The sequence below is a fragment of the Apium graveolens genome, chromosome 2 (genome assembly GCF_009905375.1).
Source record: "Apium graveolens cultivar Ventura chromosome 2, ASM990537v1, whole genome shotgun sequence".
Lineage (NCBI taxonomy): Eukaryota > Viridiplantae > Streptophyta > Magnoliopsida > Apiales > Apiaceae > Apium > Apium graveolens.
In genome coordinates, this window is record NC_133648.1 from 37,913,024 (window position 1) to 37,985,112 (window position 72,089).

The following is a 72,089-nucleotide window of genomic DNA, read 5'->3' on the forward strand; positions in this document are numbered from 1 at the left end:
AAACGTCATGTGATGTTCAATAGGCAGACAACTCTTATCAATTACATCTTATGTTATTCCCTAATATAAGTTTAGCCTCTTGAATAATTGAGTCACGGCTGTGACACGACAAACTCAATATTCTAAGTCAAGTCTAACCCAATATTTCGTACAATTGAATCAGTCTCCAACGGCCCATGGCTGTAGCACATACCGACCTTTAGATTATACACATCTCTATGTAATAGACAAGTATTTCTTATTTCGAAATCAAAGTCCTCGGCTGTAGCACGAAATGATAATGATTTAAAAATAAGAACCACTTTCTACCATGTTGGAAGGCTATGACCGACACAGGCCCGTTGTGTCATTGGCCAATTACTACATGATATTATTTAATTTTAGAGGGATTATATTACGTTACAATCATAATCATATTATAAAGATATTCTTCCTTTTAAATTAAATATTTCAAATCAATAATCGATAATCAGATGATTCCCAGATCGGGTGGAGCATTGTCAAGAGGCGTCACTTAATAACCCTTTCTTACAGATAGAAATCTGTTCTTGACAGAATCATCCTTTCTCTCAATATTGAAAATTCATATTCAATTACATGTTTCATAAACACAAGAATCTCATGATCGTATTCATAATATTTATTGTTAAGGCAAGAAATGATTCCTATTCTAGATTTTCTAGAGCACGCCTTATATTGATTTAAGTTCACCTAAATCTATCATCGCATGGTAAACATAGGCATATATCTCATATATTAAATTAAATAAACAAGTAAATGTAAAGTGCAATAAAGTAAATGTGTTTGGTTATGGCCCCATCCTATGTGATCTTTATCAAGCTCATGATAAAGATCAAGGTCAATCTAATATGGTGATGGAAATAAATACAACTACTTATTACATAAGTCTTCTTCTTTGTTTAGACTTCTTGTATGCCTCGTCTTCTTTTTTGTATCACCTCCATTAGATAGCCTTCTTGAGTCTTTAATTACATTACATGATTGAAATTAAAACTAATCTAATGAACTTACAAGAATAACTCGAGTTACATTCGAGATTTATGATTACAAAGATTGACGACATGCAAGTCGTATTTAAAACCAAAACCAAAACCATTACACTAAGGTCGAAAGGCCATAACCATCCACCATGCTCATACAACACATAAAAGCATGTTAAAACACATAATCTGATCTTTACATATCATATTATCCATGATCTAATCATAAAAAGAAAATATGACAAAAAATAGAAAAATCAGACTCAAACTAGAAAAACAAGAATCACTGTTTACGGGTAGTAAACGACGTCAAACGCCATACAGATGAGTCATTGATAGCTTAGTTATCAGTTTTGTTCAGATGCTCGTTTACCTATGGAATAGGGTATTCGTTTGCGTAAATCGGACACCAGACCCAGATTTTAGCAAATTTGCAGCAACCAATTCAGAATCCGTATCTAATATGATTCTTATAATTAGAACAAACATAAATCATGTATATATCAGTATATATACAGATTACATAATCATCTTATGATTATACAACTCACATGAATATCATATATTCAAAACCATACATATATAAGCATATTATATCAACATCAAATCATGGCGAATCACGTACATGCTCATATATCGAAAACAGTTAAACACATAAACGAATTAAAAACTTTTCGCAAGTAGCTCTGATGCCATTGAAGGGTTTTTAGCACATAAACGCAGCGAAAACGTAAATTTAATCTTAAAAAAAACCGAAACCCTCCGCAGGATCCATGCGAAAAATAATATTTAATTCGTAGTTCAGTATGTTTACCTTAAGAAGATTTACGTTAATGGAAAGATGGAGGTCTTTAATAGCGATCCAAGAACGATGAACGAAGATCCTTAGCAACTGCTCCTCAAGTGTGAAGTACTCCACCGGTATCCACTAAGAAAACGATGTAATGAAGGAGGAGGAGATGGAGAGAATTAGGGTTTTGTAAATCTTTTTGGTTGAGGCAAAAATAGGGTTTATAATAATATATTTATAGGCAAAATTTTCAGCTGAAAATTTTCCCATAAAATATTACTCCCTCAGTCCCTTTCAATTGTTTACATTTCTGGGGAAGTGTCCGGCACGCATTTTAAGGTGCATAAAAAGTATAGTTATGTAACTTATTTTTATAATTTTCTTTTTTAAAATAAAAGTTGAATGTTTTAATTTTTATTCTGAAAAAAAAATTTGTAAAAAAAAATTACAGAACTACACTTTATATGCACCTTAAAATGTGTGTCGGACACTCTCTAAAAAATGTAAACAATTGAAAGGGACGGAGGGAGTATTATTATTAACCCTTTATTATTCTCACTAATAATTAAAACACCTTATAATTATTAATCATTTTTCTAAACTCTTTAGAAATAATTCTCTCACTTGATTTAATTTCCAAAAATTAAATTCTTAATTAATAATATTAAGAACCTTTTCTTAATTAATTTATAATCAATTAAATCTCATTTAATCAATTATTAAATTTGCCAATTAATTATTTATTTCATAAATAATTATCAGCCATTATTAATTAATTCATCCACCATTAAATCATTCTCTTTTATGGTGTGACCCTGTAGGTTCAATATTAAGCTGGTAGTAGAAATAAATAATAATAAAACTATTTTATCATTATTTATATAAATTCTCTAATTCATTAAATATGATTAATTAATTAATCATATTTATTCTACATCGTGAGGGATACATATCAGCATATCGCGACTATCCGGATAATACGAATTCACTGCTTAGAATACCAAGAACTTATTCAGTGAGTAGATACCGTACAATTAATTCCTTCTGCCCTGCAATGTCATGATTAAATACAAGACATGGAACTTGTATCAAGCCTATCTTATTTAATCACTTGCTTTCCCATTCACTATGATTAGTTCTATTTAATGTAAATTAGAAACTCCTTTCTAATTTCATTCACTCTGGCCAGAGATTCCTGAACTAACATAAGTGGATCAGCATTGAACATTCTCTTCCTACACTGGAAGGGGTAGATCCTTTATTGATCATACACTATCTTCGTGTACAAATTCCTATACACAGTAGAGCCCTTATAATTGTCCCTTGAGACTAAGAACTAAACCAAAGCATAGTTCAGTGTACACAAGATGACTATGATGACCTCAAGTCTCAGGATACTTGTACAACTATCACTATGTGAACAACTGTTGACACGTGAGTGAACTCCATCAGTTGTTCAGCTGTGTGAGTCATGTTCAGTGAACTTATTCTATAATAAGCACCTACATACTAGCTATAGTGTTACCACACAAATGTCTATGAGAACAGATATCCTTCATAATAAAGCAAGCATAATATGTACCGATCTTTGCGGATTATTAATTACCAGTTAGTAATCCTACGACCAGGAACTATTTAAGTTTAGAGTTATCATCTTTTAGGTCTCATTATTATGATCTCATCACAATCCATAAAAAGCTTTCCTCTAAACTGTGGTATATCTTATTTAAACATTTAAATAGATAGAGCCCGCAATAAAAACAAAACAAGCCTTTTATTAATATCAATAAAATCAAAACAGATTACATAAAAGTTATTCCTAAATCCTCATACATGATTGGACTTAGGACATATCTCTTTCATATTGTACTTGCAGACTCCTTCAGGTGAATTGCTAACAGTCTTTTTACAAAGATGAGTTAGGTGATTCATTGATCCACAATTCTCACACCTCTTTCTAGGAGCATCTGCAACATAAGCAAAATTATTTCTTTTGTTTATCCCAATCTTTCCATTTCTATTCTTCTTTTTCTTTTTGACCTGATTAGCTTTAATCTCCTTCACAGGCTCCTTAGTTTCTTGATTGGCTTTTGGTGTTTCAACAGAGATGGAAGACTGAGTTGTCTCATCATTTTTCTTTTCCTTGTCCTCATCAGCTATCTCCTATTTGATGATCAACTCTTCTTCACTGAAGTTCACTTCACATGCCTTGAACAAAGGTGATTCAACTTTCTTCAAAATAATTGGAACATCTTCAGTTTCAGTTGATTTCCCTTTGTCACTGACAGACTTCCTCTTGTTGTTCAAATCCTCATAATCAGGACCAATGGCAATGTTTGCACATGGCTTGTTCTTTTCATGATATTGGCCAATCAAATCAGAAGCATTTTTGAAGGACTTCAGCTTCACTTCATTCTTCTCCAGCTTTTCTCTCAATACTGCTTCAATTTCACTTGCACACTTTAATTTTTTCTTTAAGTATGCATTTTCTTGCTTAGCAGTATCAAGCTCAACCAGCAACAATTCAGTCTCTTGTTTTTCACTCTCAAGTTTTTCATTGATCTTTTTCAATCTGCTAACTTCCTCATTTACAGCAACCATGCTTGTATGAATGTGGAACATTTCTGTGCTCATCTTTTCAACAGTTTCCTTATATTGACTCACATTTAAATCAATTGTGGTAAGAGTTGGTACCTGTGATTTAGATGATGAAGAATCTCCTTGCTCCAAGGCCATGAATGCATAGTTTCCAACTTTTTCATCTTCATCATTATCTGAATCATCCCAGCTCTTGCCCTCTGCAATATAAGCTTTCCCTTGTTGCTTCTTTAGAAGAGCATCATACTTTGCTTCCAATTCAAGATAGGCTTTATCTTTCTTTGCCTTCTTGGGTTTTCTACATTCTGTAGCAAAATGGCCCAACTCATCACAGTTAAAGCACCTTATTTTTGATCTATCAACAGATCCAGTTTTGTAGCCAGTTTTGCTATCAGGAGTGTACTTCCCTTTTCCTTTCCAGTTGTTGTCTTTGTTGAAGGAATGTCCTTTGCTCTTGAAAAATCTTGGTTTCTTTACTCTAATATTAGAGAATTTTCTAGCCAAGTAAGCCATTGATTTGTCTAGCTCATCAAGCTCATCAAGAGTGTAGAACTCATCTTCTTCATCCAATTCCAGTATGACTTGCTCTTTAGTGTCATTGACTCTTTTCTCACTTGTAGAAGTTGCTGGACTTGGGAATCTTTGCTCATCATTAGAAGTCTGGCCATCATTCACAATCAGTGCACTTGAGCCATCCATTACATATCCTTGACCAGCCCTTAATGACTTCTTTTGAATCATTTCAAGTTCATAAGTTTTCAGAACCCCATAGAGCACTTCCAGTGTGATTCTACTCAGATCCCTTCCTTCTCTGATTGCAGAGATCTTTTGTTCCAAATGGTCAGGGAGAGTGAGCAAGAACTTCAAATTCACTTCTTGAACATCATAAAATTTATCATGAAGCTGCAAGTCATTTATCAGCTTATTAAACCTTTCAAACACATCAGTAATACCCTCCTTTGGTTTAGCCATAAAACCCTCATACTGAGAAATCAATATCCTTATTTGATTTGACCTAACCTCCTCAGTTCCTTCACAAAGTATTTCAATCTTTTCCCAGATCTATTTAGCAGTGTCACAGTTGACAATGTTATTATACATTACATTGTCAAGTGACTCAATTAGTATCAGTTGCAAAGCACTGTCTAGGGAAACTTTCTCTCTTTCAGGTTCAGTATACTCAGAAGGATCCTTGGGAGCATAATGAGCTGGAATAACCATATCTCCATATGTGGTTTCCTCAACTCTAACTACAGGAGTGAATGGCCCATTCTTGAGGATACTAATGTAGAGATGATTGGTCATTCTTATAAACAACAACATTTTCTTTTTCCATAAAGTGTAATTGGCCTTATCAAAGGGAGGAATCTTAATACTACTGATTTTCTGTGTATTCATTTTTCCAAGATCTAATCTTTTTACTTTCAGATTTTGCTCTGATACCACTTGTTAGATATGAATACAACACAGAGGGGGGTGAATGTGTTTTGGCCTAAATGTTTGATTTTCGATCGACTTAGGCTTTAGCAGTTGGTTGTTATTTATGATTTAGTAGAATGGATGTTAAACATAAATAGCTGTGCAAATATGTAAAACAAAGATCTTCAAAACTCACTTAATTTTATATTAAAAATCAAGCAGTGTTTTGCTACAAAATCTCTAAGTTCTTGTTTTAGAACTTAGCTTCTTTCTTGAGAAAGAACACACCCACTTCTATTCTGATTGTTCTTTTTTTTAACTAGAGGACCAGTCTTAACTTTATAACTCAGTTAACTGCTGGTTTACATAGTGGATAATAAACATGCTATTAGCTTTTCTAAACTGTCACTTGTCATTTCTATTTATAGAGAAGCAAATCTTCCATTTCTGGCTTAGCATATCTTTATCATCCCGTGTTAACTTTAATCTCCTCTGTCAGTTAATCTTTGTCGTTGATCTTGCACATCTCTCAAGCTGCTTTTTGTAGACTTGTCAATCCAGCTGTGTGAATTGTTTGTTGATTTGCAACCTTGGATATTGAACTGTTCTGCAATTCTGTACTTAGAGAAATTTCTTCACTTCGAGATCTCCAGTTAAGCTGTAGAGAACTCGACATCTCAATAGGCATGTTGGCTTGTCGATATCTCTGAAACTTCATTATTGCCTAGACTTATCGACAACTCTGAGTTCTCTAGTGAATTTTGGTTTATCGATAACTCAGAGTTCTCTAATGGACTTTGGCTTATCGATAACTCAGAGTTCTCTAATGAATGTATACTTGTTGATATCTCTGAGTTCTTGACAGACAATTCCTGAGTTCTCTACACCGGTGGATGTTGCTTATCCGTCGAGTAGTGATGGCTTATCCGTCGAGTAGACATTCCTCATCCGTCGAGTAGATATTGCTCATCCGTCGGGTAGATGTTACTCATCTGTCGGTACTCTCTGGAGTTTAAATGACTTCTCGATAAGTCATTCTGGAGTTCTCGAAAGATTTCCTTATAACAATAATTCTGTGACTTGTAGAGATCTTGACTTAGAATATTTTACACCAAACAGATTTATTCAACTCTAAGCTTCTTCATAATTCTTCTGAGGCATGATCATCTTGATCTTCTTCCAAATAGAATTCTTAGGCTTGGCACTGTTTAGAGAAAAATGCTCCAGTCTGCTCCATTTACATTTTACAGACATTAAGTGTTACAAGTATGAATTACAGATTAAGGTTACAATACAACTGATCTTAGGGTTGTCAATATGACTTAGTCTTGTTATGATACAGGCATGTCTTGCACAACAATCTCCCCAAATTTGTGAGAAGATTGCTTATCACAAATTCATGCCTGTTAACAAGACTAACCCCAAGTTAAAGAATGAAAATAAAATGATACAAAAGCCGATACAACACTTGTACATTGGACAGTTTACAATAATTAAGTAAAGACTGAGTTGTCTATTTCTTTCTAAATTATGTTCTTAATTTGCACAAGTATTTCCAATTCTTCTAGAATGGAGGTGTCAGCTAGAGCCTCTATTAGTTTCAGCAAATCTGGATTAGGATATCTAGCTAACATCCCTATCCTGTAACTTGACAAAGAGCCAGCTTTTATATTCAGAAATCTTCCATCCTTTGATATTTTGCTCTTGCCTGCTGCCTTCAACTCATCTGATCTTCTGATATACTCAGATCATAGATGTTGATGATATTATTAGCTTCAGTAATCTTTGACATTCTTCTGAGGCATAATTCTTTGACATCATTGATAAGTGGCATTTTATACCACTTAGAACGTCTTAAAATGGCTTAAATTGGTGTCTTGAAATCAAGTATTTTGTGTATTTGATGCGTTTTTCTAGTGTTTATGCATTTCAGGGTATTAGTTGCATTTCGGGGGAGGAATCATCAAGAATAAGCCTTGGCATGTGTTCACCATTGCGAGAGGAAAGGAACGGGCAGATTACGGTGAAGAAACGGAGCAAACTTGGATTTTTTCTAGTGGAGGCCTGCGCGCCCGCGCAGCTATGCTGAGCGGCCGCGCAGCAACTTACGCGACCGCGCAGCTATGCTGAGCGGCCGCGCAGGGTCGGGAATTTTGCTGAATTATTTTAGACTTCTACTTCTGTTTGGCTTCCAACTTCTATGTAATCTGAGCTTTATGGGACTATTATATAAGTAGATTTGAGACGTTTTCACAAGGAAAAAAAAGAAGAAGAAGATTGTGTTTTACGCAAGAAGCGAAGGAGATAAGGAAGAAGACCGATTTAGCACACCGCAACGAAGAGAAAGCATATTTTCTTGTGATTCTTGTTTCGTTGTAACGTTGGATGCTAGTTTTCTTGCTTTGACTTATTTACTCTTGTGACGTACTCTGTTTTAATATAATTAGTTTAGTTATTATTTTCTTGTGTTTGTTTATCATGATTTCATATGAACCCATGATGGCGATAAGTTCTATTATGGGCTAATCGTGATCATGGGGTTGCAATGGATTTATTATGGAATTCTTTAGTTAATTGTTTAATACTTTAGTGTGTGATGATTGTTTGATATCTAGTATTGGTTGTGCGTATTCGTCTTATGTGCGTCGCGAACATATAAGATAGGGTGTTAATCTCTTGTGAAGCGACGGTGGATCTTGAGATTTAGAACTTGCCATGCTAGCATAGGTTCATGTACGTTGTGCATGATTAGTGGGTAACTCTAACAGTTTTATTTGCCCTATGTAATCAAAAAGGAATAACTTGTGCTTAAATCGTTGTGTTGTCAATTTCTGTAGACATATAGGAACTCAACATAATTGATGAATATTCGACTTCTATCTTAATTGTGGATGCTTGGTAGAATGGTATTAGTATAATGAAAGTTGGCTTTTATCAGTTTCGTGTTATTCGATTAATATCATCACTGTCACATGCTAAAGGTAATAACAATGGCTATAGAAGGAAGTAATAATGAAGTTGTGATCTCATGAGTGTTTTATTATTGATAAGTTGAAGTGTTAGTTAAGTGGTTAATTAAGTAGTTAATTATAGTTAATATTTAATCAACAATTTTAAGTGTTATTATCTTAACATTGAGAAGTAATCATACATTGGTGAGTGAGTTTAATTAGACAATAATTTAGTCTGAGTCTCTGAGGGAATGAACTAGAAAATATTCTATATTACTTGCGAACGCGTATACTTGCGTGAATATTAGCGCGTGTTTTTGCCCTAACAAGTTTTTGGCGCCGCTGCCGGGGACTCGGCGTATTTGTTTAGTTTATGTACTTACCATCATTGGTCATTAGGACTCAGTGATTAGGACGTAGTAGTTACTTATTTTTTTCTGGTTGTGTTTCAGGTACTTTAGCAAGCGTTTATGCAAACTCGTTCTCGTGCTCGCAAGAGGACTTTAGATACAGCTGAGGAGACAGACGAAGTTCTTGATATTCCGGAGAAGTTAGATTTTGAGGATTCGGATTCAGGAACTGAGCAGAAAGAACCAGTAAACATGGGAGATCGTATTGTTCGAGCTGATCCAGCTCTTATGGATTTTTCTCGGCCTAAAATTGATGACATTCAGTCAAGCATCCTTCATCCGGCTATTCAAGCTAACACCTTTGAAATCAAGCCGGGCACTATTCAGATGGTGCAGCATTCTGTTTCTTTTGGAGGAGCGGCAACTGAAGACCCCAACATGCACATAAGGAATTTTGTCGAGATCTGCAGCACTTTTAAGTATAATAGCGTGACTGATGAGGCTATCAAGTTGAGGCTTTTCCCATTCTCACTAAGGGACAAGGCTAAAGACTGGTTACATTCTGAACCAGCTGGGTCCATCACTACGTGGCAAGATCTTGCGCAAAAGTTTTTGGTGAAGTTTTATCCGATGGTAAAGACTGCTGCTATGAGGAGTGCTCTTACTCAGTTTGCGCAGCAACCTACGGAATCTATGTGCGAGGCTTGGGAACGCTACAAGGAAATGTTGAGAAAATGTCCACATCATGGAATGCCGGATTGGATGGTGATCACTGGTTTCTATAATGGTTTGGGGGCCCAATCTCGTCCCATGCTCGATGCAGCAGCTGGAGGCGCCTTATGGGCTAAAAGCTATACTGAGGCGTATAATCTTATCAAGACGATGGCTGCAAATGAGCATCAAAACCCAACTCAGAGGATGACGTCAGGCAAGGTAGCAGGTATTCTGGAAGTTGATGCAGCCACCGCTATTGTAGCCCAGCTCCAAGCGCTATCAATGAAGGTTGATTCTCTGGCTACGTATGGAGTTAATCAAATAGCTATGGTTTGTGAGCTTTGTGCAGGTTCTCATGCTACGGATCAGTGTTCTCTTGTAAACGAATCTGTTCAGTATGTGAATAATTATCAGCGACAACAGCAGCCTGTGCCAGTGACCTATCATCCTAACAACAGAAATCATCCAAATTTCAGCTGGGGGAATAATCAGAATGCTATTCAGCCACCATATCAGCAAGGAGTGAGTAAACAGTTTAACCCACCTGGATTCCAGCAACCACAGCAGTATGCTACAAGGCAATCATATCCTCAACAGGGAAGTGCAGCTGCACCTACTAGTGCTGATTTTGAGGAACTTAAGCTGTTGTGCAAGAGTCAGGCGGTTTCTATCAAGACCTTGGAAAATCAAATTGGTCAATTAGCCAATGCAATGCTCAATCGTCAACCTGGCACTCTTCCCAGTGACACGGAAGTACCAGACAGGAAGGAAGCTAAAGAGCAAGTCAAGGCTATTATCTTAAGGTCTGGAAAAGTAGCTGATGCTGAAAAGGCAAAAGAAGTAGAAGCTGAAATTAGAGGTGAAGAATTTAAGCAAAAGGAGAAAGCGGCGGAACCAAGGAAGACTACTGTTGAACACACTCTGCCTGAGGCTAATACAGGGGAGAAACAGCTCTATCCTCCACCACCTTTTCCTAAGAGATTGCAGCAACAAAAGCTGGATAGACAGTTCGGGAAGTTTCTGGAGGTGTTCAAGAAACTTCACATCAATATACCTTTCACTGAGGCTCTGGAACAAATGCCTAGTTATGCGAAGTTTATGAAGACTATTCTTTCAAGAAAGGTAAAACTGGATGACCTTGAAACCGTTGCTCTCACGGAAGAATGCAGCGCTGTTCTGCAACAAAAGTTACCACCAAAACTGAAAGATCCAGGAAGCTTCACCATTCCTTGCACAATTGGCAATCTGATGTTTGACAAGTGCCTTTGTGATTTGGGAGCAAGCATTAATCTGATGTCGTTGTCGATCTTTAAAAAACTGGATCTGCCTGATCCAAAACCCACGTACATGTCACTACAATTGGCTGACCGTTCCATTACTTACCCAAAGGGCATAGTTGAGGATGTGCTCGTCAAAGTGGATAAGCTCTTCTTTCCAGCAGATTTTGTTATTCTGGATTTTGAGGAAGATAAGAAGATTCCCATAATCTTGGGGAGGCCTTTCTTGGCTACTGGCCGTACCTTGATAGATGTGCAAAAAGGTGAACTTACTATGCGGGTCCAAGATCAGGATGTGACCTTCAACGTATTCAAGGCAATGAAATTCCCTACAGAAGATGAGGAGTGCTTAAAAGTGGATGTGATTGATTCTGCGGTTACTTCCGAACATGCTAATGTCTGATGCATTGGAAAAGGCCTTAGTGGGGGATTTTGACAGCGATGATGAAGATAGCAACGAGCAATTACAATATCTGAACGCTTCTCCCTGGAAGCGAAAGCTGGACATACCATTTGAATCTCTTGGTACTTCTGACCTCAAGGACGCTGAAGGGAAGCTCAAACCATCAATAGAGGAAGCACCTACCTTGGAGCTCAAGCCATTACCTGAACACTTGAGGTATGCTTTTTTAGGTGATTCATCTACGTTACCTGTTATTATTTCATCTGACCTTTCAGGTAGTGAGGAAGACAAGCTCTTAAGGATTTTGAGAGAATTCAAATCGGCTATAGGATGGACCATAGCAGACATCAAGGGGATAAGTCCTTCATATTGTATGCATAAAATTCTGCTAGAGGAAGGTAGTAAGCCAACTGTGGAACAGCAGCGAAGACTGAATCCCATCATGAAGGAGGTGGTGAAGAAAGAAATTCTGAAATGGCTAGATGCAGGCATCATTTATCCTATTTCTGACAGCTCGTGGGTGAGCCCCGTACAATGTGTACCTAAGAAGGGAGGTATCACTGTGGTCGCAAATGAAAAGAATGAGCTCATCCCTACTCGAACAGTTACAGGATGGAGAGTATGCATGGATTATAGAAAATTGAACAAAGCCACAAGGAAGGATCACTTTCCTCTTCCATTTATTGATCAGATGCTTGACAGATTGGCGGGACATGAGTATTTTTGTCTTCTGGATGGTTATTCCGGGTATAATCAGATTTGTATTGCACCAGAGGATCAGGAAAAGACTACCTTCACTTGTCCATTTGGCACATTTGCTTTTCGCAGAGTTTCGTTTGGGTTATGTGGCGCACCGGCCACCTTTCAGAGATGTATGATGGCTATATTCTCTGACATGATTGGAAATAACGTCGAAGTGTTCATGGATGACTTCTCCGTCTTTGGACACTCATATGATGAATGTTTGAATAATCTGCGCGCCGTACTCAAAAGATGTGTGGAAACTAATTTGGTGCTTAATTGGGAGAAATGTCATTTTATGGTGCGTGAAGGCATTATCCTTGGGCATAAGGTCTCTAGCAAGGGTCTGGAGGTGGACAAGGCCAAGGTGGGAGTCATTGAAAATCTTCCCCCACCTAATTCTGTGAAAGGAATCCGTAGTTTTCTTGGTCATGTGGGTTTTTATCGGCGATTCATCAAGGACTTTTCAAAGATATCTAAGCCGTTGTGCAATTTGCTTGAGAAAGATGTGCCTTTCAAATTTGATGATGAATGTTTGGCAGCATTCGAGACTCTCAAGGAGAGTTTGATCACGGCACCAGTCATTACAGCACCAGATTGGACAGAACCATTTGAGATGATGTGTGATGCGAGTGATTATGCGGTAGGTGCAGTTCTGGGACAGCGCAAGAAAAATCTCTTCCATGTGGTCTACTATGCGAGTAAGACTTTAAATGGTGCCCAATTGAACTACACCACTACTGAGAAGGAGCTTTTGGTTATAGTCTTTGGCTTTGAGAAATTTCGATCTTATCTGCTTGGTACGAAAGTAACAGTATTCACTGATCATGCAGCTATTCGCTATCTGGTTTCTAAGAAGGATTCGAAGCCGAGACTCGTTCGTTGGGTGCTTTTACTTCAGGAATTTGAGTTAGAGATCAAAGATAGAAAAGGTACTGAGAATCAAGTAGCTGACCATCTCTCTAGGTTGGAGAATCCCGATTCTACTTCACAAGATAGGATGTTAATCAATGAATCTTTTTCGGATGAGCAGTTGTTTGCAATTCAGGAGGAAGAACCATGGTTTGCAGATATTGTAAACTATCTTGTCAGCAATATAATGCCTCTTAATTTGACATCCGCTTAAAAGAAGAAGTTTCTGCATGAGGTGAAGTGGTATATGTGGGATGAACCATATTTGTTTAGACAGGGAGCTGACCAGATCATCAGGAGATGTATCCCGTTCAGTGAGACGGAGGGGATATTACGAGACTGCCATTCCACGATTTATGGGGGACACTATGGAGGTGAGAAAACGGCAGCTCGTATTCTGCAAGCAGGTTTTTTCTGGCCTACTTTGTTCAAGGATGCTCATCAGTTTGTTTTAAGGTGTGATCGTTGCCAAAGAGTGGGAAATTTTTCAAGGAAGGATGAAATGCCATTAAATGTGATGCTTGAAGTCGAGGTCTTTGATGTATGGGGAATCGATTTCATGGGGCCTTTTATCTCATCTTGCAATAATCAGTACATCTTGCTGGCAGTCGATTATGTCTCAAAATGGGTCGAAGTTAAAGCTTTACCGACAAATGATGCAAAGGCAGTACTAAATTTTCTTCATAAGCAAACTTTCACAAGGTTTGGAACACCTCGGGTAATCATAAGTGATGAAGGATCGCATTTTTGCAACCGTAAGTTCACTTCTATGATGCAGCGTTATAATGTGAATCATCGAGTAGCTACTGCCTATCATCCGCAAATAAATGGTCAAGCGGAAGTGTCTAACAGAGAGATAAAGCGCATTCTAGAGAAGGTTGTTTGTCCGTCAAGGAAGGATTGGTCTTTAAAGCTCGATGAAGCTGTTTAGGCTTATAGAACAGCATACAAAACTCCACTTGGGATGTCACCGTTCCAGTTGGTGTACGGTAAGGGATGTCATCTACCTGCGGAGCTTGAGCATAAGGCCTACTGGGCATTGAAGAAGTTGAACCTGGATTTAGATGCAGCTGGTAAGAAAAGAATGCTTTAGCTTAATGAACTGGATGAATTTCGACTTCAAGCGTACGAAAATAACAAAATGTATAAGGAAAAGGTGAAGAGGTGGCACGATAGGAAGCTACATCCAAAGTTATTTGTGCCAGGGCAACAAGTTCTCTTATTCAACTCTCGGCTCCGACTTTTTCTTGGAAAGTTGAAATCAAGGTGGTCTGGACCTTTTATTGTCAAAACTGTGTTTTCACATGGAGCGGTGGAAATTTTTTAGAATGATCCGGACCAAGCATTCAAGGTTAACGGTCAGCGGTTGAAGCACTACTATGGGGACATGGCAAACCGAGAAGTGGTTAGTGCCATTTTGTTGACTACTTGAGTAGGGTACGAAACGTCAAGCTAATGATGAAAAAGAAGCACTGCGTTGGAGGCAACCCATGAATTATTGTTACAGAAACCCTTACAAGTTAATAACCTATCCAAAAACACAAAAAAATCAGAAAACAGGGGCTGAAAAAAAAAATTCCAGTGACCCCCTGCGCGCCCGCGCAGCTAAGCTGAGCGGCCGCGCAGCAAGCTGAGCGCCCGCGCAGCTATGCTGAGCGGCCGCGCAGGGGTCGAGGACCAGAAATTTTTTTAACAGTTCAGAAAAAAAAAAAACAAACACAAAAACAGTTTTAGCCCATAAACCCACGATTTGTTCCCACTACCCCATCATTTTATCCCTTAATTCCCAAACCCTAATCTAATCCACACCCTATATATACATACACCTATCCTACATATCTCCCACAAAACTTCCTACACTTAAATCCTCTCACAAACATCAAATATCAGTTCTTACACGCTTTTATTCACGAATCAATGGCACCCAAGAGAGCACGCACTATTGACAGCAGCAGCACAGTTCCTACTGCTGATTCATCGAGGGGTACTGCTGCAAGGCCTCGGTTAACTGACAGAGCCGCGGAGGAGGAGTACACTAGGCTGTTGGATAAGCCGATTCTGAAGGAGAGGGGGTTTTTACCATCGGGGAGGGATGGTGAGTTGGTGCCCATGATTGCAGAGAAGGGGTGGATAGCTTTTTGTGAGTCACCCTAAGTAGTACCGATGAGCGTTGTTCGCGAGTTCTACGCGAACGCGAAGGCTGAAAAGAATGGGTTTTCTGTGGTCCGTGGGCTGACGGTTGATTATCATCCTGCGGCGATTCGCCGTGTGATTGGACAGCGAGAGAGGAAGCCCGAGGAGGAGAACTGGAATGAAAAGACTGCTGAGGATTTTGACTTGGATTTGATTTGTGCGACTCTCTGTCGACCGGGCACAGTTTGGACCCGCAGTACAGGCAATAATGAGTATCGTCACTTTCCGGCGATCGCCATGAACAGGTATGCCCGTGCATGGAATGCATTTATTTGTGCTAATATTTTGCCTTCTTCGCATGCACACGAGGTCACAGTTGAGAGAGCACAGCTGTTGTGGGGAATTCTGAATGAGGAGTACTATGTGGACCTTGGTGAGTTTATCTATCAAGGAATTCTGAAGTTTTTGAGGGGAGCAAAGCATATGAACATCCCTTATGCATCTACGGTTACGAAGCTATGCCGAGCAGTGGGAGTGAACTGGCCGGCTCATGAGCAGTTGCAGTTGCCAGCCGCTCCGATTGATTCTGGCACTCTGAATGGGATGCAGGAGTGGACCGGTGGTGAGCCTGAGGAGCATGGGCTGGGTTATCGTCTTCCAGGAGGGCGTCCAGCACGAGGTGCTACTATGGCTAGGCCAGGGCGTGATGAGGCTGGTTCTTCGAGAGCTCAAGAGGGTGCTGGGATGGTTGATGTTCAGTATAGGAGGCTTTCACGGCGGATGGATGCCATGTATGAGACACAGAGCAGGTTTGCTCAGAAACTCACCCTTGCGTTAGGGACTGCTTTTCGAGGCCTTGGAGCTGATATCCAGTGGCCAGTTTTTGGTAAGGACTCTGCATACCCGCCGCCTGATACTCCACCCACTGAGGGTGATGATGATGATGACTCCGAGTAGGTATACCCTGTGTTCCTTTCTACTACTTTCACTGAGGACAGTGAAGATTTTTAGTTTGGGGGTGGTAGTTAAGGAATTTTGTGTGTGTGTCATTTAGTTGCATATTCATGATAGTTTAGTTCATATAGTTGCATAATTTATGCCATATAGTTTTTTTTATGAATGTCATGTAGCTCATGCATTTACCATGATCCCTTTTGTAATGATTTATCGACTGAATTGTGATATTGATGTGAGTGTAGTGATAACATTAAAGTGATATTAAGTTGTGTAGGTTGATATGCATGCTAGAAACAATTGTAAGTCCACTAAGTCTTAGAGAATGCGAAAGGGCTAGATTGTGTTATGATTTGGTTGTTTTCAAGGTCAATCTACTTATTATGCTTAGAATTCGATTATAGGTTCTTAGTAATAAAGACATGAAAAAGAAAAATTTTAGAGAAAAAAATATGGAAGTTGTTGCTAGTTGTGGCTAGGCGTCAAATGGCTAGTAGCCGGCTCGCGTATGTTGCGAGTAGTCTAGGGTTGAGCAAGATGGAGCGAAACGCACTTGCTCAGAAATTAAAAAAAAAAAATTGGCATAATTGATCAAGAGTGGGCTCTTTGGTATTCGAGTTATTAAGTTCTTAGGGGACTTTGTGCCTAGCGACCTAAGGCTTTTAGAGTCTGGGATCCGCTAACCTAACGCTCGTTACATGGATATCATTGTATAAGTCTTTTGTGGACCTCACTCATTGCACGGTCAAATAAGCATTTGAGTTGTAAATAAAAGCACGATTCCGTAGTAAGCTCCAGAGTTCTTGTAGTGTTGTATATCACTTTGTCCCTGGAATTTTTATTCTTTGTATAATCGTAGGATTGCCTTGAGGATAGTCTAGTCATAGTAATTGGTCTAGTTCCGAAGCATATATGTTAAGCATTTGCACACACCACATTTCTGGCTGTATGTCCGTTTGCATGAGTTTATTGATCTTTAGTTGTCTAACTGCATTCGTTGAGATGTGGCAATTTGGTTGATTAATTGTAGTAAGGGGGATCGCTGCATTTTCATATAGATTGTATTCATGCATATTTTTATTTGTTTTTGAGTCTGTGACGCTTGAGGGCAAGCATCGATTTAAGTTTGGGGGTGTGATAAGTGGCATTTTATACCACTTAGAACGTCTTAAAATGGCTTAAATTGGTGTCTTGAAATCAAGTATTTTGTGTATTTGATGCGTTTTTCTAGTGTTTATGCATTTCAGGGTATTAGTTGCATTTCGGGGGAGGAATCATCAAGAATAAGCCTTGGCATGTGTTCACCATTGCGAGAGGAAAGGAACGGGCAGATTACGGCGAAGAAACGGAGCAAACTTGGATTTTTTTCCAGTGGAGGCCTGTGCGCCCGCGCAGCTATGCTGAGCGGCCGCACAGCAACCTGCACGCCCGCGCAGCTATGCTGAGCGGCAGCGCAGGGTCGGGAATTTTGCTGAATTATTTTAGACTTCTACTTCTGTTTGGCTTCCAACTTCTATGTAATCTGAGCTTTATGGGACTATTATATAAGTAGATTTGAGACGTTTTCACAAGGAAAAAAAAAGAAGAAGAAGATTGTGTTTTACGCAAGAAGCGAAGGAGATAAGGAAGAAGACCGATTTAGCACACCGCAGCGAAGATGAAGCATATTTTCTTGTGATTCTTGTTTCGTTGTAACGTTGGATGCTAGTTTTCTTGCTTTGACTTATTTACTCTTGTGACGTACTCTGTTTTAATATAATTAGTTTAGTTATTATTTTCTTGTGTTTGTTTATCATGATTTCATATGAACCCATGATGGCGATAAGTTCTATTATGGGCTAATCGTGATCATGGGGTTGCAATGGATTTATTATGGAATTCTTTAGTTAATTGTTTAATACTTTAGTGTGTGATGATTGTTTGATATCTAGTATTGGTTGTGCGTATTCGTCTTATGTGCGTCGCGAACATATAAGATAGGGTGTTAATCTCTTGTGAAGCGACGGTGGATCTTGAGATTTAGAACTTGCCATGCTAGCATAGGTTCATGTACGTTGTGCATGATTAGTGAGTAACTCTAACAGTTTTATTTGCCCTATGTAATCAAAAAGGAATAACTTGTGCTTAAATCGTTGTGTTGTCAATTTCTGTAGACATATAGGAACTCAACATAATTGATGACTATTCGACTTCTATCTTAATTGTGGATGCTTGGTAGAATGGTATTAGTACAATGAAAGTTGGCTTTTATCAGTTTTGTGTTATTCGATTAATATCATCACTGTCACATGCTAAAGGTAATAACAATGGCTCTAGAAGGAAGTAATAATGAAGTTGTGATCTCATGAGTGTTTTATTATTGATAAGTTGAAGTGTTAGTTAAGTGGTTAATTAAGTAGTTAATTATAGTTAATATTTAATCAATAATTTTAAGTGTTATTATCTTAACATTGAGAAGTAATCATACATTGGTGAGTGAGTTTAATTAGACAATAATTTAGTCTGAGTCTCTGAGGGAACGAACTAGAAAATATTTTATATTACTTGCGAACGCGTATACTTGCGTGAATATTAGCGCGTGTTTTCGCCCTAACAATCATCTATTATATATTATAGGAAGGGTGAGCAAAAATTTCAAGTTAACCTCCTCAACTTCATAGTATTTGTCATGGAGCTGCAAGTCATTAATCAGCTTATTGAATCTTTCAAACACATCAGTAATGCTCTCCTTTGGTTTTGCCATAAAACCCTCATACTGAGACACCAGTATTCTCCTTTAGTTTTACCTAACTTCCTCTATACCTTCACACAGTATCTCAATCTTCTCCAATATTTGTTTGGTTGTGTCACAGTTGACAATATTGTTGTACATAAAATTGTCAAGTGACTCTATCAGAATTAGTTGTAGCCGAGTGTCAAGAGAGACATTTTCTTTCTCAATTTCTATGTATTTTGAAGGATCTTTAGGACCATAATGAGCTGGGATAACCATATCTCTATATGTAGATTCTTCAATCATTTCCATAGGAGTGAAAGGTCCATTCTTTATAATCTCGATGTACAAGGGATTTGCCATCCTTAGAAACAGCAGCATCTTCTTCTTCCATAATGTATAGTTGGTCTTATCAAAGACTGGTATCATTATACTGCTTATCTTTTGTGTATTCATTCTTCCAAGATCTTGATCTATTTATTTTCATATTTGGCTCTGATACCACTTGTTAGGTAATGAATACAACACAAGGGGGTAAATGTGTTTTGGTTATTTTTAAGACTTTTTGAATGTTTGTTACTTGGTTGACAAAGCAAATTAGAAATGCAGTAATATTATGTTAGCTGAAATAAAACAGTACAAATAATATTTCAAAACTCACTTAATTTTGTATTAAAATCAAGCTAGTGTCTTGCTACAAATCCTGGGTTCTTTGTAAGTAAAGAACTCAGCTTCTTCCTTGAGAGGTACAAGAAAAAAAACTAGAACTGTTTGATACATTTAAAACAAAGGACCAGTGTTTACTTTATAGATTAGTAAATAGAGGTTTACGCAACATGCAATAAGGTGTAGTGCAAATCGTGTAGGTCTGACTTTCCTTTGTCAGATAATCTTGCCTTCGATCTTGCACTATTCAAGCTGCTTTTGTAGAATTTTCAATCTAAGTGATTAGATCATTTGTTGATTTATAATCTTGAATCTGTAACTTTTCAGCATTCGGTACTTGAGGTTCGTATCGAGATCTCCAGTTTGATTTATAGAGAACTGACATCTCAATAAGTATAATGGCTTATCGAGATCTCTGAGTTCTCTATAAGTGAACTTGGCTTGTCGAGGTCTCCAAATTTCTGCATGTAGGAATGACTTGTCGATATCTCAGAGATCTCTATATACATTTTGACTTGTAGATATCTCTGAGATCTCTAATGGTAATTTGACTTGTCGATATCTCCAATCTTCATATCTTCATTTTGACTTGTCGATATCTCTGAGTTCTCTAATACAAAAATGACTTGTCGATATCTCAGGGACTTCTCTTTAGGCCAATTTGGAATTCTCGATAAGTCATTCTGGAGTTCTTGAATGACTTCTCTATATGACTTTATCTGACTTGTAGATATCTTGACTTAGAATATTTTCCTAAAACAGATTTATTCAACTCCAAACTTCTTCACAATTTCTCTGAGGCATGATCTTCTTAATCTTCTTACAGATTTTATTCTTAGCCTTGAGACTGTTTATAGAAAAATACTCATGTATGATCTTTCACATTTATATAGACTCAAGTTGATAGGGTATAAAAATAACCCTAATTGCGGAGTTAATATCGCATTAATCAGACCTGATTTGGTCAAAGGGAAAAGCCCAGTTAATGAGGCCCGAAATCCTAATTATTTATTAATTTTGTAATTAATAAGGGGCTAATTAAATAGCCCAATAAATGTATTCAAATAAGTAACTACTTTTACAAGAAGTAGCCTCCAAGCAACCTAAATTCAGAAGGAAACTAATTCCTGCTTTCTAGGACTCCAAAGTCCAATCAAAGAAGGATACTTGCCCACCAAGTCACCCAATTCTACCCTAATTCCTAGACTCTCAACGTCTATTTAAAGGGTCTTACCCCTTCAACTTCAGCAAGACGTTTTTCGGGACAAGAACTCCACACGTAACAAAGTCGGGAAGGCATCATACAAGCCACGAGGCCATTACCTGGAACGACGTTTTAGACTTAGTCCTTGAAGGACATGAAAGTCACTACATCCTTGGTGAGCTCTCGCTGCCATATCCCCGAGGGCAAGCATCACCAAGAACTACGTTTTGGCTTGATCCTTGACATACGCCAAGGTACGTAGGCATCTTGTGAGGGCAGATTCAAACCACGAAATACAAGCGCAGACATTAAAGCTTGAAGCTTATCAAACCCTAACATTAAATACGCGAAATAAATAAATACATGTTTTTATAAGCTTCGATTTGATATATTATAAGCTCAAATCAGGAAAACGAGCACAAAGTTATGGTTATTGAAAGGCTTGCAGCTCGTAATTGGGGATTCTTGATCTAGATTATGAATCTTGTTCCAAGGGGTCAAAATCCTTATCTAAGAGGTCAGGATTTCTGATCTAAATTGTGAATCCTGACCCAAGGGGTCAGAATCCTGATCCAAGAGGTCAGGATTCCTGATCTAAATTATGAATCCTGGTCTAGGGGGTCAGAATCCTGATCCAAGAGGTCAGGATTCCTGATCTAAACTATGAATCTTGGTCCAAGGGGTCAGAATCCTGATCTAAGAGGTCAGGATTCCTGATCTAAATTGTGAATCCTGGCCCAAGGGGTCAAAATCCTGATCCAAGAGGTCAAGATTCCTGATCTAAATTGTGAATCTTAGTCCAAGGGGTCAGAATCTTGATCCAAGGGGTCAGGATTCCTGATCTAAATTGTGAATCGTTCGGCCAAGGGTCAGAATCCTGGTCCAAGGGGTCAGGATCTTGATCGAATCGTCCTGACCGAAAGTAGCTTCGACTAGATGATATGGGGCCTTAATTCGGTCAGAAGCACGGGGTCAACTCGAGGTCTTGACCGAATTCGGTCAGGATCCTAACCGAATCATCCGGACCGAAAGTAGCTTCGACCAGACACTAAGGGACCATAATTCGACCATGATCCTAACTGAATGGATTCCCGGTCGAAATCTAAAAAAATAATAATAATAATATTCGGAAAATTTTAGCCCGAGTTAAATTTTATTCGAGATTTTTTAACCCGGTTTGGGCTATTATTCGAAAAATTTAATCTGAGTTGAATTTTATTCGAGATTTTTTAACCCGGTTTGGGCTATTATTCGGAAAAATTAGTCTGAGTTAAATTTTATTCGAGATTTTTTAACCCGGTTTGGGTTATTATTCGAAAAATTTAGTCTGAATTAAATTTTATTCGAGATTTTTTAACCCGGTTTGGGCTATTATTCTGAAAATTTAGTCCGAGTTAAATTTTATTCGAGATTTTTTAACCCGGTTTGGGCTATTATTCGGAAAATTTAATCCGAGTTGAATTCTATTCGAGATTTTTTAACCCGGTTTGGGCTATTATTCAGAAAATTTAATCCGAGTTAAATTTTATTCGAGATTTTTTAACCCGGTGTGGGCTATTATTTCCGAAAATATTTTATTCAAAAGGACCGTAATTTTTTTTAACCGGGTTGGACACTCCTGGCATGGGGCTCATACATATTCAAAAATATTGAATAAAATAAATATTATTATTTTTAAATAATAATATTAGAAAAAAAGGAATTAAAAAAATGTGTCGATCAGAATCCTGGTCGTGGGTGTCCTGGTCGTGGGAATTAGGAAAAATTACGAAAAATACCCGAAGGTATAGAAAAATTCCTAGAATATTAGAAAAATTATTAAAAAATACTTGGAGGTACCGAAAAATTCCTAAAATATTAGGAAAAATCACAAAAAATACCCGGAGGTATGGAAAAATTCAGTAAAATTAAGCAAAATTCAATAAAATTAAGGAAAAATCCCGAAAAATTTCCGAAAAATTAAGAAAAATTCCAAAAAAAAAAGGAAAATTCCCGAAGAAATTAAGGAAAATTCCAGAAAATTCCGAAAAAATTAAGAAAAATTCTCGAAAAATTAAGGTAAATTCCAGAAAATTAAGGAAATTCACGAATAATTAAGGAAAATTCTATAAAATGAAGGAAAATTATGGAAAAATTAAGAAAAATTAGAGAAAATTCCAGGAAATTAAGGAAAACTCCCTATAGGTACGGAAAAATTCCTAAAATATTAGGAAAAATTACGGAAACACCTGAAAGTGCGAAAAAATTCTTAAAAAATTTAAGAAATATACTTGTAAATACGAGATAATCCCCAAAAATTGAGGGGAAAATACCAGAAAATTCCTTAAAATAGGAATAAGGTAAGAAAATGAGTATAAAAAATTATGAAAATTCCAGAAAATATCAAAAAGCCTCGGATAAGGTAAATCATTGTAAATGTGTAGGTCACTCCACACTTTACGCTAAAAACGATACACCGGATAGGGTAAGAGATAAATTAACTTCTACGAAACATCGAATGTGTTTCCCAGAAGTTGGGGGCAAATGATAGGGTATAAAAATAATCCTAATTGCGGAGTTAATATGCATTAATCAGACCTGATTTGGTCAAAGGGAAAAGCCCAGTTAATAAGGCCTGAAATCCTAATTATTTATTAATTTCGTAATTAATAAGGGGGCTAATTAAACAACCCAATAAATGTGTTCAAATAAGTGATTACTTCTACAAGAAGTAGCCTCCAAGCAACCTAAATTCAGAAGGAAACTAATTCCTATTTTCTAGGACTCCAAAGTCCAATCAAAGAAGGAGACTTGCCCACCAAGTCACCCAATTCTACCCTAATTCCTAGACTCTCAACGTCTATATAAAGGGTCTTACCCCTTCAACTTCAGCAAGACGTTTTTCGGGAAAAGAACTCCACACGTCACAAAGCCGGGAAGGCATCATACAAGCCACGAGGCCATTACGCGGAACGACATTTTAGACTTAGTCCTTGAAGGACACGAAAGTCACTACGTCCGTGGTGAGCTCTCGATGACATAGCCCTGAGGGCAAGCATCACCAAGAACTACGTTTTGGCTTGATCCTTGTCATACGCCAAGGTACGTAGACATCTTGTGAGGGCAGATTCAAGCCACGAAACACAAGTGCAACCATTAAAACTTGAAACTTATCAAACCCTAACATTAAATACGCGTAATAAATAAATACATATTTTTTATCCACAACACAAGTAATACAAAATAAAATACAAATTTAGATTATCATACAGCTAATTCTTTGGGCTGTCAATTTGACTTAGTCTTATTATCATACATGCATGTCTTGCACAACCGTGCATAAATTTCCGTGTCAAATACGAGCAATACTTTTTATCTTGACTCCTAAACTATATAATATTCATATTTAAAATTTCACAATAACAAAAATGTGAATGAAAACATGTGCAATATAACTTAAAAAAAAAACAAAAACCTTGCTATCTTTTTTTTTCTCTAGCCTCCTTCTTACTTTCTCAAATATAGCCGTCGTCGGGACTTTTACCGGTTTTCTCCGATAAAAAGTCTTGTTATCTTTATTTTCTTTCATTATTTTTACCTTTATTATTAGATCTTAATTTCTATTTTTTTAATTAAGCGTGTGGTTCTTCGTTTTCAAGGGGTTCAAATTCTCTTGTTTTTGTGGTTTATTTTGGGGATCTAAGACTTGTTTTTATTTCGTAAATACAATGCGTTTGCAAAAATCCAACACATGAGAACATGCGTGTAGTACAGTAACATATTATGTAAATGTATTTTTCAATATATATTTTTTTAATTTTTAGTTTTCAATTTTTAATTTTAAAATTAATATAAACGCAAATTAAAAATGCATTTCCTGAAAACAGAACTTAAAAATGTGTTTTCGTGTGATGAAAAGGAACATTTTTCTGAAATGTGATATTTTGGGCCAACATCCGGCTTAAACAGAGATTCCAAATCCAATATGTCAAATTTATTTTATTAATATTTTTTTGATAAATATGACTTATAATTTTTTAAATGAGTTTTTGTTATAATAAATTATTGAAGTGGACGAGAATCGAATTCAGTATCGAATATGATCAAGGATAAATTCTTATTTTAGCACACGGAGAGTCTTCAATATATATATGAGTTAAATCATTTCCGGTTTAATATATATTTATATATTCTTACGTCCTTTTATAAGATCATGTGATATAGACAAAGAGGTTAGGCTAAAATTGATGTTTATCCATTTTACTTGAGGCTGACTATATTTTTTTTACTAAAATATTTATTCTCAAGTTTTACTTTAAAGCATCTCTGACAGGGGTTATTAAGAGATTGTCAAATTCTAATTATTGGATTTGTATAGAAGTTACTTCTCAAGGTCGACAAAATTTGATAATTTTGCGAGGTGATTAAAATATATATACAAGTATAAAATTTTTTTATTAATAATATTTTTTCAAAATTTATATGACATTTATAATTTAATTTAGGAATTAATTAAGCAATCTTTAAAGATAACTACCATTGTAGTAGAATGTTGATAAAATAATATAAAATTGAGTAAAAATAAAATAATAATCTAAACTATAATGTAATAACCAGAATGTGGTATAATTTGGAATGTTTTTTTTGGTTGATTTGGCTATCCACATTTATGACCGTCGGATCTTTTTAATCAAGTGATCAATACCGTTAGATTCAAATACTAAAAGTATATACACTACATAAACTTTCAGGTTCGAACCCCATCAACATAAAATATTTATATTATTATCTATACATTATTAAATCTCCCAGGTTCGAACCCCACCAACAACAAATATTTGTTATATAGTACCCAAGATTCAGATTCTAATGATCCAAAAAACAATATTATCGGTGGCAAAAAAAACATTATTATAAATTTTATTAATATAAAAATATAACGAAGACATCGCACGGGTTGTAAAGCTAGTACATGTAATAATTTGACAAGATTGACAACTAATTTGGTCGTCCTTACTAAATATCCCTTTATAAAGCTTATCAGTTGGGGTGATCCGGTGGGGGCGGTACAGTTTTTTTCTCAAACAGTAAACCAAATGGTAGATGTTTGATCAAATTTTCAAATCGCACCCGCCTGACCTTAAAAACCGCATAAAGCACACCACAAAATACGTTGCGGTGTGGTGCATTTTGTGCGATTTATTTATTCAAAAAAAATAATATTTAAATACAAATATAATAAAATTTAGCTAAAAATAATATATTTTTGATTATTCTGTAATAAGTAATATGTAAACTAGCATTTATAACACAAAACTATAGCAAATAAAAAATGAATTTATAATATATAAATATATATACACACATTATATCTATATATATTATATAAATAAATTTATATATATGAAATTGCGGTGCGGTTGGAACCAGAATGTTAAAATATAAAACCCCAAATCGCACTGCACCGGGTGATTTGTCAAAAATTCAAACCGCTACCGAACCACAAAAAATTAAAAACCACATTTTACGGTATGGTGTGGGGCGGTGCTTGCAGTTTGTGCAGTTTGATGATCAACCATGCTTACTAGTGCCTCCATTACATAACGTGTGTAGTACCTATTGAATAAGCCTTCCTTTCTTCCTTGACCGGTGATATATGAGAAGGGTGTTCTAAAAGTCGGTACTTGGTTCGACTCAGCAAATGTATGGAGTAATGAGTCGGAAAATAGTACCCGGTTAAAAATCCGGAAAAAATAAATTTTAATTTTAATTTTAAAATTTATTTAACTTAAAGTATTTTTTAAATAAATGATATATAAGATAATGAATTATGTTTTTGAGTATCTTGAAAGAGTACTCGATATAAAACTCAAAAATTTTAAACGCTCGATAAATTTTAATTTAGTATGAATTTAACTTGTTATAACTTATAAAAGATATGCAATTTAATTAATTAATATTATTATTTTTTCCAGTGTTTTATAATCATTTTAACGCTAAAAATACTTTAAAAATGTATTTCTTTGTTAGAAATTAGTATCTACTTACGAGTTTTTTTCTTAAGAATATTAGTCATTTTTTCAAAAAAAAATTTCTAAGACCGAATATTTTCTAAATAATCCGAATTTAACCTAAGTTAAGTAAAAATCTCGAGTTATGATCGGGTATATTAAAATCTGATAGAAAATAGATCCGAATACTCCGTCCCGATTTAAAATAATGTCTCAGAGATATTTTAATTATCCAAATGCATATATACCACGTCGACCATGTGCCGCGGTTTCTTTATCTTATTGCAGTGGGTCCCTGACAAATACGAGCACATTGCTCAGTTGTGGCAGCCTGTGGGCGGCTTTCTCTCTTGTCGGCTCTCAGCTGCCTAATAATTCATCTTACATTTGGCTACTTGGCTTCCGCTTATGCTCTCACTCTTATTTGTAACAAGGGAAGGGCCTGAGCTAAAGACAGGAACCGAGCCCAAATTGGTAAAAGTTGATAAAAATTAGTTATGCTATTATTGATTTATTTTGTTAAATAAAATATATAAGTGATGATTGAATATTCGTGAGAGTTATAAATATATATTTATTTTGTGAATAAAGTCTAACTAAGTTACAAATGACCCACTATATCATAGATTGTCTACTATAATATTCAATCGAAAGTTCCCTCTTATTTAAACGATTTATGTATTTAATATTTAAGAGTAATTTTAAATTTAAAATATTATTAATTGTTAGTTATAGGCCCATCAAGGCCCAATCAGATGAAGGTCTAGAAGGACGAAGGGCCAAAGCCCACAGACTTTCAACTTTACCGTTGGGAGACACAGAATAAAAACGCCTCCACCGTTTCAGCCTCCAACATTTATCCGTATATTCAGTTTAACAGACGAGTATTAATTGCACAGATTTAACGAGTATAAATAGACAACGAAAGTAAGAAACCAAAGACATATAATTATATACATTCTGAAACTCTCTCTACTTTCTTGTATTCTCAATGACGGATTACTGATTCTCACACCGAAGGTGAATTGGGGGACAATCCCTCACATTCGCTTTCCTTTCAGGTCCAAACCAAAAATTGTTCTTGAACGACCGACGAGCATTCTTGCATCTAAAGAAATCTGGACATAACAGGAATATTATTAACTATCAGGATATATTTATATTATTCGAGTCGAACTTGAGTCACACATGTTAAAACTCGGCTTGAATTTATTTAATTTATTACACATATTTTTAAGTTCGAACTCAAGTTTGAGTTCTTAACAAAAACAAACCGAGCCGTTAACGAGTCTGGCCCCACATTACTCATGAACATCTTTGAGTCGTTTAGAGCTCTAGTGGGCCATAGTGGACAAGTCTGTCTATCTCATAGCGCCGAGGAAACGATGGTTAGTTGATTGTAGCCGAGCCAACGCACTCAGCTCCTCCATTACAGCCTAAACCCAATCCCTTTATTACACAACTCTACACACACCCACACACCGTTATCTCTCTCTGCTTATTATTCAAACACAAACATCTCTCTCTCTCTCTCTCTCTCGCGCACCCACATGGAGACGACTACGACCCCTCCCTCCGACGCCCGGCCGGCGGCCCATCTTTCTTAAATCATCACCTCTCTCTCATTTCTCAAATCACCCCGCCATATCTAACCTAAACACACACACACACAGATCCTTAGAAAAATAAAAAGGGAGAGAGAGTGTATGCAATGGAAAAAGAGAAAGGAGGGGCGTTAATGAAGAAACTAATAGAGATGGTTAATGAAATATCAGCCATAACGGAGTTCAGAAGCACAGTTAGAAAACAATACTGTAATTTAGCAAGGAGATTAAAATTATTAACTCCAATGTTTGAGGAGATTCGTGATAGTAAAGAGATTGTTCCTCATGATTCATTTCAAGCCCTTGTCTCTCTCAGATCTGCTATGGAATTAGCTCTTGAATTGCTCCTTTTTGGTAGCCATGGCAGCAAGATTTATATGGTACTTTTTATATCATACTTATATTCATATTTACTATCCCTTTTTATTATATTATATAAATTTATGCTGTGATTTTCATGTTTAGATGCAGCTTTTAGTATGTTATTTCTTAAATTAAAATTGTACTTGAGAACTTTTTGTTGATGTCCATTATATATGATCCAATGGTTTATGTATCTTGATTAAAATTTATATTAAGAACTGATTGTCACTGTCCATTTCATATAATCCAATGGTTTATGACTTTATGTTGTTTGCACTAATATGAAATTTACGGCCGGCGATTATCATTTAGAGTGTATCTTGATAAGTAATTGTGATTGAAAAGTTGTTGATATCAAATTACTTCGAGATTACGAGATTTGCCAAATTATTTAGATTTAGTTAGAATCACTTTTCTTCATAACTAGATTGGCATATATAAGAGTTGCGTATGTGTAATAAACTGTTTTTACCGATGTTTATCATCAATCTTTTGTGGTTTATTTTTTTCATGTACTGGCCATGTTCACTAAAACAAGAAGTTAAAAATTTGCAAGATGAATTGTTGCAATTCCTATGTAAATTTAATTTTAGAGGAAAGGGTAGCATTATTGAACACACCTGTACAGGTATTAATAACTCTAATTCTGTGATCCTTGTCTACACCCATTCATCTTGTTTTTCAACCTTGCTTCACTGATTAGAAAATCGTGGCATGTGACCTTGTTTGAACTTACATTAAAACCAGTTGTTGGTCTAACTACAAACCACATACTTGTCGACTGACTTTGCAAATATTCACTCTTGAATCGAAAAATGACCAGTTTGACTAGCTAAAGAACAAGCGCAACTTTTTTCTTTAGTAAATTGTCATGCTTTGCGAAGTATTACATTTTGTAGACATCACGGAAAATTTGATATACAGATATTTCTACCAATGTAATGTTCGCTTGTTGAAGCACGCAAGTAGTTCTGGAATTAACTCTTTTTAATATCTGAATCTTCTTTCTGCGAAGACTGAGATTTATCGTGAATCTGCGTTGAAATTCCACAAGGCTAGTGCTGATAAATTAGTTAAAAGTAAATATCGGAATATCGATAATAACATGTTCAAACATATAATAACCTAGCAATTAACTTCTATTAAGGTAAGGCAAACTAGTACACTTACAAGTTGCAAACTTTCCCTAGTTTCAGACTTAACTCAAGCATGCTTGCAGTGGTTAACAAATCTCGATTGTACTTTAGCGCATTTTATTCAACCCTTCTAGTCAAGCTTTATATATCCCTATTGTAGCCATTTAATTTCTCTACATATTATAGATACAAAGGGAAAAGATAAGACAATGGTTTTGATTTCGATTGCAGGTTCTGGAAAGGGAACAAATTATGAGCAAATTACAGGAAGTGACATCTCAATTGGAATATGCTTTAAGTGGCATCTCATTTGAAAAACTTGACATATCAGATGAAATTCAGGAACAGGTGAGGGTGTATTTATGTGAAGGGTATTGTCTTTTTAATCGTTCGTAAACAAGACAAATAGTGCTTGCTACCATTTCTTTCTGGGTAATAAGTCAAAAGAGTGTAATCTTTACTTGACAATTTAGTTGATTGATGTCGCAACTAGAGTATATGTCTATTAGTCGGTGCCATTATAGTACAGTGTTCCCAGTAGGAATAATTACTTGGCTCTTACTTTTCCTTTAAAATTATACCTGCGTTCACATGGATCTCCTTATATTCAGGTGGAGCTTGTCATTGCTCAGTTTAGAAGGGCCAAAGGAAGAATTGATGCACCCGATGTTGAGTTATATGATGACCTATCATACCTTTACAATGAGAGTAATGATGCTGTTGTAGATCCAACTATTTTAAAGAGATTAGTGGATAAATTACAGCTATCTGGAATAGCTGACCTCACTCAAGAATCATTAGCTTTGCATGAGATGGTTACCACCAGTGATGGAGATCCAGGTGAGAGCATAGAGAAGATGTCTATGCTGCTGAAAAAAATTAAAGAATTTGTACAGACAGAGAATCCCAAAATAGATTCTTCTCCAACAGAAAGTTCTAATTTTTCAAGTAGTAGTGGACAAGCCACATCCAATGGTACCGAAAAAGGCCTAGTTATACCAGAAGATTTTCGTTGTCCAATATCCCTGGAGTTGATGAAAGATCCTGTTATTGTCTCAACTGGGCAGGTATTTCACTCGCATCTTTTTTTTCTGTGTAGGGTGGTGCATGGTAATATGGTATTGTATTAAGTATTAACTGGTGTGGTCAATAATGACTAGTTACTACTGCAGCGCTTACAGTCGGTAAATTTGTAGATTTTGCCTTCTCTAAAATCACAATTCAAGAGTGTAGCACCTGCTACAACGATTCAGTAATCTACATAAAGGCTTTTTATTTAATAGGTTCCTAGGACAAGATTTCATTAGCGTCAAAAAATTGAGCATTCAGCTGTCTGCTTTGATGCATTCTCTTCTGGTAGAGTTTAATCAAGTAATTCCTGTCCTTGATAACTAGAAACCGTGCAATTTCTTTTGAAAAAAATGAATTTTTGCGATCTAATGTCCTGTCAGGAGCTTCTCGTTTACCTGCTGGTGCTTTTGTTTTGGATAAAGATGCACCCTGTGAAACTATTATTTTATGCATGGAGTATCATGCTGTAAGCCAGTGCCAAATTATTCTTGTGTGATACATATTTAACGAGGAGTAATAACCTTTAATGCAGACTTATGAACGTTCATGCATAGAGAAGTGGCTCGAGGCAGGGCATGGCACATGTCCCAAAACTCAACAGACTCTTAGTAACTCCTCTCTCACACCCAACTATGTCTTGCGCAGCCTCATAGCTCAGTGGTGTGAGGCAAATGGGATTGAAACACCAAAACGACCTGGTAGTGCTCGCCTAACTAAGACAACATCAGCATGCTCAGCTGCTGATCGTTCCAAGATTGAAAAATTGCTCCTTATGCTTAAAACTGGAAATCCTGAAGATCAACGTTCTGCTGCTAGTGAAATCCGCCTTCTTGCCAAACGAAACACAGATAATCGTGTGGCGATTGCTGAAGCTGGTGCCATCCCGTTACTTGTTGGTCTCTTATCAATACCTGATTCTCGCACCCAAGAGCATGCTGTTACTGCGCTTCTTAACCTTTCTATATGCGAGGAAAATAAAGGAAGTATTGTATCTTGTGGTGCAGTACCTGGTATAGTCAATGTGCTTAAGAAGGGAAGTATGGAAGCAAGGGAAAATGCAGCAGCTACTCTGTTTAGCCTTTCAGTGGTGGATGTATATAAGGTTACAATTGGTGCTTCAGGAGCTATCCCACCACTTGTGACACTACTAACTGACGGTACTCAAAGGGGAAAGAAGGATGCTGCTACAGCACTTTTCAATTTGTGCATATACCAAGGTAACAAGGGGAAAGCAGTGAGGGCTAGAGTAGTACCTACATTGGTGGCAATGCTCACAGATCCCCAAGGTCGGATGGTAGACGAAGCACTAGCCATTTTAGCTATACTGTCCAGTCACTCCGAAGGGAAGGTAGCCATTGGAGCTGCGGATGCAGTGCCAGTCTTGGTAGAGGTTATTGGGAATGGTTCTCCTAGGAACAAAGAAAATGCAGCTGCTGTTTTAGTGCATCTCTGTTCTGGTGACCAAAAACATCTGGTAAAGGCCCAAGAACTTGGGCTGATGGACTTGCTGGTTGATTTATCACAAAGAGGCACTGATAGGGGCAAGCGGAAGGCGGTGCAGTTGCTTGAACGTCTTAATATTAATAGATTCTCTGATCAAGAAACGCAGGTGGAAACACATGTTGAGGTCCCAACACAGGCTCCAGCACAAGCCCAATCGTAGAGCCAGCAGTTGCAATTACCTCTGAGTATTTTGTAGGTAATTGATAACAATTTCTTCATCTGGTTGGTCATGCTTCTTTGTTTGTTTTAAAGGGGTACATGGCCATTTCTGGAGAGGGTGGTGGAAGATCATCATCTGCTTTTATTCAAGTTATTGATTTTTGTTGTTGGGGGTTGTACACCGAAGTTGAAAACACAAACAACATTGCTGTCAAAGTGAGAAAGATACAGAAACCAAAAATAGAGTGGTAAAGCATAATCTGACTCGGAGTGTATATCAGTTTCGTGTAACATACAAGTAAACAACTGCATTCATCCTCGTTTTTTCATAAAGGAGATGCTTTCGGTTATAAAATGTAGTTCCTGCATATTGTATACGGGCGCTCAAGAGGATTCTTTGATTGCCTAACGTCAAGGCTTCTTCCCTTCCCCACATGACCAATGATATTGGTTCGAAATTTCACACGCTTATTAATATTTATTAAACATATGATGAATATAAATACTTGTAACTTGCAACAAGAACATTGGTTCTTTATCCATTCAATGACAATCTAACTTATGTATCAGATTTATATAGTGTGCCAACTGGCATTGACGTGCAGGGACTAGGGAGTATGTTAATTTTTTTTCATGATTCATGAATCTATCTTATGTATACAGATGTTTATTGTTTATACTTCGATATTTTTTTTAAAAAAAATGGAAAGCATAATATATGTACAGGATATGTATCTTAGGAATTTGGGAGGAGCATACCCTTGTTCTCCGAACTCATGATCGCCATTGTGACATAGAGTAATACCTAAGGTTTTCTGTACTAATTACCAGACAGGCAGACGACACTATACTTAAAAGCGTGAGCTTAATTTCAAAGATAAATTAAGTATGAGCCTCCCCTGCAGTATTAGCTAGCGATAGCTTAAATATCATTGCTTATCCAAGCAACTTGTCATTATGACCTGGATACAATAATCAAGTGCATGTGGCTGCCTAACTAACAACTACTCCTTGATTCCCCCCCTTAAAAAATGCTAGTCCGATCACCGTTAATATATATTTTTGGATTATGGTAATGCAAGCTTGAGTGACATGCACGACTGTCGTCTAATGTAAAATCTTGATTATTTCAATTATATAATTGAAATTAATATTCCGAAAGATGATAAATTAACACCTCTACGCATCAATGTAAACATCATTTAGAAGAGTTAGGCAAAAGGCAAACAAATCTTTCTCTATATAATATACCAACATGAACTCAATATATATGTATAATTATTTAATAAATTCAAACTGATAATCATAAATTTATATGAGAAAAATATCTACAATAGAAAATAATTGTTAAAATTATATTGTTAGAAAGTAAATATAATTTAATTTTTAGAGAATAAAATTTTATATTTTAGTCATTTTGTCAAATTAACAGTAAAAATTAAAAGAAGTAAAAAATTATGAGAGTAGAAGTACTATTTACCAACAAGTATATCTTTTTTAATTTTTATTCGGGCTAATATATTTAAACTTATTTTGAACTATGCATCAAAATGTCACTCAATTTTTAAAAAAATACACAAAAATTTTCCGTTAATGATGACATTATCTCAATAAAATTTGGTACTTTTAACATTCACATGAGTTAGTACACCACAATCCTTTATAACTTCAAGTAACTTCAAGTTAATAAATAATGTAGATTAAAGGTGGTAGATTGATTTGAGGTGTTGTCAACAGTCTGGTTATTAAAATATACTCAAGACTTTCCAAGTTATCGCACGATCGTGTAAAAGTATGAGCGTAATACTCAATCAACTTTTTCTCAATATTCTAGTTCGTCAAAAAAATATACATAATAATCAAATTTTAAAATATATTTATATGTATATGTTATATTTTTAAAAATGGAAAATTATGAAATAGTTGAGTTTTAAATTCTAATTTATTTCATTCAAAATTAGAAGAAGAAAAATATATTTTTATTATTATAAAAAATGCTAACGTTCCACTTAATTTGGAAAATATATTGATATTTAACGATTTTAGACATTATCCTTATAAAAAAGAGTAAATTGTAATTGTTTCATATAATTAACATTATATTTCTTTTCAAAACTTTGTGAATGGAATATTTGTTATAAAATGGAAAGTTTGAGGTGTGTTTTAGACATGTTCTTGATGTAATTTTCTAAAAATAATCGTTGGAGGTTGTTCCTTCTAATTAGAATTTAAACTTTCATGTTTGGATCTAAGTCATTTTCTTAGTGTAATCCTTAAGGAAATTTAAGGTGAAGTTAGTAGTTTAGTCCCACATTATTTAAGTAAAGAGGGGTATAGTACTTTATATAGTACCATGTGCAAAAGTAGTATACCAATTACCAAGGCATGTGGGTGTGCATGGTGTAATCGGGTCGAAGGACGATTTGGGCGAATGTATCGGCGTCTCGTGTACGCGAGGCGACCTGGGCGAGGAATTTTACTGCTTGTTTAATTAATATATTTACAGACTTATTATATTATTTTAATCTGAATAACATGAAAATCAGTATTTGCTGATCATGAATTTCTAACTCTGATTTGCTTGAATAAATATTGATCAGGATTTGATTAAGCTGACAGATCCTGACGCCTGACTGGATCAGATTTGCTGAGGCTGATAAATCCTGACGCGCCTGGATCAGGATTTGATGAGTGTAAATACAAATGGGTTGTTTACGTTTCTGATTTTGATAATATTCAATTAAATGTTGTTTAAGTCAGAATATTTATTTTAATTAATGTAATATCTTCACTTACGTTTTGGTTTTGTATTATATACAGAACTAAACGTTTGGGAAAAGATATACGGCAATCACATACTTGTGAAAGCCTAGCTGCTATCTTTCTCTCCTCCATAACATACAAATTATCATAGATTTTCTGGGCGAACTGATGTTAGGTCGCTGTTGAGCTTTACGTAACTGTGGACGAATTTCTCTACGCTGTTATATCATGGAAGTCGAATTGCTCTACGCTGTTGTATCCTGGAAGTGATATTGCTGCAACCCAACACAACGTAAGTGGGGAAATAATCTCTTTAAGAATAGTCTAGACTTCTCGAAGGCCAGACACCTCAGCTGTTCATAATTCTTTCAGATTTGATAAAGCTTATGTTATAGCTAAGTATTCTACCCACTCTTTGTCAATTCAGTTAGTGATTTATCTTGTTATTTATCTTTGTGTTTTGTTTCTTTATTTGGTTTAATTTGCCCGTTCTTGTTAATTTGTGATATATATAACTGCCTACTTGTTGCTCGTGGTGTTAGTTAATTTTACGCAACAATATTGAAGAGATTAACTGTGTTATATTGTTATTAGCAAGTTGGTTAACGAAACTGCTAATGTTCTGAAAACTGTTGAGACTGGTTCTGGTTCTGGTGGTACTGCTACCATTGATTGGACCACGTATCGTTTTCCCCAACCAATTGATTTATCGGGTATGCCTGATAAATTCAGTGGTGGAGCTTTTTTTTCTCGTTGGCAGCAAAAGATTAAACTTTGGTTAACGGTTAAGGGCTGTTAGGACGAAAATACGCGCTAATATTCACGCAAATATACACGATCGCAAATAATATAGAATTATTTCTAGTTAGTTCCCACAGAGACTGGTTAGGTTAATTTCAATCAATGCACTTATGCAACAATGGTATGGTTATTATTCAATGCTAAGACGATTAACAAATTGAGATTTTTTATACTACGATTAACTAAGAGATTAAAAAGGATTGTTTTACTATATGACACAAACATGGAATTCTAACTTCATTACTACTTCATTCAATAGCCTTTTTGTTCTTAACCTTAACATGCTATGGTGATGACACTAATCAGATAACACGAAACTAGTAAACGTCAACTTTCGTTGTACGAATACCCTACTACGGGACATCCACAAAATAGATAGAAGCTTAATATACACCAATTATATTGAGACCCTATATGTCTATAGAATTTAACAACATAACGGTTTAACGCACAAATTATCTATCATGATTACATAGGGCAAGTAAGATGGTTAAAATTACCTACGAATCATGCATAACAAATACATGAACCTATGCTAGCATGGCAAGTTCTAGACTCCTAAATTCACTTTCGCTTCATTAGAGATTAACAAGCTATCTTATAAGTTCGCGATGCTCATAAGACGAATAAGCACAACCAATACTAGGATATCATACAATCACCACACACTAAGGCATCGAAACAATTTAACTAAAGAAATCCATAAGTAAATCCGCTAGAACCCCACGATAACGATTAGCCTATAATCGGACTCATCATCAACGTGGGTTCCAATGAAAGCATGGTATAATAAACGTAGTCTTTATACTGAATAAATAATAAACAAGTATGTTAAACGAGAGTATATGTTCAACAAATAAAAAAACTAGCATCCAAGATTACAACTTAAAACAAAAAATCACAAGATTAAACTAGATCCTCTTCGCGTTGGTTGAATTGTGCTATACAGTCTTCTTACGCCTTTTTCTCCGAACTCGTGATCGCCATTGTAACATAAAGTAATACCTAAGGTTTTCTGTACTAATTACCAGACATGCAGACGACACTATACTTGAACAAATTTTCTGCTGGGCACACAATAAGAAGAAATTTGTCAAAATTTAATTAATTTTTCAATCATAAATATTGATGAACCCCTACATTTACATCAATTCTACCAATAAAAATACTCCAAATTCATAGAATTTAGTACTTAATATGAACATACACTAGACAAATCCATACTTAAAAGCGTGACCTTAATTTCAAAGGTAAATTAAGTATGAGCCTCCACTGCATTTTTGGCTAGCGTCTAGCGATAGCTTAAATATTATTGCTTATCCAAGCAACTTGTCATTATGACCTGGATACAATCAAGTGCATCGATCTGTGCATGTGGCTGCCTCACTAACAACTAATCCTTGATTTTTTTCCTTGATTTTTTTTTCTTCAAAAATGCGGGTCCGATCACCGTTAGTATATATTTTTGAATTATTGTAATGCAAGCTTGAGTGACATGCATGACTGTCGTCTAATGTAAAATCTTGAGTATTTCAATTATATAATTGAAGTTAATATTCTGAAAGATGATAAATTATGCATTTACAGTGAAATGGAATTAACACCTCTACGCATTAATGTGAAAATCATTTTGAAGAGCTATGCAAAAGGCAAACAAATCTTTCTCTATATAATACAACATGTACTAAATATTTATAATTATTTAGTAAATTCAAAGTGATCATTGTAAATTTATATGAGAAAAGATATATACAATAGAAAATAATTATCAAAATCATATTGTTACAATGTAAATGTAATTTAATTTGTAGAGTATAAAATTTATATTTTAATTATTTTATCAAATTAACCGTAAAAAGTAAAAGAATTCAACAATTATGAGAGTATAAGTACTATATACTGACAAGTATACATTTTTTAATTTTTATTTGGGCTAATATATTTAAACTTATTTTGAACTATCCATCAGAAAATCACTCAATTTTTAAAAATATATACAAAAAATTCCCGTTTTTCACAAATGGTGTCAAAGCCTTCTCGAGATAAAATGCTTATTTTTAAAAAATATAGATTAAAGTGGTAGATTGATTTGGGTATTGACATACTCAAGACTTGGTGTAAGTTATTGCATGATCGTGTAAAAGTATGGGCGTAATTCTCAACCAACTTTTTCTCGATAATCTATTTCGTCACAAAAAATATACATAATAATCGATTTTTAAAATATATTTATATGTGTATGTGATATTTTTATAAATGGCAAATTATAAAATAGTTGAGTTTTAAATTTTAGTTTATTTCATTCAAAATTAGAAGAAGAAAAATAGATTTTTATCATTATAAAAATGCTAACGTTCCATTTAATTTGGAAAATATATTGACACTTAACGATTTTAGACATTGTCCTTATAAAAAATGTAAATTATAATTGTTTCATATAATTAACATTATAATTCTGTTCAAAATTTTGTGAATGAAATATTGAACCCCACATAATTTTTAATTTGATAAAAAATTATTTCATTTTGTAAAAACTAAAATCATACTATTTATCATACAAAATATCGAATTATATTTATAATGGAGATCTAAAAAGATAAGGTAACTAAATATGTTTAAAATTACCTAAAATATTTAGAATTATAATATATGAATAAAACTTGTGAATCCACTTAATAATATGACTTCATTTGTTATTTTTTATGTTATTTAAATAATAATGATTAAATAATTCACATAAATTATTATATGAATTCTTTCATAGAGATCTAAAAGGATTATAATCTTAAACTAAATAAAACAAATATTTATAACACTTTAAACAAATTTAGAAAATTTTGTTTAAAAAAGAATATGTTTTTAATTTTTTTATTATATGAAAAAAAGTTGGAAGCATACACAAACAAGAATAAGCAACTATTACACTAATGCTATATTATTTCTTATATTATAACACAATGTATATACATCATGCATAAACGATAAATATACATATATTTGTTAAGTCGTCGTGTACTTAACACATAATAGTGACATTTTAATAAGAGAATACCGAAGTTGGAGTGAAATATTATCGATGTATACGCAACAAGTTTCAATCACTTTACACCCATATATATCGGAACTACACAAATTACGATTAATACCAACAATCTTTTACTCAAGATCATTGTTGACCTAAAAATTTGTCATCGGCGGAATCATCAAGCCTAGAAAAAGAAAATTGCAAACATTGCATGATATGCCATCACTCAACATGTTACACAATGATCGGGAATAAACTGATTTCACTAACATATTTTGTATACTTTATATAAATTATTAGAGACTATATACTTAATTTTTGAACAACATTACAAGAAAAGTCAAAAGACAATGACTTAGAACTGATATTTAAAATTTTCAAAACCAATATAATCGTGAGAAAAACTGGAATAAAACTTGATGTTCAACAGCTAAATAAACACCGAAAAAAGTAATGTCTAAGAAAAAATAAAAATCGGTTTTTATGTCAAGATGATGTTCATAAGTTCATTAGACATCGGATATGATGATGTCTAAGATGACCATAGACATCAATTTATTTGCTAGAAAATTGATGTCCAAGAGCTAAATAGACATCAGTCATAGTAAATTACTTGATGTCATACATCATGTTATACATTATTGCAAAGAAACAAACTACGCGTTTATGAAAAATCATTTAGTGTGTTTTATGTTTTATAGAATATAATGCAAGTAATTTGCTTATTAAAATTAATTATATCGAACATATTTTACAAAAAAATGTAGCACAAACATCCTAAAAGTTATAACCGATGTTTATTTAAGTACAAATAACGGTTTCTGGCCTATAAATTTGTTATCATCGAAATCATCAAAGCCTGGAAAAAATAAACTGTGAACATTAGATGATATACCAACACTCAACATGCTATACAATACAATAATTGAGAATAAGCTGTTTTCAATGACATATTTTGTATAATTTATTTAAATTATTAGGTACCATACACTTTATTTTTTGACAACATTATAAGAAAAAATTCAATAGACAACGTCTGGAAACTGAAGTCTAAAATATTTAAAACTAATGCCTTCGTGGGTGTAGTAAAAAGTCTCTATTTTTCATCTCTATTTTGGACCGATGTGAAAGATAATATAATACATAGTTTCTAGATAAATAATCGATGTATAATACATTGTTTGTAGATGGATAACTGATGTATTACACATACTAGATATTATTTAGTAACCGATGTAAAAAATAAGAAATAATGTCAATTATCCTATACAACAACGCTTCTATAAATAGAAAAAATGTGTTATAGATACCAATACATCATTTATTTTCAAATGTAAAAACCTCAAATTACCAATAAAAAGATAATATAATATTATAAAAATATATGTGGGTGTATTTGTATTTTGAGAGAGTCGAGAGAAAGAAATAAGATGATAAAAGAGATTTGAGAGATAGAGACGAGGGAGAATTGGGAAAATATCGGGGGACGAATAAAATAAATTTTAAGTGGGGGTTTTATCATAAAGAGGGGAAACTGTCCGTATCTTTTTTTAAGTTTCTTTAAAAAATAATTTAAACATCGGTTTTGTTTACAACTCATGTATAAAACACCCTTTAATTTCATTTTCAAATTTATCGATGTTAAAAATATTCTTTAACCTTTGTTATTTTCTACAACCATGTTTATAGGATGATGTTTATTGACTATTTTTTTGTCGTGCAAAACTTGCACAAACTGAAAATTCAAAAATTATCGCTATGTATTCTGAAACATGGTTAATAGATAATAACTCGTGTCTCGCACAAGTTATTATGCTAGTTTGTATATACAGGTAAAACTTGATAAATTAAAACCTTGGGGACCATAGTAAATTATTAATTAATCAAAATATTAATTAATCGATAAGTTATTAATTTATTAATTTATCGAATATATCATTTTTAAAGCTGAAGTCTTTTGACTAAATAACTAAATTATTGTGATGTAATGGATGCGAAAAGGTCATTATTATCTAGCGAAAATGAAGTATTTACAAAATTTTTAGATGATGAACAAATAATCAAACATGTTATGGAAGATGACAAGGAAGATGGCAATATTGTGCTGGAACATGTCTCGTGAAAAAATATTATTTAAGCAACAATGACATATTCTCTTGGAATATGAAAATATTACAGCATAGCTACAATATGAAGTATATTAACGAATCAATTTTAAAAGTAAACAAGTTATATTAGAATCTTATTTTAAAAATATATTTTAAAATAAATATGTAATTTTGATGTAAGATGGATTTTTGATTTATATGTTACAAAAGACTTTTATGTGTAAAAAAAGTTATTATTTTATAAATTTTGCGTATTATTTATTTATATTAAAGTGAACAAGTCGTAATTATAAAAATATTAAATAATTGATATTATTAATTTTTGTAGTTTATCATTTTAACTGTATCACTACGTCGATAGTTCATTGTTTAATAGCTACATTATATCATATATATATAATTGAAGTAAGAGAGTTTTGACGGTAACTTAATATGGTTTGGTCGTCACACAAGGTGAGTTCCACCTGCTAGCTAAAGTATAGGTATAATATAAAGTATATTTATTTCATTAACTATATTATTCTATTATTTTATTGTAATGTGTAATTTATATATAATTGAAGTAAGAGAGTTTTGATGGTAACTTAATATGGTTTGGTCATCACAAAAGGTGAGTTCCACCTGCTAGCTAAAGTATAGGTATAATATAAAGTATATTTATTTCATTAACTATGTTATTCTATTATTTTATTGTAATGTGTAATTATCTTTATAAATAAACACAATAGGTAATTAAGTAAGAAATGAACTATGATTACATATTCTTAAATGATAAAAAATAATAATTAAAGTATTATATATATTATACAAGCAAAAATTATTTTGTTAGAAGAAATTGATGATATCAGCTTATAAACTATCAGAGTTTATTATCAGCATTTGATATTAGAGTTTAACAGAAAGTGACATCATCAACATAAGTCATCACCATTTGTTGATCAGTAAATAAATATCAATATTTATTCATGACAGCTAAAGATCAGGAGATATCAAAGAAGGAAAGGTTTTGCAGAATTCAAGTCGGTGAAGGACTTTACTTCTAGTAGCAATCAAATTAAGGATATGTATTATGATTCCTTATGGTAATTGTTAGGTCCCGAATTATCGTAGAAGGGGGAGTTGAATACGATAATCACTAAATTAAAAAATTCTTTCGAATCTTTTGCGGATATAAAATTTAGTGCTCGGTTAGTGGTTCCGTGTTCTTGAGCTGAATAGTGTTTGGAATAATAAAACGAGGAACACAAGATATTCGGGAAAATATATATATTCATATATAAATCCGCGAGGGGTGTTGCTATACTCCTGTAAATAAATTAACCGGTTACAATCTAAGAACAACAAAGTTTCAAACTACTACAAAGATCAACAAATTAAATCCTATACAATGATCTATCTTTTGTTTGTCTAAGGATTTAATTATCGGGTAACGTTTATAATGCCCATATGAATATACAAGAGTTAAATCGGGCATTATAACGTTACTCCGGTGATAAGAATAACGGATATAGATCTGAGTGTGTATCTCCTTTGTTTTTCTTTTCTTCTATTTTCACCATCTCTTTAGGAGAGAAGATGAACATAACAATCTTGATTGTTGAATGCTTTTGCTGCTTGTGTAGACTTCATATTCAATCAAAATGTGTGGCTGAAATTGAACCACACAAATTAATTGAATGTATCAACAAAGATATGGCTGAGGAGCGAGGACTTGCTAACCTGCGACTAAGGATTTTTAAACCAGCAAATATGCTAACATGCGACGTTGTAGTTAGCAACCTGCGACTAGTTAGATTTTGGTTTCTTTATTTGTTAACCTCACAACCTGCGACTAACAAATTGTAAAACTAAAACAAAAACCAACCTCCTGATCTTCTAACCTGCGACCATTTGGTTGCCAGGTTTTTTTGTTTATTTCAATTTTTTTTTCTTTTTTCTTTTTCTTTTTCTTTTATTTTCATTTGTTTTTCTTTATGTTTTTTTTATTTAGTTTAAATTGCAACTAAATTAATTTATAAAATAAACTTAAATATAACTTATATAAATAAACTAATTTAGATTTATAAAATAAACTTATTTAAAATTTATAGAATAAATTATTTTAAGTTTATTAAATAAATTATATTAAGTCCATTAAATAAATTTATTTAATTTAACAATTAAACTTTGAGCTTTGCCAATCCCTAGAGCAATTTAACTATATACCCCACGCACCTCTTCTCGTACTTTAACAAATGAACGTTCAATCCAAGTACGTTCCTCAACTTAATAATTCCTCTAAAAATAATACCCAGATTCCTTTCACGAGCTGTTGACGCCTAATGCAACTGGTCTGGTTCACAGACGACTAACCCCGATTCAAGTCTTCGTATTATAGCCTTGTTTACATTGTTAAGCTTGCAACAACTTTATCGCTTCAAACACTGACTGTCAATAAATAAATGTACTTTCACTGGAATCCTTTCTGGTACTTTAGACAACGTCTACATTGCTACTACAATCTTGAATACTCCATTCATTATTCTTCACTGACGCTTGAACATATAAATGAAACCATGTTAGTGTGTATAACTTCAATACTGCAGCTGTCTTCTTTAACCTCTGTCTATACCATGACTTCAATTCTTCAGATTCATATGCTTCGAACACTGTCTATCTTCAATCAATGCTAATACACTAAAATCTTCTAGTAGCACTTATAAACTGAATCCTCGTCATTTCTGAAACCCTGAAAGTCTTTAACCTTTATTCTTCACTGTGGCATGATCATATTAATGAACTTCTTTCAGTGACCTATAAACAGACTTCAAGCCTTCTTCTAATCTTCTGATTCTTTATATTTGCCTTGTCTTCATTTCTTCTGATTTTTTGTGTAGATGTAGTATTATTAACCTGTCCTATTCTAATGTTGTTCTCGTGTTAAGTTATAACGTAACCGTACATACAGCTACGCAGTCTCACCAACAATCTCCCCCTATTTGATTGTTAAACCTAACAAACAAATTAAATAGAGAGGATAACTCAACTAATAACTTGAAAAAGTAAAGTACCAGGACTTGTAAATAATGCTACTGGTTTTCTGGATCAAATTCTGCATTTCCAGATTTCTTGAGTAATTAAAATGAAAGATGCTTGTTCTTTTAGCACTGAACTGATATTCCATTAGTTTCATCTTCATTTCCTTGGTTAATCAAATCTCTGCCAGATAACACTTCTCAGTCTTTGAAGTAATCATCAGTAGCTACTTCTCAGTCTTAAAGTAATCTCTGCCAGATAACCACATTTCCTGTTGAGAAACACATATCTCTCTTGCTTCTCCCCTTATGAGAATCAACTGCTTAAAGGAGACCACCTTCGTCTACCACCTCTCCCGTACAATAGGATCCGCAGATAAGAACCAATGGTACTCCCCTTTTGTAAAACAACTTCTTCCCTTACGAAGAATAGTGATGAACCAAACCACTTCTTCTGATCACTAGGAAATCACCTTCGTGTTTACCACTTCTCCCGTACAATACGATCCGTAGTTACAAACAACAATGGTGTTGTGGTTATATGCTTTACCTTTTTCCACCTGCATGCTATTTCTCCCCCTTAGTTGAGGAATCCTCCAAACTATTATACAAGATTTTATCTCTCCCTAAGAGAAGGAATGTATGCTATTTTCTGAAGGAGTTCTCATATTTGACTTGGTTGGAAAAGAAATAACAGGTCATAGTCTGATCAACCATGTCCCTTTAAATGCTGCAAGAATGACTTCACTGTTGATCATCATATTCACCAATCTTCCCAACTCCTTATACCTCCCAAATATGAGATCACCAATTGTTACCAATTGTTAGCTCCCAACTAGTTAGGTCCCGAAGTATTATAATCCAATCTGTAAACGTTAGGTCCCTATGAGTTAGGTTTCAATCATAAATAGATTCGAGACCCGAAGTATCAAGAAATGTTAAGGGATATGGAATGAGATATGATGTTTCTCTTTCTTCCTCACTGTGAGTGTGTGATTCTGTTTCGTGTACCTCACAAGTGTTTCACTCTTCTCTCCACTCGTGTTTACATTCATTCTCACAAGTGTATCACTCATCTCATAGCTCCAAAATCCAGCTGTACCTGCAAGGAAAATCACCTTAGCCATTCTTAAGGAGGTCACATGTGGTGCAATGGGAGTTCGAAAATCCCCATCCTTGTTAGACTCGTCAGATGAATCTGAGTCATAATCTACAAGTTTCTAGTTTCCCTTTTAGGGTTCGAGATTTGAACTCTGGGAAGGTAAACAATGATCCAAAGAATTTAGCGTAAAGATCAAAGTTCCATTCTAATGTCTGTGAAGATATTTCCTTGAGACTCATCAAGTAATCTCTGAATCATTGTCAACAAGTTTTCAATCTGCACCTATGTCAGATCCACTATCTGCAGATGTATCCAGGGGATTTAAGCCTGGAGAGGTAGACACTGACCACTGGCATATGGCTATTGGACCAGTATCATCTCCTAACACCTGTAAAGACAATTAGTCCATTAAAGAACCTTAAACAATCGAATCTGACCTTGAAATGGTCGAAACTCTTGTTTCCATCAACTCTTCCTTTATGTGTGTAACCTATTCTTGTGCATCAAGAATTGTTTATATTTAAAGTGGTGACACTACATCGGAGACCCTAGCCGACATGCGAATTTCAATAGACACACCCTGTTGCGAGGATGAATCTAGTAACTGTTTTTGTGTCTTTTCAGCCATTACATCTTTTTGAGAAGATGTATGGGGCTAGCAGTTGTCTCGGTTTAAATACTACTCATCTTTGTAGGAGACAGAGCTTCTGGATTGACTTTAGAACCTTCCTTATGTGGTGCACTTATGCACTTTCTCCCTCACGCTCATTCATACTTCATTTTAGGGGTAAAAGAGTGTTGGTTGATTCCGTTTCTGTGTTTGTCTTTATAGTCTGGGATAGAAGTTGTGGGTTTTCAACCTCAAGACTATCAAATGAAAGAAGGCCATTGGAGGCTGAACCTGTATCACAGAACATATGTCAATATAGAGATAAAATGCACTTAAGATCTATAATAAATGAAAATTATGCATGTAATCTTTTGAGAGAAATGATGTACAATAGTGATTTCAAAGGTTTTTAATGAAATAAGCAATCACCACTGTAGAAAGAAGTTTGATTTTCTCCTAAAACTGTTCGAGTGCACAAGTATGTTTTTATGCCTAAAAAGGTAAATGATTTGATAAGACACAGATTGATGACCTAGCAGTAATAAGAATAGAAAGAAAGATTTTGTCTTTTAATATGAATGAATTTTTGTAAAAGCATTGATCACTTAAAGTAAAGTCTAAGAAATTCTAATTCATATCAAAAGCTCCATAATCTATCTTTATAAAATTATTACCAACAACATTGCTTATCGATAAATAATCTTAATAATAATGATTATGCTGCTAATTTCAAATTATAGTGAATCTTTCAGATATAACAACTCATATAAATTCACTAGAACTTAAAATCTCACAATTATCTGCAACAAAATATTAACAATATATCATTGACTGATACTTGTCAAGTACTTTAGATACCAATAATTATGTTACACCTTATTTTAATATAATTTAAATCATGAAACTGATTTGACATGGAATTGTCTAACATCATAATTCAGCCATATTAAAATAAGATATCAATGAATTGTATAGCAAATATCTATCAAATAGACATTAGCATTCAATTTCATATTCTATATAATTGTTAACTCCTAACAACTGTAATATCTCAGATAATATTGGTTCGATAAATAAAGCAACATTAACCAACATTATCTTGTTTGCAATCTTAGAAGGTAATTCTAAGTTCCATATACTTTGATCCATTGAGTATGGCATATATTATCAAAGTGTTTAGGAATTTGCAAATAAGTATAAAAAATTACTCTAAGTGGACAACATATGGTTACTTCTAATAAGGCATTATCCACATTGACCATAGTTGTACTTAAGAAAGATTTTTACACTTTTTATTTTAGTATAAGTGACTGAGGATAAGCATTGATTACTTATAGGAGTTCTAAGTAATGTCACAAATACTAATACTTCACAATTAGTTCGTACTTGATACAAATAACTATGCTGCATACTATTTTAATATAATTTAAATTATGAGACTGATATGGAATGGACTTGTCTACCATCATAATTTAAATTAATTAAAATAATATTCAAACTTAATGCTATAATACTTAACTACCACATATGTATATGACATTGTAATCACGATAATCAAGATAGTAGCACTAAGTACGAGGTACTGGATTACTGATAAATTCACAAGTCCTTTAAATATTGAAGATTTAATAATTGTGAACTTATATAAAGAATTCCCTATAGATGGGATTTCCAACTAATGTGCAATGAATGATATCCCAAACTTACAAACCAGTCTTGAAAGATTAACTTTAACAAGTGATTTAATAAGTATTTCTGCAAGTGACTCTTTGACTAAAAAAATGCTCTCTAAAGTAATGATACCTGGTGTGAAGGTGCCTTGTCATAGAGTGGTCACATAGTTGTTGGATTTGAGGTTGTTTCTTATCATTACAAGAAATCAATCTTTTTCCACGAAGTTGACAGCTTCCTGAGATGCTTCTCCTATCACTTAAGTTGACAGCTTCTGAGATGCCTCTCATGTCTTTCTTACAACCTGCGTAATCTATATCTATATAGCCAAACATGTTAAGAAAAATATCTTTAGGATACTTTACTCCAAGAGTTGATAGTCCCTTAAGATATCTAATAATCTTGTTAATAGCTATAAGATTGGATTCTCTAGGTTCCACTTGGAACCTTGCACTTTGGCATCTTGAGAACATTAATTCACTACATATATATAACACTATGTTTGTGCCTAGTGATAAGAGAGTTATTAATATGATGACTCTACTAGTTCATATTTAACTATAACTTCAGTTAGAGTACCATACCATGTCCTTGACGATTTCTTGAGTAGTTTACTAGTTCATACCAACCTGAAGTGAGCTTGTGAAGAAGAGATATACATAGTCCAATAGATCTGCAACTGTAAAGTCCATGAACTGTTGTGCATTGACTACTTCCTTTGACTCACCAACCAGGAGTACATTTGTACACATCTGCTAGAGTCCAGTTCCAAGTGTAATGTGCATCAGGTGCCTGATATGTCGTAATATCCTCAAGTCTCGTCACTGGTGATTTTTGTTAGATATTGCTTCCTGATAATAACCTAGCATCCATTTTGGCCTTGTCCCTCGTAATAATGCCATTTTCATCCAGTTTTGACTTCTGGTTATCCTTGTACCAAATATAAAATTGTCATTTGGTTTGGATACCAGCTTCCCTTCAATCTGCTTGCTAACTGATTGAGTTCATCTTGTTTTACAATCACCCAATCAATCCGAATCTATCAGAGCTTCTATAACTTTCTAAGTTTCTCTTTCAGATAGAAAACTAGAGAAATAATCATTCACACTCAATAGCCCTGCTAATCATTACTCCCCCATCTGGATCACTTAAGAACTAGACTCTGGGAATAATATTGACATCAAACCATTTGTCTCAGCAGATTTCTTCTTTAGTGTCCTCTGATTTTCAATGTGATGTTGCGTCCTCTGCAAGTTATAAAATTAAAAGGATTGTCTAACTTGCAACTCAGAGTGGAAGCCTATTAACTCCGCACGTGCATTCACTCGGTTGACAACCGCACGTAACCTTTCCTGTACGGATTTGCCATTTACTTGATTTTTCCTGTGTGCGCGAGACTCCAACATGTAGATTGCATCTAATAGTAAGCACATAAAACAAAATGGTAGCCATCTACTCCCTCCGTCCCAATTTATCTGTCCTGTTTGATTTTTTGCGGTCAAATTGACTCAACTTTGACTGAAAATTTCATATAGTATATAATTGAAAATATGTATAAAAAATATATCACTAGAAAGTACATTTAATATACTTTAATATGCAATTTTCAGTTTTTCAAAATAATAAAATAATGAGTTTTTATTTACGGTCAAAGTTGAGTCAATTTGACCATAAAAAATCAAACAAGACAGATAATTTGGGACGGAGGGAGTATTATCTATCTATTATATATATAATACTGCAACATTATTTTTTTGAGGAAATATTTAATTCGAAATTACTAATTTGCCCTCGTACTTGAATAAATATGGAAAAATATTGTTGGAATGAAAATTTGAACCCATGACATACTTATAACAAGCATATGACGTCAACCAGTTGAGATAGAGACTCAGTTGTTTATATTTTGATAACATTAACTATTGAGTTAAGACCGGATAATTAGATGATTACAATATAACAATTTTATATTCATGTGTAACATCGGGTTTATAATTATTATTTTTTAAATTGGTACATTAAAAAATTATTTTTTTAAATTGATACATTAAACAAATAACATCTTGCTTTCGTGCGGAAATATTTAATTCGAAATTATTATTTTACTTTCGTATTTGAATGAATATGAAAAAATATTGTCGGCGTGGAGAATTGAACCGATGACACACTTATATAATAACAAACATATGACTTCAACCAATTGAGCTAGAGGCCCATTTGATTATATTTTGATAACATCAACTATTGAGTTACATACTTCTTTCTTTATTTTGGGTGACTAAACCTATATAATTCAATATTTATACAAGATAAAATTATTCTAAGACTTGGGTAATTAGCTAATTACAATACAATAACTTTATACTCATGTGCAACAATGGGATTATAATTATTTTTTAATTTATAAATCAAATAAATAATTTCTTGTTGATAATATATTATCATATTAACTTGTTGATAATATCTTATCGTATAATAATAATTTATTAATTATCAACACTTCGGTAATTAACTCGCTTCAAGATACTAACTTTATACTCGTGTAACAACTAAGGGTATAATCAATCTGAGTCGAGTCGAAAACTGTTAGGCTCAAACTAGATTAAAAATATTTGGGTTCAAGCTCGAACTCAAGTTCAACCGAACCTTAAATATTAAACTCGAATCTCGGGTCATAAAAAGTTCGATAGGCTCAATTATTTTAGGAGAAACATATAATTTGAAATTACTATTTTGCGCCCGTACTTGAATAAATATGAAAAAATATTGTTCACTTGTAGAATTGAACACGTGCACATATGTACAAACATGTGCCTTCAATCAATTGAGGTAGAGGCTAATATTGATATAGAATAAAATTATTTTAAGACTTGCGTAATTAGTTCACTACAATATACTAACTTTATACTCATGTACAACAATGGTATTATAATTTTTTTTATTTATAAAAAATTACAACCATTAAATAAATAACTTGATGATATTATGTTACCATATTAACTTGTTGATAATATATTACCATATAATAACAATTTATTAATTATCGAGACTTGTGTAATTAACTCACTTCAAAATACTAAGTTTATAGTTGTGTACAACAACTAAGGGTATAATCAAGCCGAGCCGAGTCAAAAACTTTCAGGCTCGAACTCGATTAAAAATATTCGGGCTCGAGCACGAGCTCGGTTTCAACCGAATCTTAAATCAAGCTTGAAACTCGGGTCGTAAATAGTCCGGTCGCCTCAAGTTCGGCTTGAAATCTTGAATCAATTTCACCAAATATTGACAAAAACTCGAAATATGATAGGTTATGCTCGAAATCGCTTCTATTAAATATATAAAATATAAATGAAATATTAAATATTTACATACAAATATAAAATATATTTATATTAAAAAAAGTATCGGCTCGATACGACTCGTAAGCCTTATGAGCCGAATAATTTGAAGTTCGAGCTCGACCGTGTAAATTTTTTTACTATTTTGCCCCCATATTTTGATAAATATGATACATAAACATTATAGTATTTTTAGTATCTCCAATTGAAAAAATCATTGAAACTTAATAGAAAACCATTATTTTCAATGGTAAGAGTGCATTCTAAACTTTATATTCGTGGCATAATATAAATTTAGGGATATTCGTCGTCACATTAGTCCCTGTAACATGAACCACACAATATTATATGAAATAACACAAATATAATAAATGTACATTAAAAAATAACAATACTTTTTATAAATAAAGCTATTACGTGCCTTGCACGGATAATAACGCTAGTTCAGTATATAAACAAAAGCAAGCCAATTCATTTCCTTAATCAACTAAAGCTGTCGAAGTATCATTTGAACAAATAAATGAATTTAAGTACCGGCAGTTAATACTCGTGAAAAAATGGCAGCTAAAACATTCTGAAAAACAAATAGATTTAAGTTAATAATTTTTTATTTACTTTTAAGTAATAAATTAATCTAATCAAATTTATAAAATAATAAATTAAATTCGTATAAACTTATTTAAATTAAATTTATAAAATAAATTTGTTAAATCAAGTTTACAAAATAAATTTATGTAAATGCAAATTAATAAAATAAATTTATTTGAGGATCCTGATTTGTGTATCAATCAGTCCGCTCTGATACCAATTTTTAGGTCCCGAATTATCGTAGAAAGGGGGGGGGGGTTGAATACGATAAACACTGAATTAAAAAAATTCTTTTGAATCTTTTGCGGATATAAAATTTAGTGTTCTTGAGGTGAATAATGTTTGGAACAATAAAACGAGGAACATAAGATATTCGGGGAAATATATATTCATATATAAATCCGTGAGGGGTGTTTCTACACTCCGGTAAATAAATTAACCGGTTACAATATAAGAACAACAAAGTTCCTAGCTACTACAAAGATCAACAAATTAAATTCTATATAATGATCTAGCTTTTGTTTGTTTAAGGATTTAATTATCGGGTAACATTTATAATGCCCCTATGAATATACAAGAGTTAAATCGGGTATTATAACGTTACTCCGGTGAGAAGAATAACGTATATAGATCTGACTGTGTATCTCCTCTATTTTTCTTTACTTCTATTTTCACCAGCTCTTTGGGAGAGAAGATGAACATAACAATCTTGATTGGTGAATGCTTCTGCTGCTTGTGTAGAATTTATATTCAATTAAAATGTGTGGCTGAAATTGAACCACACAAATTAATTGAATGTATCAACAAAGATGTGGCTGAGGAGTGAGGACTTGCTAACCTGCGACTAAGGATTTTTAGACCAGCAAAAATGCCAACCTGCGACGTTGTAGTTAGCAACCTGCGACCAATTAGATTTTGGTTTCTTTATTTGTTAACCTCACAACCTGCGACTAACAAATTGTAAAACTAAAACAAAAACCAACCTCCTATTCTTCTAACCTGCGACCATTTGGTTGCCAGGTTTTTTTGTTTATTTCATTTTCTTTTTTTTTGTTTTCTTTTTCTTTTTTTTGTTTTTTTTCTTTTTTCCTTTCCTTTTCTTTTCTTTTTGTTTTTCTTTTCTTTTGTTTTGTTATTCTTTTATTTTTATTTTTATTTAAGTTTAAATTATAACTAAATTAATATATAAAATAAACTTAAATATAACTTATATAAATAAACTAATTTAGATTTATAAAATAAACTTATTTAAAGTTTATAGAATAAATCATTTTAAGTTTATTAAATAAATTATATTAAAGTATATTAAATAAATTTATTTAATTTAACAATTAAACTTTGAGCTTCGCCAATCCCTAGAGCAGTTTAGCTATATACCCCGTGCACCTCTTCTCGTATTTTAACAGATAAACGTTCAATCCAAGTACGTTCCTCAACTTAACAATTTGTAATAACCCCCAAAATTTTGAACTTTTTGTAACCCTTATGAATAGTGTTTTTGCTGAATGAGAAAACTTTTCATGCCACACTATGTAGGGGTTCTGTTATGGATATTCTGAGATTTTATTAGTACTTTATATGGTATATAAGTGTATGTAAAAATCGTCAGAATCCAATTCCGAACACTTTGATTTTTCCCGGAAATCCACTAGATACGGAAAGAATTGAGTATAAGGTAACAAGATAAAGAGGATTTAAATTAAAGGATTATAAGAGAGGATCATAAAAGGATTATAATGTATTGAGAAAGGTTAAGGAAACCCAAGTAATAAGATCCCGGGTATGATCCCTCAAACGAGAAACGAGAACGAAAGTTAAGCGAACCGTATAACAGATCAGCGGTCATTAGGCAAACAATTAGGAAGTTAATCAAGGAGGTTAGGGATGATGAGGTCATCCAACCAATAAGAAGAAGGCAAGTAAGGGATGATGACATCACAAAGTGACATAAGCATGACATAAGGGGAAGGAGGTGTGGTTGATTTAAAACCACACAAAGTTCAAGGTTAGAAAGGTAATTAACCAAAAACAAAACAAAAACAACCAAGCTAGCCAAAACAAATCAAAGCAAACACAAAATTATTTCATTTCTTCAACATTGCTCTCGGCTTTTCTCCATTTCAAGAAGAAGAATTTTCAAAATTCAAGTTCCAAGCTTCCTTAATTGGTAAGATAATTATCTCGTACTCCTTATGCATAGATATGGCTTTCTAATAAGTTTAAGCCTCCAATTCATTCTCAATCTCTTCCAAGAAATCAATGAAGAAGATAATGAATAGTGATTTCAAGGTTTTTAACTTGATTTTTCTTGTTTTTCCTTTAAGATCCAAGCATCCCTAAGACATCTCAAGGCTTCTTAAGGCTTCCTAGCTACTCCAATCACTTCAAGGAAGGTATAACATCTCCAAACCCTAGCTTTACTTTGTATATTATGATGATTTTGATTATTATGGTAAAAGAGTAGCTTGATGCTTGTTGGTTTAGAGTTTGGGTTGGAATGGTAGTGAATTGAATGTTGAAATCTTATGGATTGGTTAAAGGACTTAAGTATAGTTTAAATTCAAGTTTAAGAATAAGTATAAATTATTAATGTTGAGTTGATTGGGGCTGTTATGATGTAGTGTGGATGGATGTTGGTTGTATGAATGAATTGGGATTGATTGGTGGTTGAATTGGGATGGTATAAAATTGGGAAATCGCGTAAACATAGCCGTCGTAATGTCCGATTTACTTTAGACTGCTTTTGTTCATAACATTAGGACCCGAGAACTCCCTGCTAGGTTTTGACCATTGCCATGTTTAGATAGTTCATGTTGCGAGCTTCGTTTTGATATGTGGTTCGTTTGATTCCGATGTACGGTTTAGGAGAAACGGGCGTTTTAAGTAACGACGTTTCGCGAACGAATCATTACCCCTCACCTTACTTTGAAACATAGGTTAAAGACCTTAAAGGACTAATTGGAGTATGAAACAATTATGTAAAGTGTAATAGGCAGTTAGTAAGACACTCGCGAAATAATCGCCTTAAAACTCATAATGGTTAATTTATTAAAAATAGTGGAGCCGAGGGTACTCGAGCGACTTAAGAGAATCAGTAAGCGCAAAGCGAGCGTTAGAGTCTAATTTGGTTAAAGTATAGATTTACAAGTGACTTTGGTTTAATTCCAACTTATATGTTGTTTATAGGTTACCAGACTCGTCCCGAGCCATTTGTAACCCCCAGTCGCTCAGGCAAGTTTTCTACCCGTTATACTGTTGTTGTGATGTATATGTGTATATGCATGATCTTGCGATAAATGCATATTTGTTATTAGCAAATTCTTGCGATATATTGTAGCATGTGATATGGTATATATGCATGCCTGTTTCATATTCTTGAATTATATATCTGTTGGTTCAAATGCTTATTAGTTGCATAATACATATGCTAGAGATAAGCGATATTTGCGTATACCCTTAGTATAGGGGAGCAAAAGGTGAACATTTTCTAAAACCGGGAGTCGATGTTCCCGAGTATATTATATATATTTATATATATATATATAGATATAGTTTTCAAAACTATTAATCGAATAAGGTTTATTCGATAAATTTATTTTATTTAATGAATATTACTTTGAATATTCATTCGAGGACTTATGATTCGGTTTATTTTATTTAATGAATATTACTTTGAATATTCATTCGAGGACTTATGACTCGGTTTATTTTATTTAATGAATATTACTTTGAATATTCATTCGAGGACTTATGACTCAGTTTATATTATTTAATGCATAATTATTTGAATATTCATTTGGGGACCTATGACTCCGATTAATTGCTGAGATATATTCTTTATTTTATTAAAAACAAGGTGTCGATAATCAAACTTGTTTTTGATTATTCAAATAAAGATAGTACTTTCGAATAAGTATATCTTTGGTTATTTAATACTCGTTTCAAGTACAAGTTTTACAACTTCTACTTCAATTATTTGTATAAAGATTTTTCTTTATGGGAATATTATTTAAATAATAATATTCAGATATTTTCTAATATATTGGGACTGATTCACTTTATTAAATCAGCATTACTCCAAACACTCTTTAAAGTGTTTTCGAGTCTTCAAAATGATTTTTAAAAGTTAGAGCGGATCCCAAAACTCATTTTTATATATTTAAGATCTTCCTTTTTAAAGGAGATTTAAATACTCGCTCAAAACCAGAGGGATCCGGCTCTGTGGCGTATTTTATATTCGCAACAAGGTTGCAGTTTTGGTAAATGAATTGATTATTTACCCAACGTTCGGGAAGTAAGTCCATCTATCGAGTCGGCATAAGCAACATGGGCTCAGTGGGCGTCCATGATAGTGTAAGTGGCTCAGTGGGAGTCCATCAAATGCATAAGTGGCTGAGTGGCAGTCCAACATAAGGTCCTATTGCGACCAGGGTCATGACCAGTGGGGAATTCGTCCATCTACTAGTAGAAAAGGTTACTTATTGGTATCTTTGCCTGATCAGCAAGATATCGGGTTTATGCCACAATTCTTTTTCCTTCCAAAAATTTATTGGATGTTACAAACTCTGTTCATACCTTACATGACAGAGGTTTCCAGGAACTGTATAAAGAAGGTATATATGTGGATATATATCGGAACTTAATGAAGTATATCATAACTTCATTTCCTTCAATAATACTTCAAAGATTTAATCTATTCAAATCTTGTCTTGTAGTCTCATCTATGTGATGAAATGTTGAAATCTCATTATACTTTGAACAGCAGTAGTTCAAGTAGCTTTATAAATGATATAAGTATAGTGAAGTAATTGGTAACTTCATCCTTTGTTTTTACTTATATCCAGTAAGTAATTATCTTACACTTGATAAAGGATTCTAGTAAGTTATCCTTTTAGATACTTGCATTATTGTTTACACTATATATTATCTTGCGAGCTGTAATGCTCACTCTTGCTTTATTTCTTCATCACACAACAACAGTTAGGAAAGATGGCCAGACTCAAGCAGACCCAGCGCAAGAGCGTGGGAAGCGCCCCGCGCCTTCCCGTTGAGATCATAACTGCTATAGCTGCAGAGGTAGATCTATCTGTAGATCAGACCTTCTACTTTTGAGAATCAATTATGTATAATTATAACTTGTGGCAGATAATGGAAATTAATTGTAAACTTATTAAGTAATCATTTTGGGTTGTAATAACTTTTAAATTGTGGATTCAAAGACTTGTACCTATTTCAATTTCATCTCTGAGACTATAACGGGTTGTGGTGTGTGTTAGTGTGGGGTCACAACATAAGGTTAATTATTATTAATTAAGTGAAGTGATATTGTGGAAAGAAAGACCGTGACGACCCAGATCCCGGACCCCGGATCTGGGGGTGTTACACAATTCTTCTAAAAGTAATACCCAGATTCCTTTCACGAGCTATTGACGCCTAGTGCAATTGGTCTGATTCACAGACGACTAACCCCGATTCAGGTCTTCGTATTATAGCCTTGATTACATTTTTAAGCTTGCAACAACTTTATAATTTCAAACTCTGACTTTCAATAAACAAATGTACTTTCACTAGAATCCTTTCTGGTACTTTAGACAACGTCTTCATTGCTACTATAATCTTAAATACTTCATTCACCGTTCTTCACTAACGCTTGAACATATAAATGAAACCTTGTCAGTGAGTATAACTTCAAGACTACAACTGTCTTCTTTAACCTCTGTCTATATCATGTCTTCAATTCTTCAGATTCCTATGCTTCGAACACTGTCTATCTTCAATCAATGCTAATACACTGAAATCTTCTAGTAACACTTATACACTGAATCCTCATCATTTCTGAAACCCTGAAAGTCTTTAACCTTTATTCTTTACTGAGGCATGATCATATTAATGAACTTCTTTCAGTGACCTGTAAACAGACTTCAAGCCTTCTTCTAATCTTCTGATTCTTTGTATTTGCCTTATTTTCATTTCTTCAGATTTCTTGTGTAGACGTAGTATTATTAACCTGTCCTGTTCTAGTGTTGTTTTCATGTTGAGTTATCACGTAACTGTTCATACGGCTACACAGTCTCACCAACAGTAATAGAATAGGATTCCTTATTTGATTGTGTAGGTGTGCAGTATATAAGCACATATTTGGTTTGTTGTGCAAGACATGCCTATATATAAACAAGACTAAGTCATATTGACAACCCTGAGATTTAGTTGTATGATAGTCTAAATCTGTATTATGTATTATATTTCTTGAGTCTGTAAAAAGGTTAGAAGATTAGACTGGAGTATTTTTCCGTAAACAGTTTCAAGCTTACGAAATAAACTCTGGAAAAAGATCAAGTAAAGATCATGTCTCAGAGAAAAGATGTAGAAGCTTGGAGTTGAATAAATCTGTTTTATGAAAAATGTTCTAAGTCAAGATGTTGACAAGTCACAAATCAAGTTATATCGAGAAGTCATTCGAGAACTCCAGAATGACTTATCGAGAAGTCCAAACTGGCTTATAGAGAAGTCTCAGAGATATCGACAAGTCAAATGAAGAAGTGAAGATTGGAGATATCGACAAGTCTTTTCTGCATGTAGAGAACTCAGGGATATCGACAAGTCAAATGAAGATGTGAATATTGGAGATATCGACAAGTCAATTTCTCATTAGAGATCTCAGAGATATCGAAAAGTCATTTCTACATGTAGAGATCTAGAGACCTCGACAAGTCAAGTACACTTATAGAGAACTCAGAGACTTCGACAAGTCAAATACACTTATAGAGAACTCAGAGATCTCGATAAGTCATTATACTTATCGAGATGTGTTGTGAATATGTTGTGTACTTGATGATCACTTAAACAAAATGTCTAAGTAGATTTTACTTAGTGAAATTATGTAGCACTCGACGGATAAGAGTTTTAGTTCCGACAGATAACTCATTATAGTCCTGACAGATGATTAACTTATTATCCATCGAGTGAGTAGCTTATGTAATAATAAGTTTATAGCATAGTGATGTATGCACCTTTGTATAGAATCTATAGTAGCATATTAGTCATGTTGACTTTAACTAGATATGCAGAATAGGTTGATTAACTGTACATAAGCAATGTCTTATAATTCTGTATAAGTGAAATGAAGTCAAGTGCCAAAATAGCTACCGACGGATGATTAACAAAGCTTCGACGGATGATCAAATGGCTATCAACGGATGTTTAACATAGCAGTCGACAGATGATCAATTAAGTCATCGACGGATGATCTGAAAGTCGACGGATGATCATATCAAGATTCAAACATCAGTTAAACAGTGAAAGCTGACACACAGCCGTCGAGTTGGATACAAACACACTGTGGAAGCCCATTAACTGGGTAATAGAGGATGAAAAGCAGCAAAGATCAAAACTGTTAGATTTTATATTTGTTCAGTTCTTTTGACTTTGTAATCTTGGTAATATATAAACCAAGAGAGTAGCAAATAGAAAAATAACTGAGATAGCTGAGAAACATAAAAACAGAGAAATCTTTGTAAGCACAATCTTTAAGCATTTCCTGTATTCTCAGCAGTTCTATTTTGTAAGCAGCTGTGAGCATTTCTGCACACAGAGTCCTCTCGATATATTATATATATCTCTGCTGGAATTGCTTAAATCCACCAGAAAGTTTTTAAAGACTCTTGTTTTTAATTACTTATGTTTTGATTCATTCAAGTTTACATTCCGCATTGTGCTAATCAAAACAAATATATCCATAATCGAGTTGAACATTTTTGTTTCAAGAAAAAGGTTCAAGAATTCCATTCAACCCCCCTTCTGTAATTCTTGCTATATTGTTAAGGGACTAACAATTGGTATCAGAGCAAGCTCTTAATCTACAAAGAGTTTAAAGATCAAAACAATTCAGCAAGATGAACAAGAAAGATATTGGAGTCAAGATTCCTTTTCTTGATAAAGATAATTACCATCATTGAAAGGTAAAGATGCATCTTCATATGCTTTCTCAAGATGAGGCCTATATGGACTGCATAGAAAGAGGCCCTCATGTTCCAATGAGAGCTGCAACAGGAAATGAACCATCTGTTCCAAAGCCAAGGCATGAATGGTCTGATCCTGATATTGAACAAGTCAGGAAAGATAAAAAGGCCATGAACATTCTGTTCAATGGTGTTGATGCAAACATGTTTGATAACATTATCAACTGCAAGACTGCCAAGGAAGTTTGGGACACAATACAGATAATCTGTGATGGTACTGAGCAAGTAAGAGAAAATAAAATGCAGCTCCTGATTCAGCAATATGAGCATTTTCACAATGAAGAAAGTGAGTCACTCACTGACATTTTTAGTAGATTCCAAAAGCTACTAAATGCTCTTAAATTGCATGGAAGAGTCTATCAGACTAAAGACTCCAATCTGAAATTTCTCAGATCTCTTCCAAAGGAATGAAAACCAATGACAGTCTCATTGAGAAACTCACAAGATTATAAGGAGTTTACTTTGGAGAGACTGTATGGCATTCTGAAGACCTATGAGCTTGAAATAGAGCAGGATGAAAGAATGGAGAGAGGAAAGAAGAAAGGAGGATCCATTGCACTAGTTTCTGATCTGTAAAAGGAGAAGGAAGTGAAGATGGAAGCTGTGGAATCAACTTCAAAGGCCTGTGAAAGCAAGGGTAAAGGGCTAGCTGCAGAAAATGAAGATTCATTGAGCCAAGATGACATGGAGGACATTGATGAGCACCTAGCATTCCTTTCAAGAAGATTTGCCAAGCTCAAGTTCAAGAAAAACTTTGGAGCTGCCAAGCCAAATAGAAACATGGTGGATAAATCAAAATTCAAGTGTTTCAAATGTGGCTTGGCAGGGCATTTTGCAAATGAGTGTAAAAAGTCAGATTCCAGTAAGAAAAGATTTGAGTCTGTAGATTACAAGCAAAAATACTTTGATCTACTCAAACAAAAGGAAAGAGCTTTTATTACACAAGAGAATGACTGGGCAGCTGATGGCTTGGATGAAGATGAAGATGTCAGCTATGTCAATCTAGCCCTTATGGCAAAGTCTGATGAAACAGAGACAAGTTCCTCAAGTAATCAGTTAATCACTACAAACCTTGTACATTTATCTAAAGGTGAGTGTAATGATGCAATAAATGATATGTCTACAGAATTGTATCATTTGCGTGTTACACTTAAGTCCCTCACTAAAGAAAATGCTAAAATCAAAGAAAACAACTTGTTTTTGAGTGAGAGGAATAATGTGCTTGAGTCTCAGTTTGTTGAGTTTGAGAAACTAAAAATTGAGTGTAGAATTGCCAAGGAGGAATTAACTGAGTCCTTGAAAAAGGAAGAAATTTTAAAGAAGCAGCTCGATCGTGAATAAGAGGTGATTAAAGCATGGAAAACATCTAGAGATGTTCATGCTCAAATCACCAAGGTTCAAGGAATTGAGTCTTTTTGTGATGAAGCTTGGAAAAAGAATAAGGAGAAACTAGAACCTATTTTGGTAGATGGGTTGCTGACAGATGTAGACTCGACGGATGATGAGGACTATCCGTCGGATAACAAAAAGTGTTATCCGTCGAATGATAAAAATCCTCATCCGTCAGCTGTAAGCAAACCCATTAGCAAAGCCAAATTAACCAAGCTAAATGATAAGTATGGGTCTGTTTCCAAGAACTTTGTTTCAAGAGAGTCAAGTCAAGCCAAGAAAAGGAAGAAGGCTAATGTTGGTCACATGACTGTCAAACAGTTAAGTGACAGACTTGAGAAGATAGAGGTAAAAACAGAGACTAAAAGGAAAACAATAGAAATGGTAAAGTAGGGATTAACAAACACAATAACTACACACCTGATAAATATGCTCCTAGAAAAATCTGTGTCAAGTGTGGTAGTGTAAATCATTTGTCTGTTAATTGCAAATCTGCCATGCCTACTCCCATATCCGTTCAGCCTCAATTCTCTAACATGAATGCCATGCCTCTCATACCTGTTAATGCTATGCCTACACAGAACATGAATGCACAGTTTGCTAATATGCCATTTACACCTAATCCATATTATGCTGCATACAATATGCCTCAAATGCCATTTAGCATGCCTTACTGGAATAACATGTTTGCACCAAGCATGCCATTTCCTGTTAGCCATAACATGCATGATAATTCTGTTGCATCTAGTAGTTTCAAAGGCCCAACCCAAATGACTAAGGAAGAATCTGAAATTCCTAAGTCAAATGAGTTAAGACCTAAGAAATAGAAGAAGAAAGCTAACAAGGCAGGACCCAAGGAAACTTGGGTACCAAAATCAACTTGATTTGATTTTGATGTGTGCAGGGAAACAGAAGGAATCTTTGGTACTTGGATAGTGGTTGTTCAAGACACATGACTGGTGATTCTACCCCGCTCACAGAGTTTGAAGAGAGAGCTGGCCCAAGTATCACTTTTGGAGATGACATCAAAGGTTATACTGTGGGATATGGCTTAATTTCAAAGGACAATGTTATCATTGAAGAGGTTGCCTTAGTGGATGGTCTCAAACACAATCTGTTGAGTATCAGCCAGCTTTGTGACAAAGGCAACTCAGTAACCTTCAACAAAGAAACCTGTATTGTGATTAACAATCAAAACAACAAAGTGGTTCTCACTGGTGTGAGAAGAGGAAATGTGTATCTAGCTGAATTCAACTCAACTAAAGCAGAATCTGTAACTTGTCTTCTCAGTAAAGCAAGTCAAGATGAAAGTTGGCTATGGCACAAGAAGCTATCCCATTTAAACTTCAAGACCATGAATGAGCTGGTAAAGAAAGAACTAGTAAGAGGCATTTCTCTAGTGGAGTTTACAAAGGATGGACTGTATGATGCCTGCCAAAAAGGAAAGTAGATTAAAGCATCATTCAGGAAGAAACTTGATTCAATAATTGAAGAGCCTCTGCAACTACTCCACATGGATTTGTTTGGACCAGTCAATGTATTGTCAATTTCAAAGAAAAGATTTTGCCTAGTAATTGTAGATGATTTCTCAAAGTTCTCTTGGACATATTTCCTAAAGTCCAAAGATGAGGCTAGTGAAATCATCATCAATCACATAAGGCAAGTTAACAATCATCCTGATTTCAAAGTTAGAAGAATTAGGAGTGACAATGGAACTGAGTTCAAGAACTATGTCATGAGAGTATTTTGTGAGGAAAATGGGATCTTGCATGAGTTTTCAGCAGCAAGGACTCCACAACAGAATGGAGTAGTGGAAAGAAAGAATAGATCTCTTATTGAAGCTGCAAGGACAATGCTTGAAGAATCAAAATTACCAATTTATTTCTGGGCTGAAGCTGTAAACACTGTATGCTACACTCAGAACATCTCTCTGATTAATCAAGCAAGATGCATGACACCTTATCAATTGTTCAAGAATAAGAAGCCAACTCTAAACTTTCTTCATGTCTTTGGCTGTAAATGCTATATTCTAAGAAATCAAACTGATCAAAATAGGAAGTTTGATGCTAAAGCAAATGAAGGAAGTTTTATTGGATATGCTGTTGGTAAAGCATATAGAGTCTACAATCTAAGAACCAACATTGTTGTTGAATCTATACATGTTGTGTTTGATGATAAAAAGATTGAAGGACTAAAAGATGGAGATTACCATGAAAGCCTCAAATTCGACAATGTTGAGATGGTCAGTGATGAGAGTGATCAAGAAACAGTGTCTAAGGATAATGCAGACAAATCTACCACAAATGAAGCACAAAACTCAACATCCATCGAGTTACATAATGCTTCATCCGTCGGAAGGCAATCTGTATTATCCGTCGGAAGACAACCTGCCTCATCCGTCGGTACTCAAAATTCACCATCCGTCGGGTTTTCAAAAGGAGCAGGAAGTCAAGGCAGATCACCCATAGAAAGTACCCCTATCTCAAATCAAAGATCCACAAACTCAGGGGGAGTTTCTAGCAATCAAAACTCAATCACACATCAAGACAACATTGAGGTCTCTTCATCTAGGGCTAATCTACCTCAACCAAGAAAATGGACAAAAGATCACCCCTTTGAACTGATTATTGGTGATGTTTCTTCCAGAGTTCAAACCAGGAGAGCAACTCAAGAAGAATGTCTATACAGCAGCTTCCTGTCTAAGGAAGAACCAAAGAAGGTAGAAGAAGCCTTGTTAGATCCTGATTGGATTTTAGCTATGCAGGAGGAGCTAAACCAATTTGAAAGGAATAAAGTATGGAAGCTGGTACCCAAGCCTAAAGGAAAGAATCCAATAGACACCAAATGGGTATTCAGAAACAAGATGGATGAAAATGGCATAGTAGTAAGGAACAAAGCAAGATTGGTTGCTAAAGGCTATTGCCAGCAAGAAGGGATAGATTTTGATGAAACATTTGCTCCTGTTGCAAGACTTGAAGCCATCAGAATCTTCTTAGCCTATGCAGCCCATGCCAATTTCAAGGTCTATCAAATGGATGTCAAAAGTGCCTTTCTGAATGGAGATTTGGAGGAAGAAGTGTATGTAAGCCAACCTCCTGGCTTTGAAGATCCAAATTTCCCAGAGTATGTCTATTATCTACTGAAAGCACTTTATGGACTAAAGCAAGCACCTAGAGCCTGGTATGACACTTTATCAAAGTTCCTTTTGGAAAATCACTTCACAAGAGGTACTGTAGATAAAACTTTATTTTTCAGAAATGTTAATGGCTCTAGCATACTTGTTCAAATTTATGTAGATGATATTATATTTGGCTCTACAGATGAGAAACTTTGTAAAAAGTTTGCCAAACTGATGCAAAGTAAGTATGAAATGAGTATGATGGGAGAACTAACTTACTTTCTTGGTTTACAAGTTAAGCAAGTTAGTGATGAAATATTCATTAGTCAAACTAAATATATTTTTGATCTTTTAAAGAAGTTTGATCTAATGGATTGCACATCTACAAAAACTCCCATGGCCACTGCAACTAAGCTTGAACTAAACACTACTGAAAAGTCTGTGGATATTTCAAGTTATAGAGTCATGGTTGGCTCACTTCTGTACTTAACAGCTAGTAGGCCAGATATAATTTTTGCTACATGTTTATGTGCTAGATTTCAGGCTGATCCTAGAGAGTCTCACTTAATAGCTATTAAGAGAATTTTCAGATATCTCAAAGGAACACCAAAACTTGGCATTTGGTATCTTAGAGATTCTGGTTTTGATCTAACTGGTTATTCAGATGCAGACTATGCAGGTTGCAGAATTGACAGAAAAAGCACAACAGGAACCTGTCAATTTTTAGGAGACAAGCTTGTGTCCTGGTTCAGTAAAAAGCAAAATTTAGTTTCTACTTCTACAGCTGAAGCTGAATATATTGCTGCTGGCAGTTGCTGTGCACAGATTTTATGGATGAAAAATCAATTGCTAGACTATGGTTTGCAAGTTGAAAGGATTCCTATTTTATGTGACAACACAAGTGCAATTGCCATCACTGAAAATCCAGTGCAACATTCAAGGACAAAGCATATAGACATCAAGTACCATTTCATAAGGGAACATGTAATGAATGGTACTGTAGAGTTACATTTTGTTCCAAGTGAGAAGCAACTTGCAGATATTTTTACCAAGCCACTGGATGAATCCGCCTTTTCTAGGTTGGTAAGTGAGTTAGGTATGCTTAATTACTCTTGAATTTATCTGAACTATCTTGCAAGTTGAAAAGTAGCCAGAAATTTAACTGATTTTTAGTCTTGGATGAAATTTTGGCTAAGTCAAAATTTGCATCTCGACGGATGACCATTATCCATCGGGTTGAGTCATCCGTCGATATACAAATTGTAAATAAAAATCAATTACTTTTCTGGAATATTTTAAAGCTCGACGGATAACAGTTTATCCTCATCCGTCGAAGTGTCTAAATCTTAACCGTTAATTCCTTGAACATTATCCATCGAGTATACTTACAGTTTGTAAGCATTACACGACGGATAATGGGTGGAATTTTTACAGTTTATTTTAAAACGGCTATTTTAGGCAATTTCTATTGGGTAATTTACTTCTCTTTATCATTTTTATCCGTTGCTTTTGAGTAAAGTATACAAGCTTATTTCATTCTAATCATTTTCTTTTATCATTCTCAAATTCAACTGTGTTATTTTATTCTCTCTCAAGCAAAAATCCTCTTTCTCTTCAAGCTTGCTTCTCTAACAATGGCACCCGTAGTAAAGATCATGTCACAGACTGGGTTCATATATGAGAAGAACAACTTCACTGCTTTGGTCAATAAGGGTATTGAGCAATAAGAAGACTATCATAAGATGATGGACTTCGTGAAGAACTGCAAGTTAAGTTTTGCCATGCTGGAATCACCCACAATATATTGTGAAGTTGTTGAAGAGATGTGGACAACAACAATCTACAACTCTACTGACAAAACCATCACTCTGACCATCAAAGGTAATGAATTCTGTATCAATAGTGATGTAATAAAAGCATGTTTCAAGATTCCTGATGATAATGTAACTATACCACACACTGACACTGATATTGTCAATATGCTCAATTCCATTCATTATGTACTTCCTTCTACAAAACTAAGTGACATTAGGAGACTAGGTCTTAGGAAGGAATGGAGTTACATGTGTGATGTTGTAACTAAAGTCTTTTCTGGAAAAATCAGTAATTTTGATTCTGTGAACATTTCCATGCTTAACATGCTATACATGCTAGTTACAGACAAATTTTACAATTTCAATGACCTTATTGTGTATGAGTTAGGTTTTAAATTAGGTGACTTAGCCAAAAGAGGAAAGAATATTTACTATGCTAGATTTTTTATGCTTTTGGTTAACCATCTTTGTCAAGAGATTGTGCTTGAGAACCCAAACAACAAATTAGCTTGTTGGGTTCAAGAGAGAAGAATCATTGCAGACTTGAACAGAGCCAACCATCACAGGGATATGCCAATGTTCTATTTTCCTGTAATGCTGACACCTCAGGTAAGTGAGGTAAGTTCATCCATACCCTTAACTATTCCAATCTCTTCTATTTCTTTGACTTCAGGCATAACTATGGCAACTGTGACAATGACCAAACAGTTGCCTACCAAAGCTGCCAAAACAACTGCAATTTCTAAATCCAAATCAAAGAAAACCCCCTCTGGTATCTCTCAAAAGGTACCAGTTGAAAAATCTACCAAAGCCAAAGAGGGGAGTGTGAAGGAGGGTAAGATATGTGAGGGAAGGGGTGAACATCAAAGAAACCCCAAGGATAAGGTTGGAGAGTTGAGTGAATCCCAGCCTAGCCACACTGCAGTTTCCCAACAAACTACAGTGCTTAAAAAGGACAAAAGCTCACTTCTAGCTGCATCCTCCCAAAAGGATGTGGCTATTGAACAAAGCTCTCATCCAAGAGCACAGGCCAAAAGGGTTAGGGACACAAGCTCACCCCAAACTTATACCAGAAAGAAGAAACTCAAAACAACTGGGGATGCACAGGGCACACACTTAGTGCAAACTGGTGCTAAAGACACAGTCCCTGCACCTTCTCAAATTCAGATTGATGTGGCTCCAATAAATGTGGAGTCACGGCCAAAATCTCTCATTATAGAAGCCACTGAAACACCATACTCACCAACTAACTCACTGGAAGTGGACATGATAAACACTTCAATTCCTGATTCCCCTTCTTTAACTCTGTTGGGGAAGCCAAAATCTAGTGCAAGTGAGCATCATCTTTTAGATGATTTGTTGGCTCACTTGCCAATTCTTTCAGATTCTATTGTGACATATGTGCCTCAAATAACTTCAATCAACACTGAGTCAACAATAGTTTCTCTTCCCACCTCATTCATTTCTACTCTCTCGATGGATATTGCTCATCCGTCGAGTAGTGATTGTATCCCGACGGATAAGCTTAACAGCAGTTATCCGTCGGATAGCTTTACCACTCACCCGACGGATATCACTTATCCGTCGAGTGTCTCTGCACAACTTCAAACTTTAATAATTTCAAGTGCAGAAGATTTAGTGGTAATACAATCACTCTTAGGACTGAGAGAGGAGAGTGCATTGAGTGAGAGGCTGGGTTGCTCCCAGGCAAAAGGAAAGGAAAAGAGTGAATCTCAGCAATCCATTCATTCAGGATTGGCAAAAGTGAGTGAGAGGAGTCCCACCTTAGTATGTGAAGGTGAGGGTGGGGAGCCAGGGTGAGTCCCTGATGCAACAAAAGAGAGAATATGAGAGAAAGGCAGGTACAAGAGAAATAAGGATGGAACCAACCATTGCTAGTGAGTCAATGATTGTGGATGATGCTGAAAAGGAAAGACAATTTCAGCAACATTACAAAGCTGAAATTGATAACATTTCCTTGGATGCTGACACTTTTACTCACCCTGTTTCAGCCTATCAATTGTAGGCTGCTCAGGGCAATGTGGAGGCAGAGCAGACTTTGAATTTGGTGCACACCACATAATCCCTTCAAAGAGATAAAGCTGTTGTGAACAGAATGCCTTCTTAAGCTGGAGAGCCATCTGAAGAATTTGGAGTAAATTCTGATGATGATGACTCTGGTTCTTTGGATGGAAGCATGAACTTAGGGGGAGCTGAAGGCCCAAGTTCTGCTTTAAGTTTGCCTGAATGGGCATGGGCAAAGGAATCTACACCAGGACAATTTGAGGTGTCTTTGGTCAAACAAGTAATAGCTATTCAACAGGCCCTTCAGGAATCTTCAGATGCTGGTACCAAGGCTGTTCTTCAAGCTCACCTAGACTCTTTACATTTAATGAGGATCCAACACTTAAGACATAATCTCAGTGTGGATGAATTGAAAAGAGATATAGCTGACTTAAAGACCTATAACTCTGAGAAGCTGGATTCAGTTATGCCATATGGTACCATGCAAGATCTATTACTGAGATTAAGGAGAGAATCAGATTCTGACAAGAAGATAGCCAAGCTGGAGAACAGAGATCAAGTTATTGAGAATTCAGTGGCTCTACTTCTTCAAAATCAACAGACTCAGACAAATCTTCTTATACAACTGGCTAAAGCACAAGGCCTAACTCCTCCACTTGATGATAACAAAAAGGGGGAGAGAGAATCAAGTAAGGGGGAGAAAGGACCAACTGAGGGGGAGAAACTTCTAGTTCAAATCAGCAAAGTAATTGTACCTTCAATTACTATCTCCAAGCCACCAGTTGCAGATGGTATAGATCTTATCAATGCAGCAGCAGAAAATTTGAAAGATGCTGATAAAGGAAAGTTGACTCTGATCAACTGGAAAGAGATTGATGAGGACATACAGAAAAAGTTTGAATTAGTCAAGGAACCAGTTCAGTCAGCATCCATCACTCTCATGTCAAGCCAATCAGTTTAAATGAGATGAGCATGAACTATCTGGAGAAAGGACAATCTTCCTGCATCAAGACTACAAAGGCTGAGATAATTCTTAAACCAAGGGCAAAATATCCAAAGTCATCTTTGAAGAACCCTATGGATACTGTGTATGAGACACCCAAGCCTGATGAAAAGAAACTTCTGTCAAGATCTATTGTCTTCTACAAAGATCCACCTGATTCAGCCTCAAGAAAGAGAATTACAAAGATATTCAGAAATGGGAAGGAAATTTGTGTGGTAGCTGGACATCCACAATTTGCTCATGCAAAGAAAGAAGAAAAAGCCAGATTGAAGCAGGAAAAGAGGCAAGCTACTCTAGATGCAAAGAAGTCTAAACAAAAGAAAGAACAGTTTGCTATCTTGGCCAAGCTACAGGCTGTGAATTCTTCTCAACAAATTCCCTCTCAACCATCTCATGCTACTGAATCAAAGAAGAAGATTGAAGAACAGAAGAAATCCCCAAGAAAGAAAGAACTGGCTAAAAGAACAAAAAGGAAATTGGACGTTGTTGACAAGGAATTGGAAGATCAATTTCCTAAGGAATCCACTCAAGCTAAAACTCAATCATCAAAGCCCTCTGTGGTATTTGAAGATATAAGGGTGGTGGACCCCTACAGGAACATACATGGAGAGCCTATTGTGCCAAAGGATGAGCCAATAGAGTGGGATAAATTACCAATTCCTGACTTCAACTTCCCAATTCTTACTAAGCCAAGAAGGACAAAGTCAAGGGCAGTCAAGAAAGTGAAGTTGTCACCTCTCAAATCCAAGTCAGTAGTCAAAGCTCAACCCAAGGTCAACAGGGGAGACTACTTGTACTTATGTGACATCAAAGAATTCTCAGATCTAAACCTTTATCTGGAGGAGATGGATGAGGTAAGGGAAATTGATGCATACAGAAACCTACCTGAAAGGTTGGTGTTCAAGTACAAAGGAGGAAGGGAGATTCAGTGGCCTCTTCACAGGATACTTCAAGAAAGCCAAGTTGTGTTGATCAAAGTCTATTCATCCTTCAAGAAAAACTTTGGGTTCAATGTAACTGCAAGAAGATTAGTATTGAAGAAGATTGAAGAGCTAAGGAGTGTTAGAGCCAAAGATGCACTTCCCAAGACTCTTATCATCCCATACACAGGGAGAAGAGTGCATCTAAGGCCCTACTGGATGATGGAATTCATGGATGACAAGGGTGTGAGAAGATTCTTCAGATTAGAAGACCAATTGAGTATCTCTAGCAATGAGACTCTCTTGGAGATGCAAGAAATGTTTGATCTCTCAGAATCTGATGAATTAGAATTCCACAGGCAGCTCCAGAATCAAATTGAAGAAAACAACAGAAAGCTTGGAAGAAGATCCAGACCTTCAAGAAACTAGAAAAATCTGCTCAGGCTAGAGGAGCATCTTGAACTGACTGTGAGCCAAACCTTGTACATTTTGTTTAAATTGAAGCACTTTCAGTTTTATCTACTTATCTTTAAAGATATATGTTAAGGATGTTTTGTAATCATCAAGTGTCTCTTAATTTATGGCTACAATTCCAGTGGACATAAATTGGGGGAGATTGTTGTGAATATGTTGTGTACTTGATGATCACTTAAACAAAATGTCTAAGTAGATTTTACTTAGTGAAATTATGTAGCACTCGACGGATAAGAGTTTTAGTCCCGACAGATAACTCATTATAGTCCCGACAGATGATTAACTTATTATCCATCGAGTGAGTAGCTTATATAATAATAAGTTTGTAGCACAGTGATGTATGCACCTTTGTATAGAATCTGTAGTAGCATATAAGTCATGTTGACTTTAACTAGATATGCAGAATAGGTTGATTAACTGTACATAAGCAATGTCTTGTAATTTTGTATAAGTGAAATGAAGTCAAGTGCCAAAATAGCTACCGACGGATGATTAACAAAGCTTCGACGAATGATCAAATGACTATCAACGGATGTTTAACATAGCAGTCGACGGATGATCAATTAAGTCATCGACGGATGATCTGAAAGTCGACGGATGATCATATCAAGATTCAAACATCAGTTGAACAGTGAAAGCTGACACACAGCCGTCGAGTTGGATACAAACACACTGTGGAAGCCCATTAACTGGGTAATAGAGGACGAAAAGCAGCAAAGATCAAAACTGTTAGATTTTATATTTGTTCAGTTCTTTTGACTTTGTAATCTTGGTAATATATAAACCAAGAGAGTAGCAAATAGAAAAATAACTGAGATAGCTGAGAAACATAAAAACAGAGAAATCTTTGTAAGCACAATCTTTAAGCATTTCCTGTATTCTCAGCAGTTCTATTTTGTAAGCAGCTGTGAGCATTTCTGCACACAGAGTCCTCTCGATATATTATATATATATCTGGCGGAATTGCTTAAATCCACCATAAAGTTTTTAAAAACTCTTGTTTTTAATTACTTATGTTTTGATTCATTCAAGTTTACATTCCGCATTGTGCTAATCAAACAAATATATCCATAATTGAGTTGAACATTTTTATTTCAAGAAAAAGGTTCAAGAATTCCATTCAACCCCCCTTCTGTAATTCTTGCTATATTGTTAAGGGACTAACAATATGTCACTTCTCTATAGAACAAATTATAGATCTCGACATGAACCTCAAAATAGTAATACAAACAAGTTAAAGTTTCAAGGCTATCAATCAACAAACGATCTATTTACTTAGATTGGAAAGTCTATAAAAGCATCTTGAAGTGTACAAGATCAAGGGACAATATTAACTAATAAAGGGTGGTCAAAGGGTTTAGAATCAGGGATAGCTTAGAAAAGGGTTTAGAACATCTTATTGCATGCAGTATGTAACGCCCTTCAAATCCGGGGTCTATATCTGGGGGTTACATGCCACTAACAATATAAATTAACCTGCAACATAATTATATAAATATACAACTAACCCCTTAAAACTACTACTCTGGATCTTTAAGATTTATGTAATTTAGTTTAGTTTAGGGTTAGTCTTGTTATTAGGCATGAATTTGTGATAAGCAATCTTCTCACAAATTGGGGGAGATTATTGTGCAAGACATGCCTATACAATAACAA

At 34.7% G+C, this 72,089-nt stretch overlaps 1 protein-coding gene and 1 non-coding gene across 2 annotated transcripts; one reads left to right on the forward strand and one right to left on the reverse strand.

Annotated features, from left to right (window-relative positions):
- Positions 1-9,754: 9,754 nt before the first annotated feature.
- Positions 9,755-9,861, reverse strand: LOC141709625 (small nucleolar RNA R71). Its single transcript, XR_012570190.1, has one exon. It is a non-coding gene; the product is annotated as a small nucleolar RNA R71 (small nucleolar RNA).
- Positions 9,862-28,277: 18,416 nt separating this feature from the next.
- LOC141707302 (U-box domain-containing protein 13-like) lies at positions 28,278-33,221 on the forward strand. Its single transcript, XM_074510387.1, has 4 exons — positions 28,278-28,800; positions 30,151-30,267; positions 30,531-30,986; positions 31,523-33,221. The coding sequence occupies exons 1-4, from the start codon at positions 28,528-28,530 to the stop codon at positions 32,651-32,653; spliced, it is 1,977 nt and encodes a 658-aa protein (XP_074366488.1). The 5' UTR covers positions 28,278-28,527; the 3' UTR covers positions 32,654-33,221.
- The last annotated feature ends 38,868 nt before the right edge of the window (positions 33,222-72,089 follow it).

Bases quoted from the DNA above. Each gene is read 5' to 3' on its own strand.
- LOC141707302 (XM_074510387.1), top strand. From the start codon at position 28,528: ATGGAAAAAGAGAAAGGAGGGGCGTTAATGAAGAAACTAATAGAGATG. The intron at 30,268-30,530 runs GTGAGGGTGTAT...CCTTATATTCAG, and splicing joins CAGATGAAATTCAGGAACAG to GTGGAGCTTGTCATTGCTCA. The intron at 30,987-31,522 runs GTATTTCACTCG...CCTTTAATGCAG, and splicing joins TTATTGTCTCAACTGGGCAG to ACTTATGAACGTTCATGCAT.